The sequence below is a fragment of the Nesoenas mayeri genome, assembly GCF_963082525.1.
Source record: "Nesoenas mayeri genome assembly, chromosome: 3".
Lineage (NCBI taxonomy): Eukaryota > Metazoa > Chordata > Aves > Columbiformes > Columbidae > Nesoenas > Nesoenas mayeri.
In genome coordinates, this window is record NC_137544.1 from 111804832 (window position 1) to 111876920 (window position 72089).

The 72089-nt window shown below is 42.2% G+C and overlaps 1 protein-coding gene across 2 annotated transcripts; it reads right to left on the reverse strand.

The window, feature by feature from the left end:
* Positions 1-1745: 1745 nt before the first annotated feature.
* On the reverse strand, positions 1746-47814 carry PELI1 (pellino E3 ubiquitin protein ligase 1). Of its 2 annotated transcripts, XM_080341139.1 has the most exons (8): positions 47485-47546; positions 18739-18868; positions 10392-10536; positions 9182-9311; positions 7504-7605; positions 5366-5563; positions 5063-5251; positions 1746-4084 (listed from the first exon to the last, which is right to left on the reverse strand). In XM_080341139.1, the coding sequence occupies exons 2-8, from the start codon at positions 18854-18856 to the stop codon at positions 3518-3520; spliced, it is 1449 nt and encodes a 482-aa protein (XP_080197265.1). In that variant the 5' UTR covers positions 18857-18868; positions 47485-47546; the 3' UTR covers positions 1746-3517. The 2 variants fall into 2 exon arrangements, with proteins under 2 accessions (XP_080197265.1, XP_080197266.1); XM_080341140.1 differs by lacking the exon at positions 18739-18868 and having other exon boundaries at positions 47485-47814.
* Positions 47815-72089: the final 24275 nt, after the last annotated feature.

A 72089-nucleotide genomic window follows, 5' to 3' on the forward strand; every position in this document is an offset into this window, starting at 1 on the left:
AGCAACCGCTCCTATCCCACCGTGAGTCAGGGGTGAAGGCTTCATTAGCCAGCAGCTGTGCCAAACTGCTGCCTTTTACCAGTGTTAAATCCATGCAAGTTCCTACAGCTGAGAAGCATATTATCTCATTAAATCACCTGCATCACACAAAGAACTGTGTATCACTGCTGTGTCCTACACAAAGAAACCGCAAAAAGCTACTTGTTGATTTCCAGTTGTGCTCCCACAGATCTTCACAAAACTTTATGGCTAGAGAAGAGCCTACACTTACCTCATTTTCCCTCGTCAGTCCCATGTACCTGTGGTGATCTCCCAGGGAACAGCCCTGTCCCACCTGCTGATTGCATCACTGATGCCTCTTTCCATTCAAACAAACCTTTGAAAGCAGGTGATGGCCACAGATCTCCTTTGGGGCTGTTTTTTGCAGGTACAACAGGCTGATTTAGGCAGCACACAAGCAAAAGCTGTAATTGTCTCAAAGCCAGCATAGCACCACTTCTGGCACTTCTCCCAGCTCCCAAATTTGTTCAGAACCAAGGGTCTTAAAGTTCAAAGTGCTCCAGTCAGCTGGTTGAGTCAAAGGGATCATTTTACTTTAAATCTGACATTCATTTTACAGTTTACAGAGTAAAAGACCTTGTATTTAAATTATTAAAGAAGCCCAGGGAACTCAAATAGGGAATTGCAGTCAAGGCTACTGCTTTTATTTACCTGGTATGTTGTACAGAAACTGTTCCCTCAAACTGCACAACCACTGCTATCCCGTTTTTGATGGTGGAATTTCTGTATCTCAGGTATTTGAATGCCTGTGTTCTGCCCATTTAAAAGTGGGATTAACAAGCCCAGTTTGGGTCAAGGAAAGTATATAACAGCCAGAGAGCATGGGGCAGACTGAAGGGTTATCTTGGCATAATGCTAAGCAGTGAAACAGCTGGTTCTGGTTATCCTACACCACCTTCTGTGGCATTTCCTTTTTGGGGGGCCAGGGGTGGAGAAGCATAATGAAAGCCTATCATCTTAATGAGAGAGAAGCTTAACAATGGTTCTGTGTTGGGCATGAACCTCTCCTTCCCCTCTGCAGTCGGACATGCGTGTACCCAACTGCACTGTTGCCTCCACATCAGCATCCAGCTGTGCTTCCAACACACGGCAAGTATAGCTCTTTCCATCTGTCTGCTGCCATCTGAGTCTCAATCTGCTTTCACAGTTCAGCTTTATATTACTCAAACTGCTTTGCAGCTTTCCTCATGTCCTTTCCTGATTTTTCATACCCCTGCAATCAACAAGATCAGGACCAGAGAAGAAGTGTCACTCTGATTTTGTGGAAGATTGAATCAAGAGCTCTTGACATTTTACAAGAGCCCAGCCACTTGGTTAAAAGTTTTTGCTTACATTTCATTATTTGTAACTTATTTAGGGAAGAGATCATTTAACTGTATCTTTTGAACAAGAATCTCACCTTTGTTAATGTAGGATTAAATATAAAACACATTGAAAAGTCATGTCTGAAAGGGGCCATTCAAATCCACGACTGGATGACATGCAGATTCTTCACAGTTCTTTTATGATCTTAATCCACATGTGTAGAACAGACACCTTATGTGACAACAAAAGGGTTATTTCCAACCCTTGGAAACAAAGCAACAGAGAATCTCAGAATTTCTATTTTTGCAAAGTGTTTACTCACGTAGTTTGAATAAATTAATTTGCAAATAAAAATTAAACTACAGTATAATATAGTTTGAATAAAATGATTAGAACAACTACAATACAGGAGTTTCTCGCTGCATTACTTAATGCATATAATCTGGAAAATGTCAAAATCAGTTATATTTCTATGGAAAGGGAGTAACAGCAGTTACTTGTACATGACAGCTAACTGAACTTATAGTACAGGTTTCCTGACACATGCATTTCCTGAGTGAACCAAACAATATATATAATTTCTTTTTAAAGATGGAGAAACAATTGACAGTCAAAGTAAATAATTCATGACAACTAAGTAACATAGGTCTCTCTTTAAACCAAGAAAATGTTAGAACATCTTCAAAAGGACAAAATAAAGCTATGCTATAAGCTACAGAAATTTGCTACTGTCAATTATACAGTACGTATTTTGAAAAAAAAAAAAAAAAAGAAATTAAGCTGGCCAAAAAAAGCTCAACTCAATCCTAAAAAAGGTCAAGTTGTGTATTTGCCATGAAGCACAGTGCGTTAGCAGCAAAGCTGGGTGTAGTGCACTGGCCTTTTCTGGTGGATACAGAAAGGAAAGGAAGAGTAGAGAGGGAAGAGCAGAGAGACGACGAACTAGAGCCCACTGCAGGGTGAGCGGACCTTAGCCAACATCCCACACTCAGGTCTACCAGCCCTGCCCCAGCTCAGGCTCTTCCCCAACAGGGGATGCAAACACATCCCGGGGTACCAGGCTTCAATTTTGTTCCACATGCAGCCTCAATGAGTATTTGCACCACAAGGCAGGGCAAACGCAAGTGCGTGACTGGCCAGATGAAAGGAGACCATCTGAGTGACAAGCCTGTGACAAGCTGTGATGGTGGCCGATTCACAAACTGCTCCCACATGTGCACCCGCCTTTCCCCTCACCCCCCTGCCCCAAGGAGCAAGGAACAAAACAAGCCTCTTCTTTCAGGTTTCTTATGTTTAACATTGGAAAAACCCTCACAAATGTCACTAATGCTAAATAAAGAGATGTGTTAGCATGAAGGGAGAAAAAAAAATCCTTAATCTAGACTAAGTTGCATATTCAAAGAGTCTGGTAAATATTCTCCTCATAACTAGACCGTAATACACTCCTACCAAAAAGACATTTTAAGAGGTCCTTCTTAGCTACCTTTCGACATGGTTAAAGCACACCTTTATGCCACCATAATTTGCATTAGCTTTGTTTAAAAAGCGTTGTAACTATTCTAAGAACTCAGTATTTTAGATTAAAAAAGATTTTTCTACCATTTCCATCTCACGTTCTTCTCCGTCCAGAGCTACTCTACACATCCAATTGCTGGATGTAACACACTATGACCATGCTACTCCCTAAAGATTCTACTTATTTTCAATAATAAAGATAAATAGAAAAGAGTTAATATACACATTATATTTTACAATGTTTGCATCCAAGCTGTAAACTAATGTTCTTTGAACTATTTACCCTCCATATACAAAAAGAATGAAACAACTTTCAAACACTGTGGGCATGTGATTCAAGACCATTTAACTGAAGGCATCAAAGTTCACTCTACAATACTTCCTTCACCTCTTCAGAAATAGTTATTACTTAAAATAAGCAGGAGTTTTCCCCCTTTCCGCCCCGTTTCTTTCATTTCCAGACTTTTCTTGATAGAGAGGGATTTAGTTGTTGTAACAAAAAAAACCCCAAAAAACAAAAAACCAAAATTCTTCATCTTAATGCAAACCAGCAAAGCCCAGAGAATACAAAAAACAGTCAATTTAAAAATCAGAATCGCTTAGCTTATCAGTTTACTGCAGTCCTTGGTAACACGTGCTAGTCAAGAGGTCCTTGGAAAATGAGTCTGATGTAACCTTGCTCACCAGCCAGCTGATGCGCACAGAACGGACAGGCTGCGTGAAAAGTGTGAGTACCATGAGGAAGAGGAATTTGGGACCAATATGCAGTTGTCTTTTCAGAGCACACGTGTCCACACGGGCTGAAGGCGTGAGTTGGAGGTCCTGCATCCACATAAAATCCCGCTTCACATCCAAGCCACAGCGGCACATAGGGGCCGACAGAGCGGCACATGGGACACTCGCGATCCTTGCCATCTCTCTCCTCTTTGTTTCCCCAGTTGTGATAGCCATGGACGTGGCCACAGTTCAGATACACCCACGGTTGCTTTTCATCTACAACATCTTTTCTCTTCATGCTGGGAAATGCCAAGGTGTTAAAACCCACTGGACACTGGGGCCTTGCCGCATTTATCTCCTGTCTTAGTGCCTCCAGGTGCTTGACAGTGGGAGTGCGCGAGAGCCCTTCTGCGGTGCGCCACAGCAGCGTTGCTCCACACAGATCTATCAGAGAGCCGTCCTGGAGCTGGTTCGTTTCGTTCTCAACCTTGTGATGGACAAGGAGAAAGAGAGGTGTCACCTAATGTTATATGAAGAATAACATAAGACACTTTTTCATAATACAAATTTGCCTGGAAGATCCAGACAGAAGTTTCAAGCAGCTCCTTACTGTCCTACACAAGATACCCATAGGTAGTCCAGTGTCAGCTTCTCTCTTCCTGTTTTCTTAATGTACACATGAATCTCTTCTCACACTAGAAAAAAAAGCCAAAAAGCTCCTCTTCAACTTTAACAACTTCTCTCAACTCTGTCTCTATAGCACTCCCAACTACGTTAAATGAAATACATCAAGGAGGAATGGCACAAGCCAAGTCTTGTTTAGTCCTTCATCACATTTTAGGCTGTTCTCTTCAAACACACTGTTAATGTGGCTTTCCTGTCCTCCAGAAAAAGTCAGCTGTCAGCATTCCTAGCTAAATGCATGACTTATTTAAGTGTTCATGCAGCATTTCTTGTTGCAAAGGGATCCCAAGTCATAGCAAAACCAATCACCTCCTGGAAATGTTGCCAATGCTCTGGAAAACACAGGGAAAACTCAGAATGCCAAGGTAGAAATGGATATCCAGGTATATAGGCATGCGTCAATTAAACTGTAACTATTATTTGTTATTCTATAAAAACAGGAGAAATGGGAAAACCTTAAAGGCATAAACTCAAGAGGGAGAATCAGGAAAGTACTCTTTAAAACATGTGCATGACTATGACAGTTTGCAGAAGAGCAGAGTGGACAGGCAACTCAATTTAGAGGAGCAGTCTAGATCTGCAGTTAAGTACTAAGTCTGCAGATAAAACTTTTGCGGTTACTCTGGTTGAGCAAGACACCTTCGTATATGAACACAGACGTGTAAGAAGTCAGTGTAATAATTACAGAGGTGACAGCTACACTGAATGAGGCAGATTCCAGCCTCTGTTTCTGCCCAAGCATATGGTTGTACTCATTTTAAGTGCTGGTCACTATTCTTACCATTTTTCCCCTCTGCTGAGCTGATCTGGTTTCACGGAGGCTGAACACATTACCACACACAGATATCTCTCTCCACACCCCTGGCTTGGAGTCTTCTGTAAATCCATTACGGGGGTGCATAACAAGAACGCCATTTGTGGTCAGTCCATCCATTTGCCCATCTGATGTCTTCCACTTTGCAGCCTTCTCCTAAGAAAAGTTACATCAATGAAAACTTAATTTGCCTGAAGTGGAGCTATGAATTAGTTCAAATGTAAGCATGCCTGCACTGAACTTGGAAGAAAACAGAAACAGTTACCTTACCCCAAGAAAGATGTTTTTTGAGGAGTCAAATCCTGCAGCATATATCCTTGCTGTAAAAGGAGGATTACGTTCACATATGATTCTGCAGGCAAACCTTGATATAGTGCTCTGCACAGACTGCGTATCTGAATTACTCTGACTTCCAGGAACCGTGTCTGTTACGACAAAGTCTATAGGACTTTCTGTTGACCGACCAATCTGGAAAGAGATTAAAAAAGAAAAACGCCAGTTTAGAAGTTTGCTTTTGGGTTCAGTAATATCCAAACTCAATAGATTTAAAAGTGATCAAGAAATAAAACCAAACATGATATTCCAGTTGGAAGCATTCTCCTCCACCAATCTAAAGTTAGGTTTCTACAGTCTAATCTGAATGAATAAATTATTCCACCTCCATGTGATCAAAGTTATTCTGAAGGCTGAGTACAGTCAAATGAACGAAGGGGAAATAAAATGATGTAATTAAGTCAGTTCTGAGACAATTTCCCAAGTCAGCTGAGTGTAAACAAAACAGCTAGTAAACAACATTAGATGGAAGAAAAGTGATATTCAGCCACTTTGTGTGCCCAGAATATTCTGAAAAATGCCAGACTAGGTGGAGGTATAAATGTAGGAAAATGAGCTCGCTTCAGCTCTGATGGGGCACTGAGAAGCAGAAAATCCATCAGGAAAGACCAGGTATAAGACGTCTAGGGTGGGGAGGGGTTATATTATAATAACATGCAGAGAACACAACAGGAATGCAACATCTGACTGTAACCAGATTTTTTAGTAGCTGTCCCTTCTTTTCTGGTTGCATGGAAGAATGAGTTTGCAGTCCCACACAGCTCTGCTGGGTTTGATAGAATTGCATGGGTTTCACTGCTTTTCCAGGCAACTCATCTTGTCCTTTTCCTTATAAAGCAAAAAAGGAAGTTATATCCTTCTCCTAAACATCCACATAGCCAGGTTTAAAGCCCACTTGCACACTACTACCTTTCACTCACTTCCAGAGCTCTCAGCAGCCTCTTATAAAATAGCTGGTTATATTAAAAGACTGATTAATCGCTGGGCAGGACACCCAAAAGGCTGAGGTGCTTTTTGGTGAAGGCTGGAGAGCTTTCATTAGACTGAACTGACACGTCAGAATGTATTTTTCCATTGCTTCTTAAGCAGGATAACCCATCAGTACACATGGATTCCCACTGGCAATTTTAGAGCAGCATACATGCCACAGCACGCCTGAAGAGAGAACACTTACACACAAACAATAGCTTATGCTGCAGTTAGTTCATTACAGCCCTTTTGCTCTGTTGTAGGTATTTGCAGTTGCACAGCAGCTTCCTCCAGCACCTACCAACACCTCCCACCTTCTTAGAACATGCACTGGCGTCACAGCTAAATGCTGTGACAGCAAAACTCCTTGCCATAAATTAGTGACAACAACAACAACAAAAATCAACAATAGATCAGTCCAGGAATCAGAAGGAACAAAGCACACAAAACCCCTCAAACAAAACCCTTCCTTCTGAGAAAAACAGGAAACTGCTACAAGATCTGAGCACACATCACAGCTGCAAATGTGCTTGCGGTTCCTTCTCACACATACAGGAACTGCAAAGTTGCTCTGAACTTTGGGCCTCCTCTCTCCACATTTCTCAATGCTCTAGACTTAATTCTGGGTTCACTTAAGTTAGGAGTATTTTTCATATTAGTTCTGTCAAAAGCTTTCCTGTATTTACACACAGTATTTCTTCTACCTGATCTCCAACTAGCTGATCCCAAATTCCTTTGTAAATGCTACAAGCAAAGTTGCAATTGCTTAAAGAGAGCTGTGCACTTTATTCTTCATTTTGCAAGAAGGGACTAGGAAATAGGCTACGTGACTTGCAGACCAGCAAAGGCAAAACTATAATCCTGTGCATTAGTCACAAAAGAACAACTTTCACCTCTGACCAAGCCTCAAAGAGACACACAGACATACAGCTTTGTTCAAATGATGGCCTTAGGAATAAACAGAATTAAATATTTCTGAATAGTAAAGCACAGAAAGTGACACATCCAAACTTTCGGGTCTGAGGGAAAAAGCCTGTTGAGAGGATGTCTTGTTAGAAATTACCAAAAGCACAAATACTTTTATATATCATATTAACTTCACATACCTGGAACATATCTGTGTTGCTGTCATGTGTATATTCAACTACAACTGTTTGGGCCCGAGACAAAGTGTAAGATATGCTGTGTTGGTCCTTATTACTTATTGCCTATGGAAAGAAATGTAAAATATTATTGAACCAGTGAACAATAACTACTGAATACAGCAACAAAGCAGACAATGTATCTAACTGGGCTCTTGTTCTGCCCAATTAATGCGTTAAGGCAGATGGTTGTTAGTGACACACCTGTAGGTAAACTTCACAAAAACCAGTCCTGGCCACTAAAAAAAGCTGCAGGATTGATTCAGCAACAGACCAAACTGGTCTCTTTACTGTACACTGCAACAAAATACACGTAAGCAAGACATATTATGAGTCATGCTTCATAGGAAAGCAATGCTGGCCTTGACATAAAAGAACAAAAACAACTGAGTGCAAAGACTAAAAGTGAATATAACACCTTCGTGCTCTTCTCAGCCTGAACTTCTCCAACAGCAAAGTTAGGACAAAAACTTAGGGATTTCACTCTAGAAACAGAATCTGAGTTCATACTAAAATCAGTGATGATTAATAAGATACATAGACAAATACATGTAACAAGCAGTGGTATGAAACAAGGTAATATGGAGAAACTCAGCAGAGGTTGCAGAAGTTGTAGCAGTCATCTAGGTTTCCTTTTGTTAGTCTAGATTTTAATTCTGCAGCTATGAAGAACTGAAAAAGTAGTCTAAAACTATTTCCAAATAGCACCTGAAGATCATGAATAATTAGGAAAAATAAATGTTCTTTTCACAGATCTCCAACAGATAGAATTCCATTACAATAACTTCAGTTAGCAATATGCTTTTGATTTCAGAATATTTAATGCCATTCCCTGAATCTAGGAATCAATGTTCCTAAGTGACAAGGTATTGAGAAAGCCAAGCACTTACTACTGAATTTGTTCAAGGGCCTGATCTCAACACTAGAGATCTTCTCTAAAACCCCACTAAGCATTCTCAAATTCCCTTGGTTTTAGCAGAAATGCTCGATTTCTTATTGAACATAAGTGCACATACGCTTGAATGGCAGAGGTATTTAATGATAGTACTTTCTCTATAATAGTTTTGCCATGAAATACAATTCAACTTCAGGACTGAATACCACCCTTTACTGGTTCTTAATGGGAGCTCTGAAATTCATTATGAGCCATATAAAACTTGCACTGCTAAATCCACCTGTCCTCATGCCTGGGAAACTCCTGCCCATTCAGCCAAGTAGCAAGTACACACAGAGCTTTGGTAAAAATCTTTTAAGACAGCTTCATGTGAAGCAACATTGGTCCTAAAACATGAATAAGTGCAAAATCAGAAGAGCTAAAACAGATGTCTGTAGTGAGTTTGAAGGAAAACAGAATACAAAATGTTTTATATGACTGGCCTATGCCCTGAACATTCACATTTCAAAACCAAACATTTTTCTTCCTGGACACAGCAAGGACTGGGCACCAGATTTCTTTTGCTAAATGGTTTCTTGCTAAGTCTGACAAGTACCAAAAAACCTTGGATAAACATGAACCATTCTTTTCACAGACAGAACTTCATGCTTTTTACATCCTTTCATCTCAGCATAACAGCAGTGACTTGAATGAACTCTTTATACAGTATCAGGAGACATAAGACTTAACTAGACAAACCGAGCTTACCTTTGCTGCCTGAGGTGTACAGGCAATATGTACAGTGCTAGGTTTCACCCCATTTGCCTTGGGCCTTTTAAATAAAGCAAACCGACTTTTTCTTCTTCCTCTATCTCCATTTGGGAGAGACCCATTGTACCTATCAAAAAGCACAGAGAAAGAACAAGGTCCATCTTCCTGTATTACTTAGCTTCTTCTCTGTATCTAGAGATACAGAGCCGCAAGAACTTTAATTCTAAACATAAAGTCTTCTTAATTAGTAAGGTATTAATAATTACAGATTTCCAATTAATCACATCTATTTAAATCTGAGAATTGATAAACACAATACTGAAAATTGCCCACGGAATTACAGCATACATAAAGTCTGTAGGGCAAGGAATGCTACCCAGATTAATCTCAAAGCTACCAATGACTTGGGTCCCAAACATGAAAACAAGTGTGGTTATATGCCTACCTGTAGCTTTATCTCCAAATGATGTGTTCCTACCCTAAATTAAAGATTTTAAATACCCACCAACCCTGGTGGAGAGCTAGTATTTTATAGAACTTTGACTGAAATAAAACCCCATAAAGAATAGATATGCTGTCCTCTGAGACTCCAATTTAACCCCTTAGAAAACCCTCAGACTATCACTTTGAACATGTCAACATAAATGGGCCAGCTGGCAAACTTGCTGTTTGCACTTGGATATAGTCAGCTACTATGTTCTTACAAAACTCTTTTCAATTTTCACTGAAGTCCTAAAGACCTTCTCCTTCCACTTTATCACCTTAGTCATCTGTCTCAGCTCAACTTGGAACCAGCTGGGAAATCCTTCACAAACTGGCTGCCTTTGTCACAAAGTGCTTATGTGGGAAGGAGACAAGAGCTGAAAAAAAAAATCAACATCTATTCAGGTGTTTGGAGCCCTACATCCATGCTCATGCTGTCACAAAAAAGTATCTGTACTGGAGTGTTGTTTTCCAATATATCACATTACGTAAAATGCCTGTTTGCCACTGGAAAAGTTAACCCTCCTTTCGCTCCCTCACCAGATCAGCTACCAAAGTGAAACTGATTAACTCTGTTCACTTGCACGCTCACTAGATACACTGCAAAAGAGGGAGTTCAGAGGTTGTGGGACCACCTCTCACAGCAACCTGCATTTTATCTGCTTTAAGCACACCCTGACATTCTACCTTCATTCTTGCTTCTAACCAAGTCACAAACACTTACCCTAATACAATCAATTCACCATATTTTACTGGTGCTTTTGATGGATGATTTTCTTGATCAGGAGAAAACATGAGCTTAGCTAATGACTTCTTCTCAAATTTCAGGTCTCTGATCAAGAGTTGTGGCACACCTTTTTCATTATTTCCTGTAAAAACAAAGATAAAATTAAGGGTAAGAGAAAAGGCTCAAATCCATCAGTTACACAAGCCTGCACACTTATCTGATACAGCAGATACAATATTTTGTGTTTTCCATATTTTGGTTTTGCCTGATATTTTAAAAAAAATACATATAAAGACATATCAATTAAGGTTGAATTGCCTGGAAGAACTACCAGATCACACAGCCACACAAGTGCATTTAAAAAATTCCAGCATGGACTTGATAAAACATCTACAGTTGTTTTCCTTCATGCTAGTTTTCAGTATAAATAGTACATAGGTTCGTTTAGTATGCTTGGTTCAACTATCAAGAAGTAGAGCCATATAGAGATTAAAGATAAAACAAAACAAAAACAAAGCAAGACCATTCTATTAGCTAAAGTGGTGGAAGTTTTCACAGGAAGTATCTGATTCAGAGCATTCCAATAAATTCTGGATTTGCAGATGGAAGGAAGTTGTGTGAAAATTTGAAACCGAGTCTACCATGCAACTTCAGGGTGTGCAATGTGAACTCTCATGTTTAACCAGATACAGAAGTGATACAAAGAGCTATTTTAAGAAGATTCCTGAGGGAATTCCACATAATTCTTAATGAGAACAGTGCCTTGAAGTGCAATTTTCATCATAGTTCTGCTTCGATGAATAGTTCACACTAGTACTTCTTTACAGCTTCTCATTACTAACATTTCCAGGCACCACTAACCTACTCAGCCCATCCCTGACCTTCCTATAGACTCTATAGTATAGAGAAAGCCTACCCAACAGAGCACTTGCTCAATAAAGAATAAAGCTGATGCTAGCCTGTTTGAGGTTTTTTTAAAATAGAAACAAGAACATCCCTTTGATTCATCCAAGTAAGTTTTCATACCAACTCAAAAAGCTATAAAAGCTTTTTTAGTACTGATGGTTAATATTCTACCTTCTGCTCAAATACACATTTTGGCCTACATAACATTTCTTGTATCCTGTCATCAACTTTGATCACGAATACAATGCCATATCTCCATTTTCTTCTACCTCAACTAGACTGTAGATATTAGCAGAAAAGACATCCAATGCAGATTTTATCTACCCCATCTTCTGTCCTAACAGGAAAAAAAAAGCAGCAGCACTTGACATCCTGCTCACCTTCGTTCAGAAGATGACGCAAAGATCCTTTACCAACATGATCTCTACCTACCCTCTCCCAGTCATCTTTGCTCCTTCACAGAGAAGCTTGGCCTTCAACATCTCTTCTAAATCTACCAGTTTCTTATTCAGCATGGACACATTGATCCTCACACCTCCAATCAGCTCACAGCCCTCTCTGAAAATGTAGTACACTTCTTCACGCTTTCTTACATGCTGTCCCATGTATCTGGGAGGGGTTCACACAAATACGTGCAAAGACATCTTACTGTCCTACACACTTTGGCTGTGATGCCTGCAGAACACAACCAGGAGGCTAAATCGAAACCTTTCCTTTCTCCTTTCATTTCTCATTATTTTCCAAAACCTTCCTCCTTTGCTCTCAAATCTGGGTACTGTGGATTTCATAGTGCTTGAAATTAGGTTAACTGAAGACTCTCTTTGTGGTTAGCACATGTGTAACATTATCACAAGGGTATCCTAACCCACTGCTAGATGTGTGAGCTCACTGTAATAAACCCGATGTGCACAACACTACTGCGAGGTGTCTGCATCCCATCTACACGACAGTTACACCAATATATTTCTGTTGCATAGGAACCAGTGTGCATTTTCACTGGCCAGCTCTCTGTGTTCATGCTGTACTGTATCCATCATTTATCTGGTGCAGAAAGTGCCTTATACTGATCCAAGGATCCCCATTTGTTGCACAGGAACAGCACCAGCAGCACAGGAGAGAGTAAAGCAGTGCAGTTTCCTCCGAAGCATTTCTAGATTGCTGACCCATCTGTAGCAGTACATTGAATGGGATGGCGAGGGCATTTACTGTTGTAGGTGGGACCTAAGATTTTGCCTTAAGAATTCTAAAAGGAAGAATTTAAAGCAAATTTTTATGAAAACGTGACCTAAAACTCCTATCACGCCAACAGTCAAAACATATTGACACAGAGATTATCCCATTTGATAAATGGAGCCTCACAGCATTAGCTGTGTTCACAATTTTCATGTTCGCTATGGTCATCCATCCTTTCACCTTTGCTATGGTCTTCCTCGCCTCCTGGCATCACAACCCCCTTGGAATTCCACACCAGCAATTTTCTGAAACCTCATACCTTAGGACACACCGCAGGGGTGGTTTACTGACATTAATAGCAAACTATCTAGCTCTTGGTGTTTAACAGTGTTTGGTTCTCCAGCTACATTTCCTTTCTGAAGTATTTCTATGTAAGTGATTATAAATCTTAAGCATTTATCTGTATATAGATACATGGTTATAAATATACTTATTATGAAGTATTTCTACTATCAACTTAAGTATTTCTTTTTTATGTTAAAACTTCTTGCATCATAGTTGCTTACATAGTATTTTAAAACAGCTCCTAATTTTTTTCTCCTCCTCAAATGGTTAACCTATTTTCTACTTGAATATTGATCTCCTCAGCAGTCTCTCCCCTGCACTTCAGTCTTCTCCACATATCACTAATTTCATCTTGGCCACTGCATTTCACATGCAATGCTTGAGATTTCTTTGCTACAATACATAATGATTGTCCTTTGACTTGACATTTAACAACTCAGAAGAAACACTTCTATGAAATCTGTAGCACCACCCATTAGGATATAGCACAGGACTAGTAAATACCATGACAGGGTAAAAAAAGATTTGAATAGCATCCACCCAACACTATGGTCTTTAAAAAAGCGCCAATCCATTCAATTAGAGAAGGTGGGAAGGCAAGCATTAAAAATAACCTTAACTTTTGCCACTAGTACAAGAAAAGGTTTGGCATAACTTCACCCATGTGAACAATTTCATGGAAAGCTAAAAAATTCCATCTCCCAATCAGTCAGCTTCTGAGTTTCATTAACTACACATGAGCAGTTAAAGAAGACCCTACTGTAAAGAATTGCATAAACAGGTGGTCAGTCACCTGCTCTTGAAAGATAATTGAGCAGAAACCATGAAAGGGGCCAACAGTTCCAAGTGACAGACTTCAGCAACGCAAGATGTTAACTAAAAAAAAAATCTTAATACATGGAAAAGTGTCCAACATCTAAAACTCATCTCCCCCTCAATACATTTTTTTTTTTTTGTTTCACATTTAAATCCAAACAAGTTTATTCTGGGACAAGTACACGTGACAGAAACCTACTTCTTATTTGACTTAAGGAAGGTTTGAGAGTTAGAAAACTGTAACTATCACTAGTGGAACAGCTTGCTTGTACATATTCAGAAACATGTCTTGAATATTTGAACTTCTTTTTAACTACATCTCAGAACCTCTATTAGCTGCACACACCACTTTCACAAGTACTAACACCACCCAGCTAACTTCAACTCAAGCACATGCAAAATTCAGTGCCCCTACCAAAAAAATAATCAGCACAACCTATACTCTGCTTCTCACACAGTATGATCTGCCTGATGCACTGTACCCCAAAAGAAGACTCATTTCCTTCCCAGAAGTAACAAAGATTAATCATATTCTTCCAGTGAGGTCCCTAAGCCTAGTCCAAGTGAAATTTCATGTCTGCAAATAAAACTCAGGTGTTGTCCCACTGAAGATAAATCTAACAGGCCATGGGCTAACATCTCCAGTCCTGAAACAGAACAGGCTAACAGATCATTTGAAGCTTGATAAAGCATTTAAGAACTTAAGGGAGGGAATGCTCTTGAGTTGAGAGGGAGGACCAACTAATTTATATAGTGGGCCTTCTCTTGTAATATACCTGACCAGCTTTTATTTCTAGAATACTACAGGAGACTTCTTGAACATGTTAGGAAAGTTTAATTAAATATGTTATAAGACAACTTAGCCCTGTAGCACCAGTATACAACTAAGCAACTGACTGCTTAAAAAAATATGTGCAAGTTAGCTTTTTGTCATGGCCATTAATTTTGCAACAGCACCTCTGGCCACTGGTGGAACAGGCTTCATTGGAGCAGGCTCTGAACAACAGACTGTTCTGAGCTCCTCCAAGATCCTTCACCACTGATGTTAAGGTGTTAATTAAGAGATCCCACCCACCCCATCCAACATTCTTCCAAAATCATAGAACTGATAGTGGCAAACACTTCATGTCAAGATCTCTGCTTCTGCTACAGAGACTAAAACCTGAAAACTCCCACCTGTGCACAGTCATGTATTATAGAATGAAAAAGATTTTGTGAGTAAAGCAGCTTGCACACAGAGGAAATAGGCTCAGAACAGCATTCTTTGATTGGGTAAGAGGTGAGCACAACTGTTTGCAGTTAGCACCTGGAAAACGGAACAGGAATATGGAATAGGAAGAACTCGCAAAAAAGTAATACATTTTTATTCTTAACGCTGGTTTCTCCAGAGCTGGGAGAAAACTCACAGGAGGTAACTTGCACAACACTTGCTTGTGCAACTGTTTTGAGGGACTGGAAAGAGATAACATCTAAACTGAAAAAGTATGGAAATCCTGTTTTGTTCAAGCTTTCTTATTCAATATTCACTTGAGCCACAGAAAGCCAAGATTGCTATGGCAGAAAACAAGCCACAGACTTCTGATTACATTCAAGCAGAAAGAAAAGCCGTATTGCATGGTACTCTCTCCTGTCACATTCAAACACGAGTCTCCAAATCTGGAGGCACACTATTCCCCGGGAAGACCTAGCAAACCATGCCTCAGAGTAAATGAAGAGTTTAAGACCCATTTTTAGAGGGGGACCTAGAGATACAATTAATTTTGGTTGGTTTTGAACTATCAGCTTTAGCTCACCAGCCATCCTCAATCACTCAGCTGCCTTTCCTCATCATGAGACTACAAACATGATTAGTCTTTGGTAGCTTCTACAGAAAGTCTCCAAATCTTGTTTGCACTAAGGCACAGCATTTTGTGGTTAAGTTTGCTATTTAGGAGACCAAGAACAGCAGTATCTTAATGGTTAAAATGGGGCGGGGGAAGGGAGAACATAAATTCAATGAGCCCAAGCAGAGATTCATTAAACAGTCGGCTGTGAGCTAAAAATACTAGAATAAAAGTCTCTTTGTAATAAATTACCATCATTTTCTAAACACAGAGCCAGCATTATAGGCTGCTAGCAACTGTAGCTAGTGCCAGACTAGCCCTTTTCTAAAATACTGCATAAATAACTCCACTTTCACAGTATAAAAAGAAGTCCTCTGTCAATGAGTATATTAAAATAAAAATACACTGATTCAGATGCAAAAATCGGACATTTTTCCATATTTATAATATTCCCTCTATGTTCTATATCTACATGTTCTAGAGTTTGGATTTTTTTTGAATTATAGAAATAAAGCTCAAGACAACTTGCCTACTGACATTTTTATACAATTTGCTACTTGTAGTCCCTCCATCTACTACCCTTGCAATTCTCATACCCAGCTCTTGCCTCAGCAATTCTGTGTTAAATCAGGGGGATACAGACAAAATATAATCCATCTCTTCTCACAGGTATGCAGTGACAGGACAAGAAGCAACAAACAAGCTTCAATACAGAAAATTCTGATTAGTTATTAGGGAAAAAGTAATCCATGGAGGCTGTGGGATCTCTATTCTTTGAAATATTCAAACCTCAACTGCACATGATCCTGAACAACTTGATCTAAAGCTGTCCAGTCCTACTTTGAGCTGGGAAACTGGACCGGACAACCTGGACCAGCTCAAATTATTCTAGGAGTAGAATTCATTTCAGGAAGCCTGGAGTGATTTTTTTCAACCAACTAAAATATGTACCTTAGGTGCACTTCTGATCAGTCAGACAAATTCTGAGGAAGTCCATTACAAAAAAACCCCAAAATTTTATCCTTGCCCTCCCAAGGTTTGTGTGTTACTGTACAGAAATGTATTTTGATGTAAAACTCCGTATTGCTCTTCAAACAAAGAATTCACATCGGATAGCACAGTTACCTGACTAAATACACAAGCAGGACCCAAGTTTGCCAACATCATTTGCCACATTTAAGCCCCTCAATACTCCTATCGATTTCTACTAGGTAATCTTGTGGCTGCAAGATCAGAAACTAAACTCCTCTGAATGCATGCACAGCATTTCAGCGTTGCATATTCTCTTCTATGGATACATCTCATCCTGTGTAAGGCAAAAATCATGGCTTCCAGATTTAAAGGACCAGAACACCTAAGTTAAAGTCACTGTGAAACACAAAGGGTCTGCATGGAGTCCTAGTCTCTCAAGATCAATGTATTCGCAAGCAGGGAAGAAGGAAGAGGCAGTAAGTAATGATAGAGAAATAAAAACAAAACAAAACAAACAAAACCCCCAAACCCCAAATTGATTCATCCCCAGCAGACTGCTTTCTTGCTTGATTACAAGTCTCCATCCAAGTCCAGGTTGCCAGATTTCAGAAACATGATGTATGTTACTGCTGATCTACACTGGTATTAGCAACGAGGAATCGGTTTCATCACTGCTTATGAAAGCTGAGACAAAGATTGGGAAATCACTTTCTTCTACATGATGGTTAAGTCATCATTGGAAAGTTATTCTTCTTTAACTGTTTTTCCTAGTAATCTTTTGGAAGCTTTTATTAAAATAGTTTTACTGAAGCGATCACCTGGGTAGAGGAACATGCAGAAGAGTATGTGTTTATCGGCCGGAGTTTTCACACTTCTCACAGTTTCCAGTTAAAAACAAACTCACATTTCCTTCACACACATACCTGGAACTTTAAGTTCAGCAGGTTCCATATTCCGCTTTCAAGATCAGCCAGATTGTGTCTACAGCTTGTGCCCTCCACTACAGATGCACAGGAAAGGTGCATTAAACTGCATTGTCATTTTAGATCAGTAGCCCTACTTTACCTAAGGAAAGATAATAATTTCCTTTCTAGGAAGGGAAGTTTCTCAGCACTAAAAAAAAAAAAAAAAAAAAAAAAAAAAAGCCTTTGGAGTGGGACAAATCAGCTCAGCCTTTTGCGTGGCTTATTCTTTCCTTGGTCTATACTGTTTGCATTTTCTTTTATCAACTCTGAATAAGCTTAGTCATCCACTATACACATAAGTGTTTTCTGATATGAAAGTACTGAAAATATGACAAGGCCAAGCTCTGAAATGAGCAAACAGTCTCTCCTGCATAGGACACTACACACAAAACAATGCAAACTATCCGCTGGTATGCCTTGACAACATCTGCAAAATCTCAAACAGAATGAAAACACGTTTTTACCACAGACATCTGGCATTAGTAGGCTAGTCAACCTGAAAACAAGTCATGCAAGAATCATAGCACAAAAAAGCCCCAAACAAACAACCAAAAATAAGGCACATCACCTGTCAACACTTTCAAAGGGGCAGCATTAACCTGAAACACAAGCACAAACCTACTGCTTTGCACCAAGACTACAGTTAACTTTTCCCGGTCTAAGAAACAGCTGTTTTAGTCTGCTGCTTCAAGTGTCCTGCTTCAAGTTTGTTTCAGTCTCAGAAGCAAGCCTGAGCAGTTCTCAGCAGTTTCAGGGAAGCTGGGAAGAGAGTAGTGAGGACAAGCATCCTTGTTCAATTAACAAGGCAAGTGTTTCATAGAACAAGACTTCTATTATAGGCACCTATACAGAAGTCTGTACTTTATGACACTATTGAAAAATGGCATTCCTGTTCCAAAGGTGAAAAAAGCCATCTAAGCACAGGGGCCCGATTTCAACTGACCTCTGCTAACTTCTGTCCTGTTATTCTGAGCTGCCGTTGACTGGATGAGAATGTGGCTGGGCATATTCAACCTGGAAGAGTTATGTAATGGCTAACAATCTACGCTGACAGATTGACTAAAATAAATTCTGAAAATATTCTCCTGAAAAAAAAAAATCCAGCATTTTTTCAGTTACAAAAAGTAACAGCTGATCTTCCCCTGAGGAAACCACGATAGCCTCCTACAGGTTACAAATGATGTAATTCAGGCCGCGTGTGGGAAGCTGAAAACATTTGTCTTTTAGCACAAGGTGTCTATTTTAAAGCTGTCACCGCAATATTATCTATAACCTTAATTAGCTGAGAAAAAAATTCTTCACTAGTTAAACTGCTGTATGTACACGCGGTCTGCAGCCCCTTACCACCCATGTCCTCCACGCCAGCTTTCGGATGTACCAGTGACGAAACACGAGGCCAAGCTCCTCTGCTGAGTGCCCCTGCAGCATGGGGGACAAACGCTACGGGCGGAACTTGCTCCATCAGCTGAGGGACCTGCGGAAGTTATTCACACGAGCTACTTCAGAAGATTAATTCTGCAGCTTTCTACATGAGCTTTTGGCTGTTACAAGAAACTATGTTTTGTTAAAAAGGGACAGTTCTGATTTTATACTCAGATCATCAAATGAAGATTATTTATATGACCTGTAATGTATGAAGCCATAAAACAATATGGCAGAGGCATTCTGATCGAACAATGTTAGGTGTTAACACTGCTTATTTGTATCTTCAGAGAGTCCCTTGCAAAAGTATAAGCATGAAAACAAAAAAAAATTACAATAAGGGTACTACATGGCAAAAGTATGGTTCTGACACAGACAACTTTGTAATCAGAAGCCTTTGAAATTATCCTCTTTACTGCCTTCAGACAAATTGCAGAGCACTACCTTAAAAATAAGCAGTCCAACTTTCATTGCAAGTTGGTGACAGAAGCACAACTCCCATGTACAAACTAAGAGTTTATACCAAAACAGAAGCATTTTATTTTTAAAAGGGCTGTTATACAGATCGATAGAGCTTTTTATGCTTTAATGACTGAGCTGAGAGAAATCTACTGTGTGATGCACCTGAACTAGAATACACAGTTGACAGCCCCATGCTTGCAGAAAACCACAACGACTTCTTGTTCTACAGATCTGAACGTTGCCATTTTGCTTTTTTATGAGCCTCTGACTTCCTGAGGAGGCAGTTTATGTGCAAAATATCAGCTAAATAGGTGTTTGTATTACACTAAAGCCTTTTCACATAGCACACTATACCATCTTGCAAAAATAAGAGTTGCAATTACATTTAAAAACCTTTTTTTGTTTGTTTCAACAACAAATCTCTAGCAGCTCCATAAGAAATTCTTCTTGGTATAATTTTGTTAGGTAGTGTGGACAGTTTCAAGGCATCTTTGCTCTGCACTGTGAAAATGAGAAGCAACTGATGCTTCTTGAAAACAAGCAGCAATTATTATACTACGCACTTTGAATGTGTCTTCCTATTTTGTGTGGAAGGGCAGCCCACAGACACACTGCCTGATCTTGGATTTCCTTTCAACTGCATCACTGAACTACCTTTCAACTTCTCACTGAAAAACACTGCAACTGAGGAGGTTTTTAGAAGAGAGACTGAAAACAATACAACACTAGAAGGGAACAGCAATGGCATGCAGAGCACTTACCAGTATCTTTTGTCCTTTGAGTATTTCTGCACAGCAGAGGGAAAAAAAAAAAGGCGCAACACTTTGATCTTGCTTAAAACCAGCTGAAATCCACCAACTCCTTTAAACCCCCAGCAACTGCCAGACTGAGTGCCTCTGCTCAGTGTGCTTTTACTTAAGCCGTGGGTAGCGCCTTCTGACTGAAGAGGGGCTGGCTCTGCCTTGCGTAAGGGAGGTAAACACCACCGCGCCTCACACCATTGGCTGGAGCCAGAGCCTGCATCCCGCTTGCCGCCCCATAAATTCATCCCTCTCTGGCCCCAAAAAGGGAAAAAGGAAGCGGAGGGTGTGTTGAGAATGATCCTGCAGCCCAATTCCCTGGCAGCTCTGTGGATGAGGTTCTCTGAGAAACACCCATCTATTTCCTTCTCTGCTTCTCTTACATAACTGTACCCCTGCATGCTATACCTTTTTTTTTTTCCTTTTTAATCATCACTTAATAGCCCAGCTTACTTCCCTAACCTCCCGCACAAAAAATGACTTCTTAATACAATGAGAATTAAACCAGCAGAAACTCTTCAGGCATTGCTATCCCTGTTTTCACTGGGGCTATAGAATTGGACACACGACAGACCTGCAGACAACACCTGTGTGCACTGGACTCCCATGGCCAGCGATGCTGTAACAGCTCATTCCTGTAGGAGGCACGTTCAGAAAGGCAAATCTGCACGTGTCAGACCAGGTTCTGAGCTCATTTCTTATTCCACTAACACTGAAATCACTGCTTCAAGCCAGTGGGTGGGATCATTTAAATGTCTGAGCCATAAAACGGTGACTTCCAAGTTACCACCTCTTCAAATTGATCATGCAAATGCTCTGAGGCTGCTACAAGCCTTGCACGATGCAGTAGTTAAACCTTTACATCAAGTTTTACATCACAGTTGTAGTGGGACAAGATGAAACGCATGGTTACCCTGTGGCTGGCATCCGACATTTCCAAGTTCTACAGGTGACTATTGCTCCTATCTCTGCTGCTCCTTCCTTGGCTTGCCACCTCAATATCACAAGCACAACTTTGTGGACTGGCTTCCCTCATCTATCCACATTTTCAGAAGCTGGTTTACTTGCTCAAACGTTTTTCAGCTGGATCTGTGTTCAGCTCATGGTACAGCTGTGCAGTTGCACCAGCAGAACCAAAGGTGTGAGGGGAAGAGAAGTTGCATTATGCAGCAAGCACTCTAAAGCAGAGCACTGTCAAATGACATTTTTGTTCAAAATGCCATGACACAGCGTAATTTGCAGCTCCACAGAAGACAGCTTCACTGCTGAATGCACGCCCCTTTTCTCTCTCCTTGACCTGTACTCCACAGCCAGCTTACCCTTAGGTAATACTGTAATGCTGTCCTGTTACAGGATCTTGTCACCTACCTGAAAAACTCAATGGCAGAACCTCTTGCCATAAGGTACTTTGGATAATAAAACATACATAGGCTCAGACATTTCCCCCTGCCGGCCTCCTATCAGAGTTTACTAAGCACAAAGATACTACTTTGCTACACAGGTGTGACTGGGCCACAACTGCTGAACACTGAGAAGTACTTGGAGAAATACTGATGTGCATGTCCTTCCTTGTTCCCACTCTTCTGGCTAACAAAAATGACATGCTACTGAATACTGATCTGAAATGGCACAGTCATTATCACAGCTATCAGATTACTGAAATGGAACAGGGCTTAGGGAAAAATATAAAACACAACACACAAACCCCAAATATTTTAACCCAAATTATTTTGCTAATCTGTTTGTGGGTTTATTCTGTAAACTTGCTATACCAATGGCAAGTGAGGGGATAAGAACCTTTTGAACCAACCTCATCAGTAAAGCCAGAGGCTCATCAAGCCACATCTTGAGGTTAGAGTTGAGCCCTTCTCCATGCCAAAATATCAACACCCTGACTCTACTGGCACATGAACCTAGCTTTTCCACTGGAAACTTGAAAATCCTTAAATTTACACATTTGCTGTGGTGGAAGTGTCACCTCATCCCACCTCCCCCATCACCTTATTAGAACATCCCTGTCCTGGCCTATACAAGGTGGGCAGCTTTAATAATTTTTTTTTAAGCAGGGCTAAGTTATTTTTCTTTTGTTTAAAACCAAAACCAACCAAAAGCACTCACTATCAGGACTGTATTAGTATCACTTAACACACAGATATGGTAAGAAGAGTACAAAAGGTGTTCTGTATTCAGGTATTTAACTGTAGTGATGAATTATATTGGCATGAGTACTTTGAGGTTGCATTAGTTTCCTCAGAAAAGCTGTAACACTTAAGTTGTACTGTTTCAAAGCTGTTCATTCTGAAAATCAGAACTTAAGAAGACTAACTTGCTTCTAGAGCTCCTTTATTTTCCCATTTTACAGATGCCACTTCTCAGAGACCAGGTTAATAATCTTGTGGATGACTTTATGCTGCAGGCACATAGAAGTTACAGAGCGAGCAACTACAGATGAATACACCTTCTAGTGCCCAAGCCAGCCTCCTGCAGATAACAATCCTTATCTCTACATCCCACCTGCCTTCATATTAGTGACTCAGGGGATTCTGGAGGGCAGACTTCTGCTCTCAGGCAAATACACCATAGTGCTCTTTTCATAGCTAATTGTGCCCAACCTTGAAGCAGTTTTTTTGGGGCATTCATTTTGCCCCTAGGCACACTACTCTGTGTCTGCCTCTGAACATCTACCCTACAGAGTTTGAACCACTTTGTTTCCGTGCCCACTTTCACCAACTACCAGGTTCTACTCCTCTCTCTTCCTGTGTCAAAATTGTCTCTCACTTTTATTAAAAGGAGGGCTCAATGATTTCACATCCACACAAGAAGCATGCACTGCCTTGAGGAATGGAAGCAAACGCCTCAAGCGTGCTGTTGCTAGGCAAGCTATCTGATTTTTCCTGGAGCAGAGATGCTGCCGACCATGCCAGAGTAAAACAATAAAATCTGTAGCCCAAGATATCACTGCTAATTTCATGAAGTGACGCTTAACTGCAGGGGAGGTTCTTTCCTTGAAGTTGTTAGAGGAATAAAGGGCTGTATCGTCATGTTCTTCTATCTGACTCATGAGCAGATGCTGTACAGTTTGATATAATTACGTGATTTCACATGACATTCAAAATGAGCTTTGAAGAGAAATGTATTTCTAGCTCTACCAGTTAAAAAAGACAGCCTTGCAGATATGGGCAAAGGGTAACACTATGTCCCCTGGCATGCAGACACCCAAGAAGCCTGAACGGCAAACTCCTCAAACCAGACTTCCCCTCATCAGTGTATTACTGATAGATTTCAAGACTGACATTTTAAACATGTCTCTGATAATTTTATTTAACAAAATGGGCAGGGAGTGGAATAAAAAAACCCACACAGGATAAATGCTTGAAATTGCCACACACAGAATACAGAGAAAAGGAGACTGAAAGAAACAGTGAGAAAAGAGAGTAAAAACCATGGAAGAATATTATCTGTAATGGTCCTAAGGGGAAGTATACTTGTACACCAATACTGGAGGCTGAACATGCACTTATACACCACTTATAACTCTGTTTTCCACAAAGTCAGTGGTTGAACTCCAATCAAAGCCAATGATACACAAACCCCCCAAATATTTAATGCACTGGGAAGTGTGAACACTGTCAGGGGGTTCTGAGAAATCTAACCCCAAGTACACAGCAGAAGAATAAAGAAGGGAAGATTACTGACTTGTCAGCCCCATTAATCTTTCACTGTGTTATGTCACATGTAATCTCTGTGCAAGGAGTTCTCATGTTATATAGTTAAAAAAAATCATACTACAGTGTTTTAAGAAGATTGGGGGCGAGGGGGGAAGCAGCCAGAAGCCAAGAACACACTAAATAGAGTATACAATAGAAATTTTAATCAAATAATCTGCAGGAAGAGGAGGAGGGAAGGAAATGACCTAATCCCCTGTGCTACTGCATGGTGCCTTTTTGCAAGCAGCAAGAAAATCCTTGTAAGGGCCAAGCAAACAAAGGTCCATTGTTATGGCTCCAGCTTTCAGAGAAGAACATTTTGCTGCATCTCAAATTGTTGCAACATGAAGGGTAGACAGTACTTTATGAACTTTTCCACACTGACCACTTCTGGAAAGGGTGGGAGAGGCTAATTAGATTTGCAGGAGAGCTGAGTAAAAGATCTAAGTAGAATCTCAAGTTCTTAATGCACAACAAATTCTCCTTCAAAGAGATTTGCCAACTTGAAAATGTCTGTCATCCAACAACCATGGTGATCCTTAGGCAACTGTGGAGCAACTCACTGCTGAAGCTGCAGTAGCCTAGTTACAGAGAGGCAACAAATCATCACACTGCAGAGGGGCACTTCCCATGACACGAGTCATCCTGTGCCATCAGAAAAACCTAATGAGCTCCTCTTACCAAGTCCTATTTCACCCTTAGATCTTTGTGTGCCTGCTCCTCAGCTACAACTCGGCATATCCCACTCTGCAGACTGAAAAATCAAGTGGCCCTCTGTCACAAGGTTGATCTCCGCTTTAGTAGGCAACATATGGCTTTTAGCATTGTACCAATTCAGTACTTTCAACTGGGAGAGACTCTGTCAAAAGTGCATGCAAGATTTTCAATCCTTGGACTGAGAACATATTTCTATGAGCTGAAAGAATCCCAGGCAGGAATAAAGAAATACCTACAGACAGCAGGGCTACTGACTCTCCAGAGAGCCGGTCAAGAGTTACCCCTAGGTCTAATTCTAAGTTGATTCTAGATGGTGCAATATGATCTGAAGCATAAATCCCAAAGTTAATTCCAAAGGTCTCCAATGACATTAACAATCTGAGTCCAAAGGGCCTTTAAATTTAGGTTTCCTTCAAACAAGGCACCTCTGTTGGAGGTTTTCTCCCTTCATACTTCACTTTAGTCATTCACCAGAATCTGAGTGCTGCTTCTGCGTTTCCAAGAGGCTAAGTTAAGTCCTTTCCTCCTAAGGGATTTCACAGAATCACAGGATAATTCAGGAGGTCATTACTGTAGCCTTCTGCTCAAAGCAGAAGTTGGTTTCCCAGATATTGAGCTATTACTGCCAGAGACTGGGAGCTGTAAGTACAAAATGGCCTCTCGAGATGTGCATTCCCTCCGGAAATAGGAAAGGTATACCGAATGCTGAAGAACTGCAGATGACAAGCAGTCTTTCAGACCAGTCTGGAGCTTCTTGTTTGTTCACAGCCTTCCTATGACTGTTAGATTCAACATTTACTTCAAATAAAACAACTGGCAAAAATTACTGCAGAAAGCTTGCTGTAGCCGCACCAAAGATTAATTGGGCAGATGAAACACTTGAAAGGGTGAGACCCACATATCCTGTGTTTTACAACAGCTTTGCAGGAGAAATGTGTCCCAATAAGCAACTCAGCACTGACACTATAAAACTATTCACAGAAACTGTTGCCCAGATAGGACATTTGGGAACCAAGCTGCTCTTAAGATGGTCCTTCACCTGGCTTCTCAAGAATGGCCTGAAGCATCAGACATGCTGGATTCCTAAAAATCCAAGACTGAATGGATGATAGGTCAGGGCATCATTCTGAAGAAAACACATTCATTTCCCAAAAGGTCAAACTGGTGTAAGCCATCTGCTAAGTCAGAAACATGCAGATGTAGCTGCACCAGGCTTCTTTCCAAAACAGTAAACGAGTTACCCAGGCACCTGGAAACACTTTTTTTTAAGTTCTCTAGGAACATTTCTGGATCTTGAAAGCTCTGCAAGCCAAATACTATATCTACAAGTCCAATTAACCTAGGCAATACACAAACATTTGCTCAAATAACTTTTTAGTTGTAGTTCTGTATTATTTAAATTCAGATTCACTGAGCTTCAGATATTATTGTTTCCTCTAAATGAAGGGAAGCCCAATTTGAATTCATTTCCAAGATGTATTTTTCCTGCTTGCAAAACTTTTAAGGTACCTTCTAGCAGAACTAGCTGAACCTGCATTACCTGCAAGTTTTCATTCCCACAAAGCTAGATCATCTGACCAGGGACTTCTTCAGAGAAAGTTAAGACAGACGGTCGCTAGAAGTATTAACACATTTTTACCTTACTTTTAGCATTGAAAAACATTTCACATAGACTAGCAAAAAGGACAGAAAAAGTATTCAGTTAGAGAAACTCAGCTATAACTCACTGGCTCCCCACACTCACATTCTAGAGGAGAAACAATCTTAAGAAGGACAATGTTTAAAAAGCTATTCAGTACAGTTTCTATTCAACTCCCACACCACACAAATGGATATATTAAAATAAGGCAAGTACCTTTTCACTCGGAGAGGTCATGAAGCTCAAAAGTAAAATATATCCAATAGAGTTTCCCTCTGCTTTATCCTAAATTCCTGACCACACTGTTATTACACTCTTGATACTCACATTTTCAGCTGTAGTTCATCAGCAATTCTAGTAAAAAAATTGCTGGATAACCTCCACAGTGCTCTCCTCACCTCTGCATGTGAACATCCCAAGTCTGTAGTTCATACACAAATACTTGTTAAGTCACTGCTAACAAATGTACAATCTTACTGTATTCTTCTTCCTCCTAACTCCAAACTTTGGACAGTCTTCATATAAGGTGCAAAACCTGGCCCTTTCTAAACATATCACCTCCAGCATTTACATATAAAAGCATATGACCTACATACCTCTGGATAGCTGTCAGAAGTTTTGTGTACTCTCTGCAAGCCAAGTGTCAGGTTTTTACAGTAGCCTGGTTGGATACATTACAGCCCTACACATAATGGCTGGTTTTGGTACCTCAGTTTCCTACATTTCTGACATTCAAGCATGTATTTTTATGACTATTTTAAACAGTGTTGAATGAACTCAGGTACAGAACAAAGGTTACTTTAGACAAAAACTCAAGAGAACAATAATTGATGACTTTGCACATGCAATAGGTTTCTAATAGAGGTATATTGAACTATCTCAAAATATATTAAAAGCTGTCTCTTCATGAGTAAAGTTATACATAAACACAAACTAACCTTTTGCACACCTAAGTTTCCAAGCTGACTGCCTTCAACAGCCAGCAGTTCAAACAGGACAAAGTTCAAATATCTCTTCCACCTCCTCATCACTTACGTGTTCCTAGTTTGTTACCATTCAGGAAAAAAAAAATCCCATGCTATTCAATGATATCTTTCTTTCCTTTATAATCCCATGGGCAATGCATAATTTAGCATATCCAGAGAGGAACAATACTTCCTACCCTTCTAATCCAATTTGGATAAGAGGTTTGCTGCTTAGAAGAATAAACAGGCAGCTGCACTTTTTCTCTACCTACATGTGGGCACTAACATGTAACAACAGAAAGGTCGTCCTCAAAAAGTAGCCAGTGTTAGGGATGCCATGCCTCAATTTTATTCCTTGGTTGAGTCAGGAATCCAGCTTCTTTACAGGTATAAGAAGAGACCTGGTAGGTACTCTTGGCTCTTGTCACATCCCACATTTGGCATCATTGCGCCAAATACATTCTCACAGACAGAATACCCCAACCATGGAGATGAAGCTGTCCTACTTCTATAGAGACTGACAGAACTTTCGTCTGACCAGATGGCCCAGTTTTCACTAAGAGCTAAAAAAATTGTTATGTTTAACATTTGACTTACAGCTGCAAGTTTTCAAGGTGTCACTAGTTTCAAGTTTTCAATTTGCTATGTATAAATAAAAATGTTACTTTCAAATAAGTGAAGGTATCTAGCTGAATACGGCAACTTTTAAAAGTTCACAGTCTTCAGTTACAGCCAGAACTCTGATAGAAAAAGTATTTTCAAGCACGTGGGTCATACAAGACAGATTTTTGAAAAACAACGGCTGTTTTTGTACCAAGGCAGTGGCATTTTTGTTTTGTTTTGTTTTTAAAATAACAGTGCTCTCCAGAATCTGTATAGCTTTTTGTCCTCTCAGACTATGTCACTGAGGAAAGAAAAATCAGACCAAAATCTCACATATGAAGAGAAAAGTAATTTTAAATTGGCAGAGTATGTGGATAACGATGGTCACTGGTGGCAGAGAACGTGCACCTATTGCGAGACAGCATTAACACGTTCAGCTGGTAGTTTCATAGAATGCCCTTGTTTTTCCAATGATGTCAAGTCATAAAACTAACTCTAATGAAATTACATTAGCAAGACAGCAATTTGACTCTGTTGTAATTCCACCATTGAGGAAAGTGTTCCTGATTATTAAAAAAAAAAAAAAGAAAAAAAAAAAAAAAAGAAAGTTCTTCCTTGATGCATCAAACACAGCAGAAATCTGCCTGAATGCAAACCTTCAAGATTCGGCCCAGGAATTTATGAGTCCTAAAACTGAAAATTGGAGAAACAAGTTCAGTGTATTTCTCACCATGTAGTGCAAGTTTACGTCTTTTCCACATAATGTTCTCCAGCAAAACAGCTCAAAAATTTCTTCTGAAAAAACACATAAAACTGTATCCTAGCTAGGACTCTGGTGCTCACATTTCAAAGTTACCTGAAGAAGCCTGAAAACCAAGTGCAGTTGAGCAGCTACAGCTTGGGCTAGATTTGAATTAGCACACGCATGAAAGAAAATCTACATCTCTTTTCCATTTCAGGCATTTCTCTGACATGCAAAGATAAATGCAGAAGTATCTTACACCTGAAAACTCACTTCTAGCAATTACCTTGGCTTTGCAATTTGCACCTGTATGCACTGAGAGGCAGGCTTTAAGTAGTAAAGAATTACTCATTTTCTCTCATAGAAAAATATTTCCATTCAGGAAATAAGAAACACTGTTGGGCAAACATACCAAGAAGAGCATATACCTACAAAAGTCACAGTTTTGACAGCACCACAACTGAGTAATTTTTTAAATAGTACCAGATGATTCAGAACACAGGAATACTTTACACAGTTTTGAAATCAATTTCACATGATTTACAGCATGCACTTATTTATTAACCAAACTGACTGGTTAATGTACTACAGAGTCTGAATCTTGACAAAGAGGTTGAAAGAAGCCTCCACTTTAACCCACAGTGTGCACCACAGATACCCATACAGGCTACCAACAGATGACTGGATATCTTCAAATGCACCTCTGTGAACCACAGAAACCTTAAGTCCTGTTTTTCTAATACAGCAAAGTTAACAGTAATAATCTAGTATGGAGGAGCTGTTTCACTCGCCCTTTTTTAGTCAGTCATTCAGAACAGACTGATTCATTTCAAGAACTCTGGCTCTTCAGAAGTAATCACTGCAAGTTTTTAAGGGTAGACAAGCCCTCTCAGGACTGACATTGTTTACGACCATTTCTTCAAATTACTAGCAGCTGCTTATACTGAGCACAGTGGTGCCTCACCCACATGCATATAAAGGTTTGTAGAAGCCCTGCTCGCATCCTATTTGCTGCTTGTGATTAGTTACTCTCCTGCTTAATGATGTCTCATATCATCTGTTTGTGAAGAAGAAGGGCTGCAGAGGCTACAAGCCGAGGTAACCAAGTTGCCACATGTTAAGGAGTTACTACCCAGACTCAGCAGAGATGTCTGACCACATTCAAGCTCCTGTAGCAGTGCAAATTCAAAGTAAAAACAAACAAAAAATTAAGGAAGCCCATTCAAGTAATTAACTATGCAACAGACATACTAAATAAACTAAATATCAAAATGGCAAAGTCAGTGTAGCCAATTTGATACTAAACAGCCACAATGAGTTCACAAAATGTCAGGCAAGTGGGACAAAAGCTACAAGTTCATCAGGCTCATCAGCTGAGACAACTAATAGGCAAGTTGCTGCCTTAAGCAGAATGTTTTGCCTTGATGCAACTTCGTGGCAGACATTTTATTTAGAATTTCAAAAACAAGTCTTCAAGCATGCTCAGTCTCACTTCAGCAACTTCAACACCAGCTATAGAAATAATACGTATTATCTAAACATAAGAGAAAGAAAAGGCTTTTGCTGGCTTCACAGCCCCTCTTGTACTTAAGCTCTTTAAAACTCTGAAGTCATTCTGTACTTTCAGCATTTCACAGATGGAAGTGTGTGAAAAACATGTCCTCAAAATAAACTCTGAACTATACAAATAAACACAGCACTGTCACAAGCTTGCCCTCCTCTAGCCTCTCTTATCATACTTATTTCTTGTCTGTAAACACAACTGCTAGGACAAAAAGATGTAAGGTAGACAGTACCAAACAACTCTGAAATGCTATTGACACTATAGAACATTACCAAACCAACATAATGAGGAGCGTATCAGCTCACATAATTTTATTAGTTTCTGAAGTGAAGCATTTTTCTTTTAGTAATCACTTCCAGGCTGACTGAGGCTTTTTTACTTACTAGAGGTGAGACACTTCATTTCAATTGCAGAAAAATTAAAAAACACACAAAAAGACACACAAACAATAAAAACAGACAAATATAAAAAGCCTATCTTCTAAAAAAAGGTCAAGTTTAAAACAATCTGTGACCTAAACTGAAAGTATAGCTTAATAACACGGTAGGAAAGACGTATCAGTAAAATGAGATATACAGATATATAACTTTCACCATATTTTAAATCTAAGAAATCTATAGTACCTATCTCATATTAGAAATAAGATTTTTTTAAAAAAATTACTCAAGAGAAGGATGGAGATGTCATAGCCAAAGTGCAGGAGTGCAGCTGTTGACACAAGGCTTCAGTCCTTAAACTCACACGAGAACTGCAAGTTGGAGCTCGGCACCTGTGGAGCAAAGCACCATGTCTGGGAATAACTGTACATTCCTAGTTTTGCAACAGAGATCTGCTTTTTCCTGCTTCTGGTATTAAAACTAAGCATGCTTGTATTCGCTGGATCACGATTTGTGAAAGTCCAGCCGTGGGAGTAACTGTGTTTTACTTCTCCTAGATCCTTCTTTTAAGAACAGGAGAGAACCTGACAGTAAGGGGTGTGATGTTATGAAGTACTGGGCTTCTTTTTATACGTAGACCTGTCAATTCAGCTCACCCTCCCTCTCTCAACAAAATGAAAAGATTAATAGAATCACATTAAATGTGATTTCTGTCCCAATATCCTCACATGTTACTTACAAATTTTTTATCAACAGATTTAAACATCTGTGCTTCCCAAAGTTATAGCATTGTGCTTATTCCTTAGCTTTTGAAATAGAAGTCTACCTGAAACTTCAAAATTGGATAAAAATAAAGGATGCAATCCTCCCCCCCCGGCCCCCGAAAACAATTTCACTATAGTTGTATACACTAAAGCAGCAAGACTTGTCTACACTTGCAAAAATAAAGGTCTAGAATACAAAAGTAAAGCAAAGATAGCAGAAGACCTAACACAAAGGGGCACTGAAATATTACAATAGAAACTCCCAGTGAAGTGGCAGCCAACTGAAATCAAAGATCATAAGAAAAGCTTTGTTGTTAATCAAAAGCAACGTGGAACCTCTTTCCAACCAGAAATGCACAGAATAATCTAAAACAGCTCCAGCGCACAGAAGACTGCATCCTTTTTCAAAACTTCAGCTTCTCAGATAATTGCTTGAAAACTCAACATGCTCCAAAGATTATTTTTACTGTGGCACAAATGAAGAATCTCTGAGTAAATAATTAAAAAAGAAAACCTCGTGGCCTGTAAGTTTAGCCCAGACTGGAATACTGCAACAAGATCCACTTCCTTAAGCGTCTTTGTAAAGCATGCCAAAAACATTAGTTAGAAGCATAATCTAAATAAAGCCACTATTAAAAAAAATAAAACTACATCATACCATGGCTGGAACAGTTAAGGAACTGGTCAAGGAGGAAGGATTATTTCCTGGCACAGTAATGTAACAACACACTGAGTTCTCTTTCTCTTTTTATTATTATATTAAGCCTTCACAAGGTTTTGCTAAAATAAAACTGAAGTTTGTAGCTCATCTGCTTAACAGATGATCAGTTGTATTGAGCAGCAGGACTTTGTTGTTTCTAGGCATACTGTGGAAAAAAAAAAAAAAAAAAGGAAGAAAAGAAAAACATGCATAGCAAGGGAAAAGACACTGAAGTCCAAATTCTGTTTTTGCTCATTTGCCCAATCACCTCACCAAACCTGATACCTGAGTGCAATTATGCAGGTGCAAGTAAGGATTCAACTGCATTGAAGGCAACTGAATTAACCAGCATAAGCAAGATCACTATCAGCCTACCTAAGCAAGACTCTACTAGAGCAGACCTGGGCTGTACATGTAATTTATTTCACCACACCAATTTTGGATAAGCCCCAGACCTTCAAAATAATTACAGCACCAGAAACAATGCTTCATGTCAGTTACAGTATTTAAGCTGTGTACTGTTTGTCTGAAGAGATGAAGCACTCAAATGCCAAGTACCTTTTTTCAAGCCACCAGCTTTCAAGCAACTACGATTTTCAAGCCACCAGCTTCAACTGTGTTCTACAGTTCTTATGGAATGACACCCTTATTAAGGCTTGTTGCAAGAATTTTGGCTTACACACAAGTACTTAAACATGGTAGGTCCTCCCTGATACATTTTATAAGACAGAAACTTCTTCTAAACAGATGGGACTCTAGAGTTGATAAAAGAAAGGTCTAAAAGCTACACTACTATTAAAACTCCAGACCATATTGTGCTGTTTGGCTTCACCTTGAAGTGCACTGGCAGAGTTAAGTAATTGTGAAATAAGAATTCATTAATCATAGAAACTTCACAGAAAACCCAGAGGCACAGTGGAATATACAGCTGATGAGAAATCAAAAGAAATGTGCAGCATGAATTCAAGTCAGCAAATTCATGTGAAAGAAATAATGGAGTTTTCTACACTTAAAATGTTTCAGGCTGTTAATCACCAATACTGACTGCTCTAACTAGTTTTAGGACTTTGTCACTTTAAAGAAAAATAGCAGCCATTTAAGTACTGATACTTTTGATCATGAATAACATTATTATGATTATAGCATCTCATGCCTATTTGCTCCAGTCCCTTGAGATGCAAAACAAAACTGTGAAGACTTTCAAATTTAAATGTTAAAACCCTTCTTACTATTAATCACACCCATTGTACTTGAGGCTATACTCTCAATTTCACTAGCATTAATTTGGTATGAAAACTGATCCAAGTAAGGGCAAGTTGATGTTCTCACAAGGCCACATGACCACTTTGGTGGAAGCAATAGTGAGACAAGGCAGCACCTGTTTCCTCAAACCAGAGGGCTAAGGAAAAAGAAAAAGCTACAGATATATTCACAGACAAAGCTACGGAAAGCAATGCAAGAATTTTAAGCCTATCACATTAGAAGCTTATATAGTCAGTGTAACAACAAAACTTAAGACAGCTCCCTGAACCTCTTAGAAAACACCCATTACTATACTTGTTTTGCTTGGGTTAGCAAGAAAAGTCAGATCACAGACAAACTCTGGTCAGCAGGCCTGGGGCAAAGGAGGGCAGAAGGGTCAGGGCTGCCCAGCTCGGGTCTGGGGAGGGGGTGTTATGTGTGTGCACAGGATAGGGAAATGAGAGGGAGAAAGCATCACTCTCAGCCAGCAGTAAATATTATACCAGCTCAGAGCCTCTGGAAACAGCCTTCTGTAGAAATCCAACATTAGAGCATGAGAAAGTACACTTCGGTACAGCTTAGTGAGCATGTCTCTAACATAATGATCTGCAGTTTTATAAAAGCTGGGGGTAGTTGCTGTAGAGACATGCTGTCCAATGAACAATTTTAAGCATTCTCTCTCTACCTACTTTAAAAAAAAAAGGAAACGTTTAGAGAACAAACAATTACAGACAATACCAGCAAGAGAATACTAATAGCTTGTATTGTTCTACACTTGTACTCCTTGCAACTAATCTCAATCAACATGTTAAAGAAGTAAACAGAAGTTCTATTGTATTTTGAGGGAATTCTAGACATAGTTACTGAATTCTCTCTTCAAATTTTTCCTACAGAAAAGGTTCAAGTAGAAAAGTTTGAGCTCTCAGAGCAACTGCGTAGATACAAACTCACCATGTCCAAGAACCGCAAGATTGTAACCGCACTTCCACTTGGATTTACGATACATAATCAAAAGCCACACTCGAAGGGAAAATGACCTGTTGATGATGGTGGCTGTCAACAATGGGTTCAGATCAGTTAGCTGCTAGTGCAGACAGGACAACACTTTTCAACACTGCGAGAGAAAGCGAGACCATATGGTTAAGCCCCATCCATTCACATTAGCACCGAATGGCTAGCATCACCAATTGAGAACTGTCAGCTGAAAGATGCAGAGGTGGGAAGTCCACCTGCTGCTCACAGCCACTGTAAAGAATGGTTCCATAGAAGTTTAGCAACATTGGCTTGGTATCTACTGGAATAAATGCATCTTGAGAAAAACTCAACTTACACATTTGAGCACAGCATATACGCCTGCATCCAATGAGTATCGCTAATGCAGAGCAACTCAAATAATTGTTTAAAATTATTAGGGTAAGTCAGTTGGTTTCAGAATGCTCCAGATTCACCCAAACTTAAAAAGATGTTCTGGAATTATAGAGGATAAGTCCAAGTTTTACATTTACAGAAGACTGACAGTTGCAGGTAAACATTAGGCAAGTATTGTCAGCATACACCATGGCCATATGCTACTCCAGACCATGCAACAAAAATAAAGGGATGAAAGAGCTGGCTTTAACTTCAGACTACTTTGAGTAGGGTGAGCTGGACCACATGATCTCCAGAGTTCCCTTCCAAAATAAATTATTCTATTAATTGACAAACTTGGCCACTAGTGCAGAGGCACGAGCTTTGCATGCAAAGATGGAAGCCCTACATCACAGAATTATTATTTATCACCTGTTTTCAAAACCTGCAGGAATGCCTGCACTTAGTTGTTACCACTAACATATAGCAGGAGCATGTTCTGTGGTTAAATAAATTTAATGTGGCATAAAAATACCACCGCTGGCAAAAGCAGCGGCCTTGCCTGCTGCCCTGCATTTAGATGACACAAGGTTTTTGTACAACCATGATGTCTACAGAATCACGTGCCAATATATTCCTCAATTTGATTTTCCAAGTTTCATGCATGCACCTGAACAGAAGACAGGAACAGAGGGCTGGGACTATGTTACATGTAGTGATTTCTGTGTTCATTTCCAGAGAAAGAGTGAAATTACATTTTTTAAAATACATGTACTAATTAATAGTGAGATGACAGAAAACAGGGTTTTTTCCTCAGCAGCACTTAAAAGCTGTGTTTAATCTTGAAAAATAAGGGAGCATAACCACTCCTATTCTTAACTTTGGAGCTAATTTTTGTTTTCTTTGTACTCACCCTGCTATTCAACTTATTTTGTTCCTTTAAGTAACAAAAGCTACATTCATCACCAAAAGACAGCTTAGTACAGCAATAATCTTATTAGCATGCATATTGAGTTAATACTAAGCTTATGTGAAGGATGTTTGAAAATTAAGCTTGAAAAAAGTACAGTAGCAGCAATAAACTAAAAATTCCAAGTTCTGCTTCATTTACAAAAGCAGACTTGCAACAACTTTTTCTTTTGTCTTCATCAGGTTTAGTCATTTCCTGTACAACTTTTCTATTACTGTTTTTGCTATGCTTGGGGGCCTAGGACTTGAGACAATTTGAGAGACAAAAGGCAGGCAAGCACCGTTAGGCTACTCAGTTCTGCAGCATGATGTAGCACTAACTCCTCTAATGAGAAACACTGTCAAGATAGAAATTACCAGAACATTTTTGGGAGACAAAAATGCAGCACAGTTTGTCTGCTAACATTTATTGCAAGTTACTTCCATAACCAACTGCTAAAACAGAAATTGCAAGCAGGATATACTAACATTAACACATCTTCAGGTCCAGTTGCAAAAACTCTTCTACCAATATTCCTTCCAAACTGGTCATTTGTCTGCATGCTACAAAAGCATCTTCTAATATTGCTTGGCAGAGGCAAACTGCAGAAACTGAACAGGTCACAACAGAGACTCCACCATGTGTGTGCTAAGTCGCAGTGAAAAGACAGAAGAGGAGAAGAACAGTCTCTGAAGACTGTGGGATAGTGTCTGAAGATTGTCAAAGCTCAAGTGATTGTCCCAAAGACTAATCACTATCCTTAAAATGGAGTAAAGTCTGAACTATAAACTCTAGCTGAGGACTGGACAACTGAAGTTAGACTTAAAAGCACGCTCGCTCCTTCAGTGCAAGAGTTAGGCCTAACAAAAACTACTGACTACTGCAGTTAAGCCTGCAATGAAGACTAACTAGGAATTCCCACATACTTCAATTACAGTAATGAATAATAATAGGGAATGTAAAACTCATTGGAATTTTAAGTCCCTCTGTATCAAGAAGATAGCTCTATTCCCCACTTAGATGCACATCTTTGAAAAGCTGAGCAATTTTAACAGCACTAGCAGAAGGTAAAGATGCAAAGCAGAAACTAAAGCAGACAGTAATCTAATGAAAGTAGGCTCAGGAGGAGTAAAAGTGACAGAGGTGGAAAAAAAGAGGCTCTACCAAGTGCCATGCTCTTCCACACCAGCACAATGGAAGGGAATCCTGCTCTACTCTGAGGGCTATGAGCCACCTGGCCAGAAGCCATGTTTATGCATAGCTACTTGGCCCTGAGGTATTGAAAATAAAAGATGAACAGCCAAAATACAAGGCCAGCAGACACAGCTGTCAGGCAGGGATCAGTAGGCCTGACGACTGTAGCCCAATCTGCTCTAGCCCATTTGGTTGGCTGTTTTACACTATACCCTATTCCTTCCCTCAGTTTATCTACCCTCAGGTACATAAAGAGAGGAAGGAAATAGCTCCAATTTGTGCTCTGCGTCTGTCCCCCATCTCTTTCCTTTCTTGCCTCTTTAGAGTTCAAGTTCTTACAGGCACACTTCTTACATACAGCATACGAGCACTACAAAATGAAAGTTTACAATTTTTGCTATGGTTAGCTGATTCTGACAGCACTCTTCCACCTTAGGCTTTTATAAAATTCAAGTTTCTTGAAAGACAGTTGATGGACTCTGTCTATAACACTACCCTTAGTCACAGCATACTAGTCAGTACTAAAGACTGGAGTTTACAAATAATTCAGGGATTTAGCTTCTATAAATTGAGAGTTTGGCTACTGCAGAGACGTCTGATCTACAGCTCTCACTCATATAAACAGTCCCTAGCCACAGAAATAAAGACTTTCAAGATCCTTCTGCAAATTCCTGCAGGGAAAAGAAATTAAAACGACAGCAGATTGGATGGAACAGCTCTAAGAAAAATCAATAATAGTAGCTGTAAAATCTAAAATTAAAGTAAGTCTGGTTTTGATGCTTTCAGGACACACAGTACATTAAATCTGGCATAAGCCCAATGGAACATGAAGTACTTGTAGACAATGTCTGCCAAGAGCTAGAAATATAGCACTTAGTCTTTAAAGAACAAACAGAGAACCTTGGACCATTTCTACTTTATGCATCTGAAAAAAAAAATAAATCAAGGTGATCTTTCCAAGGGAATATTTGTATTAAAACCAATTGGTGTGGTTTGTGCAATACTGAATGGAGCATATGCCGATTGGCAGGTAATCAGTATTCGTCATTTTATAATCTGTTTCACTTGTGACAGAGGTTATGAACAGATACACCTCCTCATGTTCCAAATCATCAGGCTTGTGTCTCAGATAAGCTCTGTACCTGGTCCTTGGTCACACTGACACTTCTAAACATCTGACACAGTGGAAGCAGAAGAAAGAAATGGGAAGCATGAACCTGGGGAGCTCACACTGCACTATCGTTTTTTTTTCACCTACCTTCACATTTGTTGATACTCTGTCAGTTTACTTACATTAGAGAAGAGCATGATTTGATTAGTAACTAATACTAATTCATATTTCTGTAGCAACCTCCTCTAAACATTAGCAAGTTAAACATCAACAAACCTGTGAGTTCCTTACCTTTATTAAAATGAGGACAAAAAAAAAAGAGAGAGGGACACAAGCCTAACATGCATCTGGGGCTTTGGAGACATCATCCATCATTCCAGCACACAGGTTCCTCTCCCTGCCATCTTGCACGCACTGAACTCCTAGTTGGACAAGAAAGTGGAGAGCAATCCCAGCTCTGTTAGGTTTTCTGCTATTACAGGTGCAAGGGCTTACACATTCTTCCCCACATCTCCCAGGGCTTCAAGAGAGAACACACGTCTCCTGTCTCTAGGGCCAGTACAAGGTGCTGGCACAGTAGGATCACAGCCCCAGCCCTGCCTTGGGAAACTGAAGAGCAAGAGAAGATAAAACAGGCTATGCTACACTCGACATCTGCCCAGACCAAAGCAAGAAACTTTTCTTGCCACCTCATTCTACACATAAGCCATGGACTGTCTGGATCTCTAAAACTACTGTTTCTTGATGACTGAGGTTTTGAAATACATAACAAAAGGGACAGAAAAATCTGAATGTTAATCCTCCTCATTAATAGCTATGAAATAATAGCAGCATGCTCACAATGCATGCTTCTGTGGGCTCAAGGAGACTAAAAGACACCGGATGCTTGCTACACATGCTTACTGACATGAGAAATAAGCTTTTCACTTCTCCCTGCTACTGGTCCCTCTTGGCTTTAAGGTTAGCTCTTTTTCCCCTCATCTTTTGGATCAGGCTCCTATCTCATCACTGCCAACTTAAACAAGCTCCTCCCCAAAGTTACAGTAAGCGAAAGATTGCAGGAAAAATGCTTGTTGCACTTTACATCTAGAGGTAGGAGTTTCCCTTGCTAACTACACATCTCAGAACAGTGAAATATGGACAGTTATTTAATTTAGGGGAAAAAAAAATTAAACAGTATATATATATATATTGGCATAGAAATTCAAAAGCAGTTGCTATACCTAAGTCACACATGGTTTATAAGCCACACCATTTTACTACAGCATCCTTGTCTTTCTCAGTCAGCAGCAAGAGGTACAAGGACTCTACATTCACATCTGCTGCTCAGAAAGCCCCAGCCGAAGCTAATACACTCCCTACAGTACTGACTGCAAATATACAGACATGTGCAAGGAAAAAAAAAAAAAAAAAAAGGTAAATAAAAAATAAAAGTAACTTGTGCATTTATCTGTTTGTAAGATCAAGAAGAGTTACTCAACTTCAGCAGGTGGCTGACCACCACAGAATAATGCATGACTTCTTTTAGAAAACAAAAGGAGAAAACACCCAGCTGCCATCCTCACCACAATACACTGCAACAACTTTCAGTATTTCAGTAACCTTAACCAACAGCTAATGCTGCACCAACAGGGAAAGCTCTACTGGAATGATATTTCACATCCACCACATACAGCACCAAATGAATGCAAACACAATTGATGTAGGCTATCAGCAGCATAGTAATTACCTTATAAAGACAAAACAAAAAAATCAACAAAGAACTAGTATGATGGAATCAAGAGGAGATGACTTGTCCGTGAAAGTCATCTAAGCACAATGAGGTGATCAACTGTCTTCAGACTAATATGCATTACCATATAATTTGTGTTAAACTTGGTCTGTTAATCTCACAGTATGAATTGCACAGTTATATATGGGGGGGGGGGAGGGTGGTGGAAATGTACATGTATCTATATAAGCAAACATATATAATGGTTTAACTCTAAGAGATGCAGGGACAGGAGTCTGGACCAGAGGAGCAGTCCTTATCAAAAGTGTCAGCACTATCATCACAAATTTGCTTAAACATTATCACATGAGAAAGAAAACAGAACAAAGGAAACATTCAAGCCTGGTTTTGGGCCTTCAGATGGTCTGCACTACCTATCTGAAAAACTGAAAAAATGTTTAGATTTTCTCCCTGTATAGAAGCAGTTTTTACTGATTGCCCCCATAAGTTTCACAGAATTTGAGCTGGATCTCTCCCAGCCCTTTGCTGATGGTACATTAAACAAGTATCCCCCTAACACACACACATAGCAGGTGTTTAAGTGTTACCACCATGATAAGTTTTACAGTTTGACTATTATCGTCTCCTAACTGTTCAACTTCTGATCATCACTATTAACATTACAAATATTTTATCATTACAATGCCAATTAAATAGAACCTACATCCAATGCGAGAACAAGCCGGAAACATTTTCTGGGTAAAAATTGAGGTGATTTTTACATGTGGCTTTAATTCCCCCTTTTAAAGCAGAAAAAGAGGATGAAAGCACTTGAACATACCAAATCTTTAACAAGTGTACAAGTGATGTTCCTCCTGCTCTCCACCCCAAGTTTACCAGCCTTATCTGTGCTGGCCATTCAAGCCTGCGTTGTGCCCTAAGGTCAGGGTCAGGCCACATACCATTCAAGCACAAAGATCATACTACAGCATATCTAGTTTAAGGAAAAATATCCCCTAGGAAGCAGTGCATGGACAAACAGTGCATTCACACCACTTCGAGGCATGGTACCACTTTTTGTGGAGTTCTGAAAGTAGCATTCCTACACCTGAAACCAAACTGCCATCAAGGTTGAGTCATGAAGATTTTCCTACACAGTCAGCAGCTCTGGTTTCCTATACACAAGAAACTCTCCCAGTTTCTTTTATAGAAGATTCTGACATCATTAGTAGTATGTTGCATTTTCTTACTTAAATTCAAAACAGAGCACTTGTCCAGCAGAAAGGATGAAGATCCAAGACAAAGCACATACCCTGCCTGAGACATTAGCTCAGGGTTGAGGTCCCTGTACTCTCTTTCACAGTACAACAGAAGTTCAAAGTCATCTTCAGCTAGCTTTGAAATATGGCAACAGAAACATCTACATGTGTTCCTTTTCTTCCATGTTGAGCATTCCTTGAAGCATTTAAAGTGGCTCAGGGAAAAAGCAAACCAAGCCAAACAAAAAAAACCCAAAAAAACAAAAAAACAACCCAAACATATTAGTGGGAAATGGCAGAACTGACTTATTTTTAGAATTAGCATTGTATCCCAAGAGGTACATCACAGAAGGAAAATGAGCAACAAGCTCTTAAAAAGGAAGTGAATTACTTTATAGTAAACCTCCATGTGTGATGGATTTTGGATTTTTTTCCCCTAATCTCATACCAAGTAAACAGTTCAGTTACCTGGTATGGCAAAAGAATCATTACTTATTTTCCCAGTTGAGCTATGTGTTAAATCATGATCAAGACAATATTTATTTGTGTAAAAAATATTGTACTGAACTACAACTACTTCAGATAAGTGGATAGAATATCAAAGTAGCACAGACAAAAATCTCAGTATACATATGAACACTCAAGAGGAGCCTTGAGACTTCTTAGCAGGAGTTCTTCAGGGACCACTTTTATAATTCAGCACGATTAATTTGTCTTAAAACAAAGAAAATACAGATGAGGTAATCAAGTTTGTACAATTTTAAAATCAAACGTTTATTATTTAATACTGCTAGGTCATTAAAAGCAGAAAGACCTGAGGACAGGGAAAGCAGGCACTTTGAGGCAGGTCTGTAACCATCAGAAAGGCATGGTCTTAACACAAGAAAAGGAACGACAAACACATGATACTCTAAGCCTACTATCGCTACCAGTTTAATGTTGTCTTACAGCATCCTAATGGACTTGATGGTTAAGGGGACCATATTTGCAGGCTATGTAGGCTCACTAGTTTCCATACCTAAAGCCCACAGTTCCACCTAGGTGCTTCATGCACTGCCCAAATCATTGCTAATCACTTCCTGGGCAAAGAACAGAAATGTTTCAAGCTAGATCTAACTCAGAGATTTCAGTTCGGCTGCCCTGACCCAAAGAACAATTGAGACATTCATGTTGTTGACCCACGTTACCATCTTAGAGGACAAGCTGGCAGAAGCGAAGGAGAAACAGCCTCAACAGTTGCTACTTCCCAGTTGCTTGGTGCTCCATTCAGACACACCACAAGACAATTAAGCAGGAGCACTGAAGAGACAAGCAGGGCAAGGTGAGATGCTCAAACCAGATCACTAAGTTTGCTCTCACTACGTCTCCACGTACTTTTGCAGGCCTTGAGCTCCACTGATGCCAATGGCAAATCTTAAGTCATCATAACGGGGTGTGTGTGTGTGGGGAGGTGGTGTGGAAATCAGTCCCTTCAAATTTGATCTCTACCTCCCACCATGCCCATTAAGTAAGGAAACTACGTATTCCCAGCTCAGGAAAGAGTATTTTTATGTATTTGTGGTGAAGCCCAAAGTGTTATATAGTTGCAGAAATATAGCTGCTTGTATTTCAAGTATGCAAAGTACATCCAGGCAGATAAATCAATTGGCAACAGAAGCAAAAACTCATTTATGGTGGTCTACTTAAAGACAACTTTGGCTACGCAGGGTTTTGCTTTTTGTGTATTGTTTTTCTATTTTGGGGGGTTTAGGTTGGATTTTTTCTTTCCATCTTCTCCTCAAGTCCTAGTTACAATTAACTATTCCCAAAAGAATCTTACTCAATCAACTTGCTCCAATCCTGTATGCTGCAAGCATGTACAAAATATTTTTTTATATAACCTACTCCTTTAAAATCTCAATCCACAAAGCAACATTCTCTAGTGGCTAATCATATTATCAACTATCCTAATAATTAAGAAAAAAAATTCTGCAGATTATTTCTGGTTTAAGTCTATTTAACTTCAGCTTTTTCCTGCCTTCCTCGCTGTTCATTTCTGTGCTTCACTATAGGCTTGTCTACAGCACAGAGCCTCATCCACTATAGAAAATGCTATAGGCCCACCAATGAAAACGCAGCATTTAGCAAAAAAAGCTTTTTTACCAAAAGTACTATGCTTATCTCCCTGAGTACTAAATATGTAAACTAACAGGCTAACAAAAGCACTCCATGGGCAAAAGCTTGCCTACACCTACACTTAATTTTTGTAAAATAGATGATGCAATTGTTCCCCTCAACACATACATGCCCACCCTATCTAACACAGCCAGACCAGCACCGATCTGGCCCAAATATCTCTGTACTATTGAAAAACAAACAAAAAAAGTCTCCCAAAAGGAATGCTTTTCTCCCTTGTAAAAACACATTGACGCAATTAATCCGCTACAAACAGGGCTGGCACAGGAAAAGATCTGGTTGACACAGCTGTATAGCCAATGCCAAGGGAGATCAAGAGCATTTTGAGCCTGCACAACATATCCAAAGTCTTCTGCAACATACTCTACCGGTAAAAAAGGATGGTACTGCAATGTGAGTGTGAATCAAACAAATTCTCTTCCCAACATGAATATAATTACGGGGCCAGAGGAAGAGCTTTTGACTGCTCCTACTCTGACAACCACCATGTACCTTCAATTAGAACAGTAAAATTATAGGATACTCCTGATCCTGAAATCACAGCCAAAAACGCACTGCAAGGTTCAGTCCACTCCACTCTCGAGCGCATGAGATTTGAGCACAAATTTCAGCATTTATGTAAGTACATGCCATGGCTGGCAGTCAAGTCACTATGACTGAATTCACTGGCATGGATTAAGACAAAAGGTCAGCAGATTAACTTTTATTACCTATTCATGAACTGAACTGTGCTCTTGCACAGCAGGGACTGAAGGATTTCACCAATCTTTAACCAAATGCTTCCACTCAGGCACTACGTTCAGTCCAAATCAAACAAGCTGCTGATTAGTTTGCACTTGAGCCCACATCCCCAAACACCACCTTTCACAGTATTTACACCTGGTACATCAGCCAGGAGATGAGGCTGGAGCAAGATCAGCATTGATGACCATCTACCTTTAGCAGAGGGTGCCAGCAGAGGACAACAGACTTTGCCTGTAGTTTTCAGTCAATTATTTTACATCCATTCAGGACTACATGGTTATTCATGACAGGTCACTTTGAGGAGCTGGTAATAGTTTGTGCTCTCAAGCACATGACAAGGGTCAGCAAAAGAAGTCCATGGCACAGGGTTCACCTAGGTAACCAATAAGCTGTGCACTCACTCATGTGAAGCATCGAAGAACCTCTACCTACTTGAAGCAAAATCTCTTTTACAAATCAATATAAATACAGGATGCATGGAAAAGAACATATTCATAGTGCAAGGCTGTAATTTTTCTGCAAATGAAGTTATTGTCAATAGGTTTTCCTGCTTTTAGGATGCAGCAGCAACAGGGTAGAGCTTTTTTTTGTAATTTAAGGATGATTTCCAGCATGTCAATGAGCTTCCTTCATTTTTAACCTGGAAGGCAGTTTTTTAAATACATTAATTCAAACATTTTAAATAAGAAACACAATCAGTTGTGACTGTTCTTTGCCACATCCACTGCGGAACTAGGCCACAAAGAACATGGCACAATGCTACCGTGTTGCTCTAGCCCACCTCCAGCCTCCCATTGAAGACCCTACACCAGCACAAGGAGGTGGAAATCCATCCCAAGAGCTGCCCACAGCCTCCAGGGAGACAGACTCACTTCAGTTTTCCCCAACTGACATGATTTGCACATCACAGAATCAGAACTACATTGCTATTGTCCCTTCTTCCCCATGAATTGCTGCATCCAGGTACACTAAATGGGCCTGACTGGGATGCAATGTTAATTTCATTAGAACCAGCGGGCTACAGCAGGAGTATAAGAAACAGAAACTAGATCAGATGGAAACATGCTTACTTTTTTCCACTGAAACTCTCTCAGCAGTATTTAGTAGTGCTCGACCTACTTCCTACACCATCTCTTTGCTGTCACTTCCTTTGACAGTTTGTCAGCGCTCCTGTGAATCTTGCACGTTAAGAAGCAAACATCTGGGAAGCTAAAGAGCTGGACTTTTTTCTGTTGATGCCACCTGCAGTGAAAACTTTTACGATCTAACCAGCAAGGTGCACAGTGACCAGCTAGCAAGAAGTACCTCCAATTACTGGCATCCTGCAGGAATTCCTAATCAACTGTGTAATTTCACTTGCAAGTATGCACTTAAAGGTGACTTGGATTTCTCAGGAAACACCCTAATTCTTCCTTTTTTAACTTGGGACACAGATTAACATTACAAACACCTTTGGGTTTTCTGCTCTCCTGTATGCCAGAGTTTCTGTCTGAGAAGACACATTATATCAAAATATACTGGCAATTAGTTCCTTTCAAATGAATAAGAGTTTTAAATACTACTGGCTGCAAGTCGATTATGTTCTATCTTGCACCTAAAAACACACAGTCTCTAGTTATAAATCCTGAAGTGAAAGGATCCTGTTTTCCATGCCTAGTTTCTTAATAGAAACCAGTACTGCTGCCAAAATACAAAACCATTGTAGCACACAGAGTTTATGCTTAAACTAATATCTAAGTTCTGCTTTATGTGAAATACTAGTAATTACTCAAAATTTTCATTTCCAACATGAATACTAGCACGGTGATCTGCTGCACTGAGAAATACAGTGTATAGTAAGAATGGAAACATTCATTAGGCACACTTCACAAGACTATACTCAGCATAACATAGGTGCTCCTGCAACAGGTAGTAGTTACATTTATACAGTCCTAAAATCATATATGGCCCTTTGAAGGCAACCACGAGGCTGATACGACCTCAGGTGAAAATGAGTTTGACACCCCTGTCCTACAAGCTTAATTCATTCATTTGAAACAGGAAACGTTTAAGCTTAAGGTACCTATACACAACTAAAAGGTATCCCTAAAGCTTCCTGCCTGCCCATTCATACAACTTCAAAAGGAGCTAGGACACTTATCTTACATGGCACTAAACCGGTCTAATTATGAGCGCTCAATTTTCCACAAACCGGGCTTTTTCTTAGGGGGAGAGTGCAGGGAAGAGAAGAGGGGTAAGCGCCCTGTGCAGATGTTTGAACTTTGGCACCACATTACTCATTCCCAAGCTGTGGGCTTAAAACATTACAAAGCCACACGGGCCACATGACGACACATGCAAATGAAAATCTGTGTAGTCTGTTCGGCTGAAACTTTCATCTCCGCTAACCTACTGGTGCCTTTCAGCACAAAAAGCGACAGCAGATGTACCATCAACAGGTCATCTGGCTGCTTCTTTGTAAAAAGAAAAAGCAAAAAAAAAAAACGAAAACCACGAAAAGCTCCTAAACAGAAACCGGAAACGGCTTTTTTTTCCCCCCCCCCAGTTCTCACCCCAGCCCCCACAAGCGTTAAAAAACGGAAAAAAATAAACCCATCGTCTTTCGGATGTAGAATCGACAGCTCTGTCTAGCTGAAATGCTTCCTAATTTTACTTTCCAAGTAGTGTGTTTTCAAGGCAGAGGAGTCCCAGCAAAAACAAGCGGGTGCCCTTTGAAAGATAAGGCCAGAAACACGAGCGTTACAGCTAGACTGCTTTTTTTTTGCATGTATTCTAGAAGCTGCATCTTGCAGAGGTGAAATAGCTCCATTTTTTTGAGGGGATAGTAAAAACAAAAACAAAGGAAAAAAAAAATCTTTCAGTGTAAAATATAATAATCGCTTCAAAAGATCGTTGTCCCTTTTAAGAAGAAAAAATTTATTCAGCTGAAAACACAACTGCTGCTCCTCTCCGTTGCCTTTTAAAAACCTTCTCCATGATTGTTACAGGCAGAAATATTCCCCTGTTATTAGCTCTTCCTAAAATTGCGTTATTTAACTACTTGAAAAAAGAAAAAACAAAACAAAAAACAATAGAGTGAAAAGAAAAACCCGGCGAAAGTTGCGCTGGATGGCAGGCTGCTCACAAAAGAGCCAAGGCTGAGAATATGGGAGAGAAACCTCGCAATTCCCCCCAAGAAGCTTAAAATTAAAAAGACACAACTTATCTACCAGCTATCTGGATTCTTCCGAGGTAAAACAACATCACATTTGTTATAGCTAAGGGAGGAAGGAAAACAAAAAATTAAAAAATAAAGCTTTCCCCCACCAAGATTTTGCACGTTAACACCAGCAAAACAAAACCCCCCTTTGTTTTGTTTTCACCGCCTGCGTGCTGCTCTCATTCAACGCTCCGGCACAGGGGCTGGGATAAATGGAGCCTGGACTTCAGGGGGACTCTTTCTTCCCCGAAAAAAAGGATAAATAACAACACCACCGCCAAAAACACACATCTCCCTAAATTAAGAAAACCTCGGAGTTTTAATACTGAGCTACTTATTTTTTTCTATTTTTATTTAAAGTGATGTTTCTCCCGAGGGCAGGCGGCTCGGCAGCCGCTCCATGACAAAGAGCTGTTCCCCAGCACATCCAGCCCGAGAGAGGGGCTCGGCCAACTCCGACTGGGTGCGAAAGATTTAAAAAAAAAAAAAAAAAAAAGACAATAAACTGGGCAAACCTTCGGAAAAAAAATCTTTTTTTAAGACATTAACAGAAAGGTAGCCCTGAGGAGGCGCAGCACAAAGCGCGCAGCGCGGCGGGGAAGGGGAATGGGGGGAAGCGGCCCAGGGAAGCGGGCAGACCCGCAGCCCGCCTCCTCCCTCACGATACGGGCTCTGTCGCGACAGGCGCGATACTCACCCCGGGAAGGAAAGAAGCGGCAGACGAGGCACCCCACGCCGGCAGTCGTAGCTCCCCGAGGCGGCAGAGGCAGGCCGGCAGCGAGGTGAAGGCGAAGGGGCAGCCTCAGCTTCCGCCCCCGTCTCCTCACGGCCGCCTGCAGGACGACAGCCCCGGCTGGGCTAGAGGGGAAGGCGCCTCCGCAGCGCTCCCTCCCGCCCCCGCGGGCCCGCGCTGAGGGAGCGTCCGTGAAACGGTAGCAGCTGCCGGGAAGAGGCCGGACAAGAACAAACCGATCGACGCCGGCTCCCCCGCCCTCACCACGGCCTGGGCCTCCCCGCTCCGCTCCGCCGCCCTCGCCTCACCGAGCCGCCTGCCCTCTGCCTCGGCAGCCGCCGCGCGCTCGCGCACCCCACCGGCGGGGGCGGGGCGGAAGGAGCGGGGGGCGTGGCCCATGACGGAGCCCCGCCCCGATGCATGACGGGAGTTGTGGTTCCGGCCCCGCATGTGCGCGTCTGTGGCTATACATGTATGTGTACATACGTACACACGTACAGGTACATATATATGTGTGCATGTATGCTTGTTTTTGTGCGTATGTCTGTATATATGTATACATATAGAATCACAGAATCATTTCAGTTGGAAGAGACCCTCAGGGTCATCGAGTCCAATCATAACCTAACTCTAGTGCTAAACTATGTCCCTAAGAACCTCGTCTAAAAGCCTTTTAAACACCTCCAGGGATGGTGACTCCACCACGTCCCTGGGCAGCCTGTTCCAGTGCCTGACAACCCTTTCTGTTAAGAATTTTTTCCTAATATCCAATCTAAACCTCCCCTGGCACAACTTGAGGTCATTTCCTCTTGATCTATCACTTGCTACTCAGGAGAAGAGACTAACACCCTCCATGCTACAACCTCCTTTCAGGTAGTTGTAGACAGCGTTAAGGTCTCTCCTCATGTATATAAATGTATGTATATGTATTTGTATATCATCAAGTCACAGAATGGTTTGGGTTGGAAGGGACCTTAAAGCTCATCTAGTTCCAACCTCCCCACCATGGGCAGGGACACTTTCCATTAGACCAGGCTGCCCAAAGCCCCGTCCAACTTGCTGTGTGTATATGTTTGTGTATATATAGATAAGTAAAGGTGTATACGTCTATGCATGTGCATATATTAACATCTGTGCATATATATGTGCGTATATTTCTGTGTATATATGTATGTACATGCATGTACTTATAGATAAATATGCATGTGTGTTTATATAAGATGTCTATGTATATATGCATGTATCGCATCTACTCCCATCTCTGCAAACCAGAGCCTCCCTATTTTTCAATAACAATATCAAGCATGGTGGAATAATAAACACATTCAGTAGGAGTCAGGAGTGATGCTCTAAGGCTGTTATACAGGCTCAGAATGGAATACAAACTCTACAGAGTGGCGTGAAAGCCCAGCACCATTCAGGCACACACCTGGCTCTAGGGTTTTAGCCTCAGTTCTCTGCCAGAGTGAAATAAATAGTCCTGGATCTTATAACTTGTGGTGTGCTGTCTTGATCTTGTCAAGTTACTCTTGCTATGTGTGTGTGGGTGCTTAAATAAATATATAAAAGCATATTTTAAGCAAGATCGCTCTGTATCATAGGCTGCTCTGGCAGTACTGCCAATGATAACTATCATAATTTGTTTGGAGAAAACATATTATTGAAATAAATACCTTGAAATACTATTTCAGCTGAAAGACTCTTCTCTAGCAATGGAAAGACTACATTAACTGATTTTGTTCTATGTTTTCTGTAGCTCGTACACAGCGAGAAATAAATAAACACATTTGTAAGAGGAACCAGGGCTTTTATCCCCACATTGCTCAGAAAAAAATGCAGTCCTGCCCCAGAATGACACACAAAGTCAATGAAGATGCTTTCCTTGCCGTCACACAGAAAGGTGCTGAAGAGTTAACAAGGTTAGAAACAATTAGTTGTGCTGGGCTGTGTAAGCACAGCTCTATGAGTCCTTAACCTGAGTTTCATTGGCTCTGGGATTTTTAAAGAGAGATTAAGAGATATAACTGGCAGCTCCGAGATTATAAAAACAAAAGGGTCAGGATGATCATCTATTCTGACCTCAGGGCATAACCCCGGGCATCCTGAAGACAGCTTTTGCCTCAAAGGCTGTATTTCTTTCAAAGAAGCATTGACACCTAAGATAAAAATAGCCCTGATGATAAATCCTCCCCCAGCCTTTGACGACTGCTGCAAACAAAGCCTGGTGTTAAAACAGCTCTGTCGAGTGTTTATTGGTTTGCCTTTAGATTTGCTGCAACTTTGTTCTCTGCCCTGGCAGCCCATTATCTCTGCTTTATTTCCAACCTAGGTATTTATAGCCCTCTGATCAAGGCATCCTTTAATCTCCTCTTTGCTGAGCTACTGATACCAGCATCCCCTAATCCTTTGCTACGGGGCAAGTCACACACTTGCAGGAGCATACCCCACAAGTCCCCATAACTGTCTGAGGTATCACTTCACACAGGACCTGACCACGGGGCAGCAAGGAGCATGCACATGGGCACGTGAGAGATAGGTGGCTGGTGACGGAGTTGCTGGGATGTGGGTGGAGAAGCTCCTGGCATGAGCCTCGGCACCGAAATCCTGCTGGGTCCCACCTGGGAAGAAGCCATGTCTCTCCTCTCAGGGACCAGGTGCTTCCTTCCCTGGGATGGGGGAGGATGGGGAAGAAGGTGGCAGAGAGGCATAAAGGCACAGTCATCACACTGGGATGAGCCTGGTGCTGCCTGACCCCTGCGTGCTGCCTTACATGCTGGGACTATTGCATGTAATGAATCACTTGCCACACATGTGATGTAACATGACAGTGTTAATAGATCTCATTATTATCCAATTTACTAGAGGAAACGGAGGCGTGGAGAGGTGAATATTATGCCTGGGGCGTACTGGGGCTAGATAGCTGGAGACATCATGCTGCTGTCCCATGTTCAGTTTACTAAGATATATAGGAATTAGGCACAGCTGGCAGAAGCACCCACTGAGGATGCTGAAGAAAGCCTGCGGGGAGAGGAATAGCTCACAAGGGTTTGCCTTGCCCATTACATGTGTGTCCTGACACAGCAGATGATCCCCTTGTCATGTTGAATGGGGGTCCTGTTTGGCTACCAAGAGATGCTCCAGGCTGCTCTCACTCACTGCACTTTTCTGTAGTAGCTGATGGGTTTGTTGTGTCGACCCTTGGGAGGCTTTTTCCTGATTTCTCCCCACTGTGCAACCCTCCTGCAGAAGCCAAAGCATAGATAAGGGGTTTCCAGTATCCCGCCACCCCCACCACAGCCGCATCCCTCCTGCCTGCAGGATGAGTCCTGGATGCCAGCAGTGCCGGAACCGAGCCTAGCCCTGTCTTGGGACAGCAACCAGGGCTCACGTCCCATTGCTGACCCTCTTTTATCCAACTCTAAATTAGCACCATCATGATGAATAGCCTTTGATGGACTTCTGTTTCATTAATTGGCCCAATCCTTTCTTAAGTCTGTGCAAGCATTTATCCTTCATACAACCCCCTGGTGCAGCCCTGCTTGCAGTTGCCTTTCTGATCTCCATCCTGCCTCAGGGTTCATTTCTTTCTCAAACACAGTTCAGAGGAAGTTTAAGAGACAAATCAGATGTACAAAGCATTCCTCTTATAGGAGGAACAATTTCAGAAAGCTTTTCTTTCCCACTTAAAAAAAAATAAAAGAGGAAACAGCTGAGTTTGGTTGCAGCTTTTGGTATTTCCTTATATTTAACACATGTCCCTTGCCATGGAAAAAGCAACCGCCACTCAAGGCTGACAGTCCTCTGTGACATGCCCAGAGGTCTGGGGAAGCTGGTGCTTCATAACTCAGCTACCTGCTGGCAGCAGGCCCGGGGGCTGTTTTTCCCTGTGATCCCACCATGTTCCCATGTCCCACAAGCTTGTACTAACCAGTGGTAAGACAGCAGGGAGCTGAAATACAAAAGATTTGGTCTTTTTCAGGGAACCAAGCTGGCCTGAGGTGGCCCAGCACCATAGACAATCAGCTGGAGAAAGGAGGGTAGGTAGGTAGAACACACGTCTGTGGATCCATCTCATTTCACATCATTTTTTCCCTCCTGGCACTGAAACCTGGAGCTGCCACCCAGCAAAGCAGAGCTCTGAAATCATCTTTGATATTTAAACAATTATTTTCTGTTTTCTGACAGCCACATGCTGTTCCAACATTCATGTCGAACAGGCATGAGTCAGATGCAAATTAAAATGACACACGGTCCCCTCTAATGTTCCCATCAGAGCACGTATGGTCCTGTGATCTCTCCACAGCAATGAAGAAACAGTAAAGGATCTTGGCCAGGTTTCTGTACTGCTCTAAACCACATATAGCCCCAACAGCTCATCCACACCACACTGCTCCTGTCTATATTATTAAATTAAATGACTCTGAACCAGAGTGGCTTGGCTGGGCTAATGGCCATGCTGCTAAACACCACACATCCCCAAAAGTGTGTGGTTGGTCCAAACTCCCCCTCTGGTTCCAATATGTCTCCTGGCCATGCCCAGATCATCTTTTAGACTTAGGTTGCCAGGATACTTCACCAAGTCCTCCCTAAGACCTCAGAGAAGCCCCTCGTTTCTGGGGGAGAACCTGTGTCCCCAAGGAGCACTCTCAAGCCCCTCTAAAGCAGCTGCCTCCCCAGGCTGTGAAATGGAGATTGGCATCACCTTTTTCATCCAGCCCGTGGGATTTAGGGTGATTCAGACCTACACACAAATAAACTTTTTCAGGGACCAAAGCTGCTGGGACTGAGCATGATGACAGGGCACTGGGTGGCTGCTGATGCCACAACATGCTGCCGTGGGTGCCTGCGTGGGTAATCACTGTGGCTTGGTGTGATTAAGTCATTAGTCAGACTTCAGTCGCGTGAAAATATTTAAGATTATAAGTCAATGCTGAATTCCTTTTCGGAAGTTTTAAGCAGATCAATATTTAGTGCCAGCTGACAGCAGGTCAGAGTATGTCAAACGTTAAGACATGATGCTGTAATCCAGAGCGCTGCCATCGCCCTGATCATGAGATTTTGAGTTCTTCAGAAGGAATGTGCTCCAGCTCATCACAAACTCAAACTATGGTCCATTAAGGATTCAACATTCAATCACAGTAGAAAAAACAAACCACCCTGAGCCTGGCAGCCAGTCCCTCCTTTCCAAAACCTGGCAGCAGGGATGTGCACTCACACCTGCGCTGCACTTAGACAGAGTACAGAGGTGGCTGTGCAATCACTCGCAATCAATCAGGCCGATCGTCTGTGACGATTAAATTATGTTCTTCCACTGGTTCTTAGAGATGTAATTTGCTTTAAGTTAATAAGCAAACGTCTACCCTCTAAAAGTGTATTTGCAGAGATGTAAAATCAAGGGGCATTCCATATTGGCAGAGAGGAGGAAGGAATGGAGCTGTTGTATCAGCACAGTGTTTAGCGAGGATGCTGCTGGTGGTTGCATTGCAGTCGGCTGCCTGGATGGACAGGTATCAGTCCCACTGATATACATTAATTAATGATGAAGGACAAAACCTTCAGTCCTTTTAGAGGACATCCCTCTGAAGATAGCCATAAAAGGAGAGCTTAAGCAGCACACGAAGCCTCTTGCTGTCCCTCTGCTGCGGAGGGGATTGCACCCCACGGGCTCTGGAGTGTATTTCATTGCTTTTCCTTGCACATGGGTCTAGAGGGAAACTTTGTTTAGCATTTGCAGTGATTTCCCCACCAACTGCACCCCACTAGATGTAGCCAGCCCTCCACCAGCAGCACCTCAGGAGTATCTCACAGGTGGTTGAGATGGGAGAAAGTGGACCATGCAAACACACACCTCAGCTTTTCTGGACAACCATTCCCACAATTATGATATTTTTTAATACGTGTTTTTTTGCAATTAACCTCCCTCCCCTTCTTTTTATTTTTTTCTTCTCTAAAACACGATCTCTGAAGATGTTGGCTGGAAGGACATCAGCCCTGTGCCTTTTCCCGGGGAAGAGAATGTGGTAGCATCTCCCCCTCACCCAACCCACAACACAAACAGCAAAATAGAGGAGGCAGGTGTTACTTTATCAAGGCATATTTAAATGCATGATTAGGCAAAATGAAAACACCACGTGTCGCTTGTTAGAGCTGCTGTATCAGTCTGGAGGTTGATGTAATAAGAAAATCAGTACATAAACATCAGCTTGTGAATGCTCCTCATTCCCATCGGGTCCACTTCATAGGTGACCTGCAGAGCCCCTTTTACACATGAGGAAACCAAGGCAGAGAAAAATGAAGGGGCTTTTCCCAGAGTATCATCAGCTAGCACAGGAGCATGAGGGATGGACATGCAGAGATGGTATCTTATCCATATTTTAAAAGGACTGGCAAGCAGTGGGGACACCCATAGCACCCACCTCCCACCCAGATGATTCAGACTGCCCTCTCGTACCCTCCTTTGACAGGAGCAGCCACCATCATCTCGCTGATTTACTGCCTAGAGACCAGTCCACATCACATCCAAGTCCATGCTGTCTAACCATAGGTTAGTTGAAGAAACAAAGCAGCTCTTGAGTCCTTGAATCCCATGAAAACACACAAAACCACGGACGTGTATATATTTTTGTTCGCTTTCAATATAGGCAGCCAAAGCTCTTTTTTTTTTTTTTTTTGGTCCCCCTGCACATGTTATGGAAAAAATCCTGTGCTTTCTGCCTGGGAGCTCATACACCAGAATGCCCATTGTGACTATGATTTAAGGCACATGAGCTGGCTGTGTGGTAACAGACTAGCACTCTTTCCTCAGCTTTCACACTCAAAAATTATCATTAATGTGGTACCTTTGGCTGGTTGAAGGGTAGCAGACCAAGGAAGAAGTTAAAGGGAAGGAAGCCACCACGGTCTTCGTCAACACAAGGTTTGTTTAATCATTGCTCAAGGAGGATTTGCATCCAGGACCTAATTAAAAGTCCGCTGGGACCAGCCTAGCACAGCCACCTTCAACCCTTCCATCCATTTTGAGGGTGGTGAGATGCCTACAGAAAGACCGATGGTGGCCTGGCTGGGACCAGATCCATCAGGTCTCCTCTGAGTATCTCCAGCACTGTCTACCCGAACATTGGCTCAGACACCACTGGTGATATGAGTGATGTGTTTGGGGGAGGAACTGAAAGGCTCCTGCTGACTGCAGAGGTGTAGGGCAATGAACTTTGGGGATTTTACAGCAAACATTTCAAATCTCTCATTTTCTTCACTTGACTGTAGGGTCCTGTGAGACAGGGCTAGCAGCAGCTCTTGATATTCCTTCTCTAGACCAGCCAGTACCTATTGTGTTTGCCCCTTCCTTGGGGTTGGCTTCTGCATCCTACCACAGGTTTGGGGTTTCTTTTTGCTTTTAGGGTCACTGCTGAATTTTGGAGTCAACACTTGGCCATTCATAGCCATATTTCATCCCTGGACTGATGCAGCTGATACCAAATCCTGTTCTTTCCTGCCACTGCACTTTAATTTGCATTTACCATCATTGAACTTTATTTAATATGATCTTGTCCTTTCACCTGGGAAAACTCCCCATCTGCAGCCCCTCATTTTTCACGGGCTTGCCTCAATCATGTCACTGTGATCTTGGTGAGGAAAAAGCCTTCTCTGAATATTATTCAGACAATGAAGAACACTGTGTCCCAATCTGGTGTATGCAGGCTTGGGTTATGGCAGCTTGCTGCAACTCAGAATGAATCAGAGCTGTGAAAGCACATACTCACTAACAGGAGCCAGCATCCCACCTTCCTAGCAATCACTCAGCCCTGTCTGCCCACCAGACCAGGCTCTGGTGGCTCCGTCAGGTCTTGTTTGATCCTGAGGAAGATGTGACCTTGTTCTACCCACCAATGGTGGTCTTTGCTGGGACCCCATCACCTAATGGGGTCTAATGGCTTGGTGATAAACAGCTCCTAAAACATATTGGCTGTGTCTGTGACAATAAAATAATCCACACAGAGGCCTCAGCATCATTTTGGCCCAGGCCAACAAGCTCAAGCATTGCCCAGGTGTGGTTAGGAAAACATGTGAGCTGGTGACCACTCAAAGGTGGTTGGATAGGGCCACCTTGTCTGGGGCTGCAGGAGACTTTCACAGCAGTAGTACGCTGCCAGCTGGCCTCAGGACCAGGACACAATTTATTCATGTATCTATTGTCTTTGAGGCTCGATTATACTCTGAGAGTCACTGGTGTAACCCAAGCTGACTCTGCTTCCTCCATGCTGGCAACACCAATGCTCCTCAGCAGGAGTAACCAACGCAATGTCCACCAAGCCAAGGTTCATAACCATAGGAAACAAGGCTTTTCCAGCAGGAAAACTAGGAAATAGGGGTAAAACATGCTATTTTTAAAAAATCTCATACCCTGGTTGTGCAAAAAGAGGAAGAGAAACGAAATTGTCTGCTTGTTGAACACTCCATGAGTCACTCAGATACTAAGGTGTGGTATCACAGACTGCAGAGCTTGGCAGGTCCACCCTTGCTTCACTGCCTCCGTGGCAGGAGCCAAGCAGTTTTTCAGGGCTGGGTGTTGACACTGTTTCTGGGTATGGCTGATCACCTAGGAAGATGGGTTTGCTGTGGGCCACCCAGCATTAGCAGACCATCAGGACCAAGCTATGCACTGATGCAGACCAGCCATGCCAAGATCAGCTGCTACCTGGGCTCTGACTCTGGCAGAAATTATCCCTTGTGTTGCCTTAGGATGAGGCACACAGATGCATCTGAAAGGGTTGTCTTGCACCGCCCAGTGTACCAAAGGGAATAACAAAGGCTGCAGAAGCAACACAAGCAAAGCATTGGAGAGGCCAAAAGGAGGATTTTTCTGGCTGCATGCTCAAAGCAAAGCTGCGCTTTGACCTCTGCAAGGCCAGGAAATGTAGGTGCGGTGTCCATATCTGGATCTGGTGGCAGGAACATTTCCCTACATAGCAACAGTTGTTATGTAGCAATAATACTTGGCAATTCTCAAGGAACTTGAGAAATATTAATTAATCTGCACATCAGCTTTATCAGGTAGGCAGCTAAATATTTTCATCCGTGCTTTACAGCCTGGGAAAGTCAGACCAAAAAAAAAAATGAAGCAGGTTGTCCATGGTCATGGCAAGAGCAGCTGCCAAAATGCAGGCAGCACTCAGTGACTGCTCAGGGCAAGAGGGCTGATGCCATACCCATAGATAGCTCATCAGAAGATTCAAAGGAAGCACCTAATTTTCAATCCAGCAAAGCAAACCTCCCATCAGAGAGACTTTTCTGCTGCTCATGCTGGCATTTCACAGCTCAGTTTAATTATACTAATCATGTCGATGATGACTCCTGACATTCACCTTCATTAGCCACTGGCAGCCGTGCTCAGCTGCCTTGACTTCAGAGCTATCAATGTCTGCTTTAAATAACCCATGAGTAAAATCAGCTGGGAGACAGTGTGTCTGGGCTCTCCTTTGGCATAGCCTGCATGGAGGTGGCTGGGAATGCAAGACTGAAGCCAAAGCTGCAGCTCAACCGCGGCAAAGCATAACCTTTTTCTAGATGTCTTGGGGTAGGAAGAGCTTTTCTCTTTGGCACTGAGGGTGATGACTGGAAGTGGGGATAGGGGATGAGGTGCAAGAGGGACCAGGTGAAGATCAATTCATGGCACCATCTTCCTAGCTGGCTTGGGAAGCGTCATTGCTACACCTGCTGTTGTTTAAACACACAGTTAGTGCCATAAACAAGATTCAGCCAAAGGATATTTTTTTTTTTCCCCAGCACCCATTTTCCTCAAACAGAAATTCACGTTGCACTGGGGGCAGTCATTACCTAAAAGTAGGGTGTATGATGGCTGGAAGGGTAAAGCAAAATGCAGGAGGACACATGATGTCACAGCCACTACTGCTGCATGGCTGGAGAGCAAAGCCAGACCTTGTCCCACCCTCATGAGAGCCACCAAGGCCACTGTTGTAATCACACTGCCCTTCCCAGAAACACGCTTTACACACCCTAAACCAGGGTGAAATGTAGAAAAACAAATCACGAAATCCCAGGCAGATCGTGAATGCAATTAGGTGCTGTGATGCAGCTGCTTTGTTTTTAATTCCTTACGGGTTAATGTGCTGTTTGCAGCTTGTGATTCTCATTTTACTGGTTATGCTGCCCCGGGAACACAGAAACAAATCTTTCAGTGATGCCATTTGTTAAAGCAGAGGAATTTGAGCTCTGCAAAATAAAAGCAGACAGAGAGGTAGGATACTGTTTGTGTGTAGTTAAAGATGCTGCAGCAATGCTAAGTACCATTTGTCACTTCTGTCTGAGGGATCCAAATTATAATCTGCAAAAGGCTGAAGAGGATGATGATTTCAGCCTGCTAGAAAGCAATTTTCCCCAATACTGACCGCAGTCCAAAAGCTTTTTGCTGCAATGTTTTTTTATGAAGTAATTATTTTGCAAACTAGTGCCCACAATAAATCCACTAGTGCAGATTCTATTAGCAGAGACCAGCCACTCATTAAATACCATGCCACGCCATGCTTGTTTAAAATTTAGGAAGCCATCTGTTTATAATTAAGAATAAATAAAAAGCATAGGGGTTTTACATTGTAAAAGCAAGATCATTTTGGTATTAATAGAACTGGTCAAGGTATCAGGCATGAATAACTATTTGTGCCTGTGGCTCTCCCAAATGCCTGTTGAGATGCAGGATTTATGAATGATGCACTGGGTATGATGCCACTGCAATAGGGTAGTTGGACACTTGACTCTCATTGTATCTTTTGTACTTTGCTATGAGGTAACTGATGCCTCACAAAAACCAACCAACCAACCAAAGAAACCAAAACTCCCAAACAAACAAACAAACAGACAAAAACATACACACACACACAAAAACCCAACCCCAAACCTCCCAAAAAACTCCAAACAAACAAAAAAACAACTAAGGAAGAAGTGAGATGGTTTAACTATGAAGGATGGGATTTAAGTATTCCAATCTTTCACTCAAGCTTTATAGTTGGTGTTTTCCTGACTGTGGAAGTGCATGGAAAAATGGTAATGTAACTTCTGTGTTCTTTGGGGAAGAGATGGCCCACAGCAGTTTCGGAGTGCTTATATCTACCTTGGAAATCCTTGCTTTGCATCAAGTTAAATTTCTCAGCACTGGTTCTGATATATTGTAGCTGCTCTGTATTTTGGCTGGCTTCTCTGTTGTGTGTCTTGGTTTTTGCTATGTCATGCAACACAGTCTCTTAGGAATGCAATGGACTTTTGCACTCTTAATTGAGAAGGATGCTGTCACTGCAAAACCCTCCCATGTAGCCACAGGAGTGTTTCTGAAGGCTCCTCTTGGGGAGCACACGCTTTCCTTCCCAGGAAGGCAAATCACTGCCTTTTTCCTGCTGCAAAACTCCAGGAACATTGTTCCTTCTGCTTCAAAGATGACTTTTAGTTACTGGAGCAGATGCTGCTGGTGACTGGTCTGGTGGGAAAAAGCCACCTTAGAAAGGAACATGGGACTTTGGGCCAGGCTGGCCAAGAGAGGAGGCACTTCTGCCCCTGGCAGGGTCCAGCTTCGCATAGCAACCGGCTTCCCGAGCTTGTTTAAATGCTGTTTCAAAGGCAAGAGAAAACTCTCTTAACTCCCAAACATGTAGGAGCCTGCAGTCCGTTGCCAGGACTGCACCGCGCTTTGCGCCCTGTTGCACTGCGGGAAGGAAGGAGTACGTGAGGTATATGATGTAAGCCGTATACCCGAGCCTTTTGGTGCTGGCACTAAAAACCAGCAGCTGTATTGGTGTCCCGGGGGCAGCAGAGCAATGGGCATGCGCAGGCATCGCTTGCAAACCAGTGGTGATAAGGACAGAGCAGAGAGGAAAAAACTGGATTTCTCTTCCAGCTGCTGGCCAGTGGGTCTGTTTATGCCAGGGCACAGAGGAGAGGACACGGCATCTTCCCGGCTTGGCCCTGGCCGGGAAGGGCTGGAGAGGGGAGTGTCACCATCAGGCTCATCCCTCCCCACACGCTGCCGCTGTCCTCTCAGTCCCTCTTCAGAAAAGGGGAGAAAAGGGGGAAAAAACAAAGCTGATGGAGGAATTTGGAAACAAATTCCTAGTTTCTGTATGTCTTCCTGAATATGTATACAGATTTTGATACAACAGACACACTATTTTTAGTTTCCTTTGGGGTATGTTTGGGAGCAAGCCCTTAACTGTTGCTGTGCTGCTATAGAAACCGTATCCATGTACACTGACATGTTTACAATTGTTTTAAGCACCATAAACTTTCAAGGGCAAAGTCGAGCGGCTTATTTCCATTAAAGTCACTGCCCTGGTGTGGGTTTCTTTTACTATTACATTTATTAATTCAGGACCCTTCTCATCTTCATCCGCCCCCATGGAGCTTTCCTCTGGAGAAAGGCTTGCCAGCTCTCACCGCCACGGTGCTTGGCAAACCCGGAACAGAGTGGTTGCAGATCTGGATTGGGGAAGAGAGAAAGTTTTTGCTAGCTCTTCCTGACCTCAGCTGTAGGAGGTAGCAGGGCAGATAGCAGGGCATTCATGCAAATCTTGCTGTGCAAGCAAAGCTGCCTGCCTGCTGCTTCTCCATGCTCCATCCTGAAACCAGGCAGTCAGTGCAAAGGGTTGTTCAGCTCTTATGGCCAGCTCACACCTATCTGGGACAGCAGTTTAGGCTTTGGGAAGAGAAAAATATTTTTCAAATTTATTTTTTAAGATTTCCTGAAGTTAGGGTTTCCCATCCCTTTTTGTTTTGAAGTCTCAATCTTTGTCCTACAACAAAAATTAGAAAAGGGGAGAGAAAACTGGATTTTTTTCCAACATCCCAGGTGGGCAGCAGATGTGAGAGAGAGGAATACTGCATCCTTTCCTGAACATGAGACATGATGTATCATTTGAGCTGGATGAGGAGCACGGCTTTGACCCCATCCTCCTTGCACCCCTCAAAGTCAGAGCCATCATCTGCAAGGCGGTGGATCAAGGATGCAAGAGGACCTTCCCCTAGAGCACCTGCCCCAAAGCGACCATGCCAAGACATGGGAGCTCCATCTGTGGCTAGGCAGGGACAGACAGAAGGGGACACCTTGGGGCTGCTCAGCACCCATCAGAACACCGAAGCACACACATCCCCTCCCTCTTGAGCTGCCTGAGCCTCATTGCTTTGCTATGTTGAGCTGGATACTCTGGCACAGAGAGACACTCAGAGGCTCAACCACACCAAACTCGTTTTCCCTGTCTGAGAGCACCTGCAGCAAAGCCCAAGGCAGGATTTGGCCTCCAGGGTCAGTGTCTGCATTGAGCACTGCCTGGTTTTGAAGGTGGACCGGTAATTTTGAAATTGGACCTGTAAAGCTCTGCAATTGCTTTGCTAAGCTTAAGCTGAGTTCCCTCAGTTACCCAAGGTCAGTAGGAACCAAGTCTATGTCGAAGTAAAGGAAACAAATGGGACTTTGCGCTGAGTTTGCTTCTAACTTGATGTAATGCCTCCACTGTTGGCACCACCTACTTTGCCTCTTTCTTGTGCAAATATGGCTGTGCTTACCTGGTTATTATTTGTCGTTTCATTCCTGCTATGGTAATTTATTTATGTTTGCTAGGTCATGCAGTATGGAACAACCAACAATCAAATAAGTAGCAACTGCAGTAACACCCAAACAGGTAAACAGAGGCCAGTGTCAATGGTTAGTTGTGGGTTGCCATTTGCTTGAGCCAGCAGTTTCACCTTCCACATGTCTTCGGAGAGCAAGAAAGTGACAATCTGACTTGACATCTACCTTGATGGAGAATCTTGTGCTGTGTTGTGCCATGCAGAAAGCCCCCAGTGAACTAGCCCACCCCCATATAATGCTCACGGGGCTGAGGTGATCGTGGTCATAATGCTCTGGTCCCCATGAGTTATAAAACTCAACAGCCAAAACACAGATCTCGGCCCAATGGCTGATTTCTGAGCGACTGGATAATGACAGGTTATCACTTATTGATATGCTCACTGTGAAGCAATTAAAGGTTGGCAGCCAAAAAACCCCAGAGCTTGTTGTGTAAAGAACATATTTGCCTGCAGCTGGGGTTTGTACACCCACAGAAGTTCAGGTTAATTAGGCTTGTAAAACTTTCCAGACCATGGGATATGAGACCAAACTTGAGAGCTGCTTAGAGGGAAAAAAAAGACATGAAGAAGGGGCTGCTCCTGAAGGTCCCATCCCCAGGTGTTGCACTGTGGGATCCGCCTTACACAACAAACCAGGCAATGATGCCAGCATCACCATCAGGACAAAACCTACCCCTGCCTTCTTTTTACCCCACTTCCATGGCCCAGTGACAGGTCCTACTTGGTGCTGCAATGCTGCTATAATGAACAGGGCTTGGTAGTGTTGCAGGTAAAACAGTCTTGACCCAGGGAGTTTTGACATTGTTTATTTCATTGTCAGTTAACACAAACTTCTCATCACCTTTTTGAATATAGAGCTGCTTGAGTGCTGAAGCGTGAACTGGTTTGGTGCTCATGCATAAATTAATTTGGCGCTCATGCATGAATTAATTGGGGGCCCATGTGTGAGCTAATCAGGCACTCATACATGCATTAATTGGTTGCCCAGGCATGGATTATCTGGGTGCTCGTGCAGGTACTAACTAGGTGCTTGTGTATGAATTAACAGATCACTCATGCACGCACTAATCAGTTGCTTGTGCATGAGCTTACTGGGTGCTCCTGTGTGAACTAATTAGTGCCCATGGGCGAACACAGTAATCCCTGCAGTTCATGCCCATCTTGTTCCTCTCCCTGAAGCTCATCCTTAAAAGGTGTTCAAACACAAATCCACTATCAACTCTACATTCAACATCATCATAATCTTAATACACACCAATTACAAGCGCCACTCTTCCTCCCTGGGAGAAGACAGAGGGATTAACACTGAAGCAACCTGTGCTCTAAAATTTCACTGCTTTCCCCCCAGAACCAGAGTCCAGGGGTTATCAGCATCACAGCCCAAACTATGAGCTCCAGCCCTTGCACAATGAACTAGATTATCAGGGTCAACATTATCAAAGTTCAAATATGTGCTTCTTGTGACTTCTCCCCTTACTCCCATGGACCAGGGTAGAGGGGTTTGTGTTGTAAAAACCTGAATGCAAGACTTATTGCAAGCTTCGTACTTTGCTCCTGCAACACACTGAACCAGGAAGGCCACAGTAATCTGAACATATATCCATTGCAAACTCCATTCCTTGCAGTTACTGCAAGTGTCAGGCCTTGTCCTTGCAAGACAAAATTGAAGTCGTTACACCAGTTCAAATAGATGCCCATCACAACTGTGTTCCCAGAGCTCTGCTCTCCCAGGTCACCAGCTTCATTTATCCTGCTTCAGCTCCCCAGCTCAGCTATACGAACTGCTTGTTGCCCACCAAGGCATGGAGCACTTGTTAACACATCTACGCTCATGTGTAAGTTGTTCAGGTGCTTGTGCATAAATTAATTGAGCACATAGGCATGAATTATTTTGGATGTGACAGCACAAGCTCACCAGGCACTCATGCGTAGGTGAATTGGCTGCTCCTGCATGCACACAGAGCACCCAGCCATTCACAGGTAGCATGAGCAGAGGTTGCATGGCAGCCAGCCTTGCACAACTGACCAAATCAGCAGTGAGTCTCCCTTCCAGTTTGGCCTATTTGTCTTCTTTTGCTCCCTCCTCACAGTGCTGCATCTGCAAGCACAGCCCTGGCATCCCACAATCTGCATTTTAGATCACGCTGTTGGTGTTTCACCAGCTGCTTCTGGGCTTCAGAGCTCCTGTAACCCTCAAAGACTAATGAGACAAGGGGGGATTGAGATATCAGATCTTGGGCACTGTTTTCCATGGACACATGAAGTTAGTGAAAAACACCATTCTTTTGTAGTCAGTTCTTTTTGTGGGCAACCCCAGGGCCAGCTCTGAATTCCTTTAGTCATGCCAGTTAGCACCTTCCTTGGCAGATGTCAGCACAGACACTTGTGGAGTCATGACATGTTCTCCTGTTGGAAGCACAGGAGCATTGAAGCAATGCCAAGAAGCTGGAAGGGGACGAGAGATGGATCTGTTCATACTGGGCTGCCCTGCCCATGCACCTCTTCCTTCTGGAATCTGTCCTCCAGGCTGGTCCACGGTCAACATTCCATCCAAGGGGCCTGACATCTGAGCCACTGTCAGCCTGACCCAAGGACACTGACTTTTGGTGGCTCCTCAGCTGCTAGTTGTCCAAGAACACAAATATTGGGGTTGGGATGAGTGGTGCTCAAGTGACCATGTGTCTTCAAAGGTGAGGAATTGTCTTGCTAACCCAGAGACGTCTCTGGTACAGATTTGTTTGGTTTAGGAGGTTGAGGGACCTGGAGTCTTGGCCCACTAGCAGGAAGCTGGTGTCCTTCTAGAAGCGCAAGCCAGCCAAATTACAGCAAATAGTCATTGATATCAAGCAAAGTCAGGGCTGCAAGGGGGGGAACTGCTTGAGGCTTGGTCTACATAGTCTTGTGAGCTGTTCATGATGCTGAACACACTGTTCTGAGTGATCAATGCAATGAAATAGCTAATTCCCTTAAGCCCTCCAGGACAAGCATGAACTAAGCCCTTCTCCAAAGGGCTGCATTCAGTCACCATTGTGACCAGTCATGAGACACAGCCTCCAGATTTGTACCATTAGGAGACAATCAACCCACCCTATCACAGATACAAACACAGGGCCTGCATCTGAAAACAGGATAATTTCGAAGACAGGATCACTGAGCACAGCAGGAACGTGAAATTATCACCATGGAGAAGCAGCCTTCAGCTCAAAGCATCCCAAAATAATTTCTTCTATGGCTTTGAAAATGGTTTACAGAAGCTATAAACACATCACATATATAAACACGGTGGGGTGACTCTGTGTGAATACCCAGGGATAAATTCCTCAGCATCCCAATTGCTCAGCAAGTTGCACATCCTGATCTCAGCAACATCTACAAAACCTGCAGGCAGAGCATTCAGTTGTGTTCCTGCCTGATGCCACTGGCACCTTGTCTCTGGACTCCACTTTCTACAAAGTGGAGTCAGTTTCTGAAAGCCACCCCCATGACCCTGCTGAGGAAAACCATTGACCAGCACCAGACAAGACCTGAAGACCACCTGCTGCACCAGGACAGGATGTGGCCCATCCCTTGCCCCCAGCTACTGTGCCCTGCACAGAAGAGGCTCTCGCTGCCCAGGAATGGGCACTTGGAGAAAGCTGAGCATTAGAGATAGGTGAGTCAAAAATCAAGTGGTTTTTTTTGGCATATTTAAAGAAAACAGCTCTAACAGGGAGAGAAAAAGATATGGTAATAGAGGGAAGTCTGAGGGCAGGCAGGGATTTGCTTCCCATTGTAGGAGGCTGCAGGAGGGGATTGCTTTGCCTGAAGACAGGATTAGCTCGCATTTCAGGAGAAGGTGGTTAAGGGAAGTAGTTGGTAGGAAAACTCATGTGCTTCAAGCACGTACTGAAGTTCAGGAATTATTTTCATATGCCTCTGAAGTATTTCCTGCTTGACGAAGCCACAGCGCACTCCAACAATAACCAGAGGAAGAGATTGGTTCTGCCCTGTGTGGCATCCCTTCAGATGTCTTGGGAGCGCTCTGGAGGAAGGACTCAGAGGTTGCTAGAACAGGTATTTCTTGCTGCACTTTCCTCTTGAAGCAAGGAGACTTCTTCCTATGCACTGGTGCACACTAATATCTGGAAACCAGCCAGGTCTAGCAATATTCCACGCAGAAACAAGCATGCTATGTGTAAAGAACATGAAAGGGGCTTGCAAAGCAATAGTGGTGGCTATTTACTCAGAGGCCACCAAAAGCTAAAAAGCAATAAGGTTGTGAAAGTCAAAATTCACTAGATGGGAAGAGGAAAACTATGAAGAAATTTGGCCATTAAGGGAGGATTGAAGAGGCCTATAATAAAAGATGAGACTTAAAAAATTGTCTGCGGCCCCAGGCAGCTGGTCCCTGTGCAGGCTGGTGGGTCCTGAGGGGGTCTTGCTATTAATCCAACACTGAATTTAAAGCTCAAGTTGCTGGGCTGATCTCAGCTGCAATAGCAGGAAAGATGCTCCAGATCAGTTTCACAAGAAAAGTTATAACTCACGGCATCCTCAATGCCATCCATTATTTCACCATGGAGGGAACATGATTAATTTTAATCCTTTCCCTTTGTGAGAGAGGGGATTAAGATGTACTTTGCACTTGATCTTAGATCTTTATAGACCTTAAATAGATCTGTCCTGCCACGGGCTGTCCACATGTGCAATGGCAACTCTTCCATTCCTCCCGCCTTTGCTGAGGACTAATTTCAAAGAAGCATTTCCAGAGGACAGTCTGCCTTTTGTCATTGATTTCAGAGGGAGTGCAAACATGTGCCCCCCTTGCCAAAGAGCACAACCCCTGAACCACTCAACTGGGGATCCACGCAGCAGAACAGGCTTTAAAAAGTTTTTATAAGAGCTCTGGCAACAAAAGATGCATGTCAGAACACCAGATAAGACACGTAAATAGTGATCAGAGTTGAGCTGAGATTGCAGCTGCTGCAGTTTATTGCACTGGAAAGCAGCCACGTGTGGTTGGGTGAAAACTCCTCCACTGCAGAAATACTCTCGGGATGCTCAGAGCCTCTTTTTTCTCCTCTTCCTCTGGTGCTGCAGGAAAAGAACCCACAGCCCCCATCTCAGGCTTGGTTTAATTTTTTTGATGCAAAAAAACCCCACCATATTTTTGTCTTGGCTCAGGCATTTGTGTATGACTTGAAGCAAAGTTGTTTCACTCTGTTTCCAAGTCATTTAACCCCTGAAAACAAACTTTTTCTCATTTTCAGTTAGGATTGAAGTAACTTTTAAAAGGAAAGATAAATTCAAAAGTAAAGATACTTTAAAATATTTTTAAATGTTTTAACTTTAATAATATGTTTTTTCAAAATTGTTTGGTTATGGAAAATATCAATATAAGCCACCTAGCATGAAAAAGAAAGCAAAATGACACTTACTTTGTTTTGGGGTTTCTTACCCTTTGCATGAAAGCCATTTGCTAGCCATGGCCTTGTTATGCATGCAATTTTATTTCTTGAATACTGAATTTCACCCTGACTTAATTTTTTCCTGAAACTTTTATTGCAGCCAGCCTCTAACACAGCAGCTGCTCTGCCTGTATGGCACAAATGTCATGAAGAGGCATAAGGAGATTTTGGGGAGCCCTGCACAGGTGGCTGGGGCTTTCCCCTGCTCCCCCAGCCAGCCAAGCCTGGGCATGTGCTCCTGCATGTGGCACTTGACTTTGCTGCTTTCTCAGAGCAAGAAGAAAGATGTATAGGAAACCAGATGAAAATACACACTTACCATAGTGTCACCTTTGTATCTCTGCATATACAGCCCCAAAAAGATGCTTTGAGTTGCTCTGATGGAGGCGAGGGTCCCCTTTCCCCCAGACTGAAGAGGGATCATTGAAAAATAGAGCAAGATTTCAATGTTTGCAAGACAGATACAGTCAAGAAAGCATCTGCAAGGCAGATTTCCTTGTGCTTTCCTTGTCCCAAGGGGCAAAACCAAGCCAATTAATGCTGAAGGGAATTCATGAAAGCTGCATGCCTGGTACCCCAGGAAACCTCTGCAGCTGCCTAGCTGCTCCCACTGGACCGTGGCAATCCCATAAAGGCTAGGTAATACAATAACATTATTCCCTCAGGCTCCAGTTCAGGAATGCACTTAAGCACTTGTTAAACCTTAGGTGTATACTTAAATCCCTGGGGTTTTATTCCCTTAAGCCCCATACACTTTCTCTGCCTGCTGAGTTGGGATGTTCATGCACAGGGTGAGAAAATGTTGTTTCAACCAGCTTCTACCTCTGATATGGAATCAATAGCTCTTCAATGTGAAAGGGAGCAAAGTAGGTTCAGCTCAATACTTCCACTTACACAACCCATCAAGCAAGCTCAGACCACAAACAACTGCCCAGACAGATGCTACATTATTTATTAGAGCAGGCTACTGATATTAGGCACAGGGTGAAGAAGAAGAAGAAGGGGGAGTAGATAGCAAATAAGATAAAAATTTAATATTTATTAACCTCCAGAACAAAAGGACATGAGAAGTAGGGAGCAAACAGGGCATCGGGAGAATTCATGCCTACAAGAAAGACATCAGCGCTTTCCTACTTCTTAGTAAAGGAAGGAAACTCCTCAGTACATCACATTATGCAGCATTTCCCCACCCAGAGATGCTGGGACTCCTTGAGAGACAAGCAGGTCCCTGAGCACTGTTGGATCAGTGCCCAAATTTGCCAAGCACTGGGCTGCAAGGCGCTCATGAGCAGCTAGGGATTTTTTGCTGCGTTTTCAGATGTAATGGCAGGATGGGAGGTGAAAACTCTGCTAAGGCCATTCAAAGACGAAGCCAACAGTGAAGGGTTCTTTGGCATGTCTCACTCATACTGTGGTTACTGGAGCATCTAAATCCTAGCCCACACAGGCGGCTGAAGCACTTCATGGGGACCCTGGAGGCAGCAGCCTGTCCCTGAGGCACTGCAGCAAGTTGGTACCCAGCGAGCCCCATTCATGGCACGGCCAACTCTTAGCTTAGACACCTGAAAAAAGGCTCCCAGGATCAGCTGTGGCAGAGGTGATCCACAAGAGAGGGGTGTGAGATGCCTGCAACACCAAGGTGCTGCAAGGTGACAGGTAGTAATGTAATAGCAAATATTCTTAGACTTACAATAATAACATAATATTATAATATATAAAAGCATAATATATAGTTATATATTATATATTAATATATATACTGATATATTATTACTAACAGTATATAATTATTATTATAGCTGGCTGAAATATTCAAGCAGGGGGAACAAATTCTTTGTCTCAGCAGAGAATTCGCTAATTTTTATTGAACACAGCAGCTGCTGTTGCCACCCTGCTGCCACTGTTGCTACAGGGCTGGGCTTTTTTGTGCTGCAGACTGGCTGGAGGAGGGCTGGGGGGGAAGCTGGGGGCTGCAATGGGTGCTGCCTCCTCACAGCAGCTGTGGGGACACAGCCAGGGTGCAGCACAACTGTGGTTCATCTGACTGGTGGGCTTGAGAAATACGCCACTGGAGTGGAGGCAAGGACAAAAAAAATAGGAGTACAGGGAAAAAGTAGCACCGAGAGGTCTTGGTTTACAGTTTCAAGCAGCTTCAGAGTAGATGGAAATAACAGGAGGGGCCTGTTTCTAAACAACTTTGTGCAGCTTTTTTTCTTGCATCAATGCAAAACAGATTGAGTTGGAGCAGGCGAAGCTGGAGGAGTTGATGGGGAGCTGTGCTCTTGCTGCAGTCCAGGCTTGGTTGAGCAGGGAAAAGCCTTGAGGGCTGATGAATGAATTAACCACTGAGGGCCGATGAATTAAACACTGAGGGCTGGAAACTGGGGCAGTTTCCCAGCTCTGTTGCAGGCATGAAGACCAGCAGAAAAGAGAGATGACCATGGACCTCACTTGCTCTTTTGACCCAGGCAGCTGTCTGGACACAAGCAGTCTCAGCACAGCCAGTGAGGGCAAGCACTTGGTGTAATTTATTTTTTTTAGGAGACCAAGCTAAAGTCCTGCTTCCCCCAGGGCTGCCAGCTCCCCCAGAGTGCTCCTGCAAGCAGTGATGAGTCCTCTGCCTCTTCCCACAACTACAAGCCTCCTTTGGACAATGTTTCTGATGACTTCTTCAGGTCACATTGAATTTGTCCACATCCATTTCTTTTCACACAACAGTTTGCTCACCCTCCTTCTTTCTCTGTATATTTCTCTTCTCCCCAGTAAAGCTCCTGCCCCAAAAGCCCAAATGCAATGGTCTAATCCTGCTGATGGTTGACTGAAGGATGGTGTTCATGCCACCCCACCTGCAGCATCAACCACCCAGGTCCCTAAATCTGCCTTGTGGGATCATATCATCTCACCATGAATACATGGTCTTGTCACTGCTGTCCTCCTTCTTCCTTCTGTCCATTACAATGACATCACCTCCTCCTACATCAGGGTCTCATGGGTATCATGTCCCCTTGGACATGCACAGCTCACCTTCTCTGCAGCCTCTTCAGCTACCTTTTATTTATTTAACTTTCCAACCCTGCTGGGTAAAATAATGAGTGCTCTCCACCCAGCTGGCATTGTATAGCTGTGGATAACACTGTTTCACATTCTGAACCCGTTTCCCAAAGGTGTCACCCCAAAAATCCACATGTTGTGGCAGAAGCAGGAGGAGGAGATAGGACGTGTGTTTGAGAGTAGAAACAGCCAACTGGAATCGTGAGCAGATGGGTCGGTAGGAAGGGACGGGGAACAGGGATGGTGCAGCCTTGGGCGTGCTCTGGCTGGGACCACCCTCTCCTCTGTCCACCGAAGCAGAGCCTCACCCCAGATACACATTCCGTACCCAGGGCTGGTCATCACAAACCAGTTGTGCAGGAGGACTCACATCCACTGCATCCTTTAACCAAGGTAGTTCCCTTTCGGATACTGGAGGTACTTGCCCCGGGTGCTCTCTCTCCTCACCTGGACTTGTACCAGGGCAGCAGAAGCTGGCACTGCTGCTGCAGAGACACCCAGGCATGATCAAAGCCCTGCAGCATGGAGTTATCTCTGTGCACATTAAGGGCCAGACAAACCTATTGCATTGGCGCAGTGAATGCAAATTTTGGGGCTTTAATTAGCTGAGCAGGGAAATGCTGGTCTATCTTTAAAGCAATCTATGTATGTTCAAAGGCGAAAACAAAGGCTTTGAAATCAGAGGCTAAGAATAAGAGAAAAGAGACCTCAGAACCATTGCATTACTTATTGGCATTGTATTGAACATGAACTATTTTTTGTCATTCCTCTAAATATCACATCTTGGAGGCATCAGGGCTCACGTTCACGGAAGTCTCCAGCTTCCAACCGCGTTAGGAATTGCAGAGCAGGTAGACAAGGATGGAGCAACATTCCTCAAGGGAAAACTTCTGAGATCTACTGGACTGCTGCCTCCATCAGCTCCTGAGCCCATGTGTCCTGTATGGCCCGTGGTGTGAGCTGTGACATGCAGCATGCAGGCATGAGGCTGTCCCTCCAGTGTCACAAGTGACACGCAAGTGCCTCAGGAAAAGCTTTCATCCTTGTTTTGTTACCTCCTCAGGGCTGGGCTTTTTTTAGTGTAATAGCTCATTTATTCATGTGTTCCTCATACATTTATTAGTGACTAAGGAATCGATTGTTCCATCCACCATAATTAAACATATCAAATTAAATCTTGGCTGTTATTACAGATGAGGCAGGCAAGCTTGCTTTCTTTTTTTTTTTTTTTTTTTTTTTTTCCATGGATCATATAAGAAAATAACTATATTAAGATCTATGCCCAACAAGACGCACGCTTGAAACTGAAAGCTGCACTGCAGAGAAGCTCAGGAGATCAAAGGTTTTTCTACCTTCCTTGAAGCTGCGCTTGAAACAAACAACAATTTTTTTCCAAATCCTGCATTTTATTTGAAGCTCAATGGGATCTGATGTCTTGCCTGTTTATTTTCAGTTGCCAGTGGTTTGTCTGCCACCAAAAGTAGTCTTTTCTTAACCCCTTCTTCACAACACCTCTTGAGAGATGGGAGCTGTATGTATCCTGGGGCCAGAGCCTTGCAGCACCATGGGCTCATCCTGCCCAGGACAGCCCTCAAGTCTTTAATGCAAAATCACATGCTGCATTTTGAGGATGTGCTTTGAGGTTTTAGCACTGCAACGTCTTGTTGCTGTCACTGAGACAAATTTTCTCTGCTTGCAAGGATCTACCAGAGAGAGCCCGGCACTTGCTGTAAGCTTGTACAGTGCCTAGGGTTTGATTTTTAGCACCAAGTCCCATTTTGGGCAGAACCCATTAAAATCATCACATGATAGCATATAAATCTCCATCTGCCATGTCATGCAGTGAGCGACGTTTCCTGACAGTGTGTTTCATCATGACAGGACTTATTTATAAAATGGTGATTTAAAGTCGTAAAGAACATGAGGGATGGGCACGTGGCTGAAATCACCTCTACCCCCCATACCCAAAGATTTTGACTCTTTTATTCTACCTGTCTCAGGAGGGACCTCACCAACCACTGTTTTGCAGGGTTTCAAGTCCAGGGAAACATCCGCCTCAGCCTTCCTTTTTAGTTGCAAAGGCTTCTTTTAAGAGTTACAGCTTCCCTGGTGTCTACCTGCTGGCATGGTCCTGCTGTCCCCATTAAGTTGGGACACTCCTTGCCTGATTTCAGCAAGCTGCAGCAGAGGGTAGCGCTCTTGAAGATAGTTATTAAGGCTCTGCAGGTTTTCACAGATACTGGTGGGTGGCTATTAAATTAAAAAATAACCATACTGGTAGCTCTGCTGGAGGAAAGGCTGTAGGTTAGCCCAGCCCATATCAGGCATCAAAGAATCCACATGAGAGAGATGCTGAAAACCAGGTTTTTAGGTACACTGAGCAGCTGGCTACTGAAAAGCATCTCAAGCCCAGATTTACATTTCTACTCAATTTTCTTACCA

Bases quoted from the DNA above. Each gene is read 5' to 3' on its own strand.
- PELI1 (XM_080341139.1), bottom strand. From the start codon at position 18,856: ATGGAGCAAGTTCCGCCCGTAGCGTTTGTCCCCCATGCTGCAGGGGCA. The intron at 10,537-18,738 runs GTAAGGGGCTGC...TTGTTTTTACAG, and splicing joins TGGCGTGGAGGACATGGGTG to GAAATAATGAAAAAGGTGTG. The intron at 5,564-7,503 runs GTATGTGAAGTT...ATCTCTTTCCAG, and splicing joins GCAACACAGATATGTTCCAG to ATTGGTCGGTCAACAGAAAG.